Genomic DNA, 72,089 nt, shown 5'->3' with positions numbered 1-72,089 from the left:
GATAACTGCGATGGAACAGTGTGCTGTAGAAAATCGCACGGTGTATAACAGCGATGGAACATAGTGCTGTAGAAAATCGCAATATGGATAACAGCGATGGAACATCGTGCTGCAGAAAATCGCACCGTGTATAACAGCGATGGAACATCGTACTGTAGAAAATCGCACTGTGGATAACAGCGATGGAACGTCGTGCTGTAGAAAATCGCACTGTGGATAACAGCGATGGAACATCGTGCTGCAGAAAATCGCACTGTGGATAACAGCGATGGAACATCGTGCTGTAGAAAATCGCACTATGGATAACAGCGATGGAACATCGTGCTGCAGAAAATCGCACGGTGTATAACAGCGATGGAACATCGTGCTGTAGAAAATCGCACTATGGATAACAGCTATGGAACATCGTGTTGTAGAAAATCGCACTATGGATAACAGCTATGGAACATCGTGCTGTAGAAAATCGCACTATGGATAACAGCGATGGAACATCGTGCTGCAGAAAATCGCACGGTGGATAACAGCGATGGAACATCGTGCTGCAGAAAATCGCACGGTGTATAACAGCGATGGAACATCATGCTGTAGAAAATCGCACTGTGGATAACAGCGATGGAACATCGTGCTGCAGAAAATCGCACGGTATATAACAGCGATGGAACATCGTGCTGTAGAAAATCGCACTGTGCATAACAGCGATGGAACATCGTGCTGTAGAAAATCGCACTGTGGATAACAGCGATGGAACATCGTGCTGCAGAAAATCGCACGGTATATAACAGCGATGGAACATCGTGCTGTAGAAAATCGCACTGTGCATAACAGCGATGGAACATCGTGCTGTAGAAAATCGCACTGTGCATAACAGCGATGGAACATCGTGCTGTAGAAAATCTCACTGTGGATAACAGCTATGGAACATCGTGCTGTAGAAAATCGCACTGTGGATAACAGCGATGGAACATCGTGCTGCAGAAAATCGCACGGTGTATAACAGCGATGGAACATCGTGCTGTACAAAATCGCACTGTGGATAACAGCGATGGAACATCGTGCTGTAGAAAATCGCACTATGGATAACAGCGATGGAACATCGTGCTGTACAAAATCGCACTGTGGATAACAGCGATGGAACATCGTGCTGTAGAAAATCTTACTGTGGATAACAGCGATGGAACATCGTGCTGTAGAAAATCGCACGGTGTATAACAGCTATGGAACATCGTGCCGTAAAAAATCGCACTGTGGATAACAGCGATGGAACATCGTGCTGCAGAAAATCGCACGGTGTATAACAGCTATGGTACATCGTGTTGTAGAAAATCGCACTGTGGATAACAGCTATGAAACATCGTGCTGTAGAAAATCTCACTGTGGATAACAGCTATGGAACATCGTGTTGTAGAAAATCGTGCTGTGGATAACAGCTATTGAACATCGTGTTGTAGAAAATCGCACTGTGGATAACAGCGATGGAACATCGTGCTGTAGAAAATCGCACGGTGTATAACAGCTATGGAACATCGTGCCGTAAAAAATCGCACTGTGGATAACAGCGATGGAACATCGTGCTGTAGAAAATCGCACGGTGTATAACAGCTATGGAACATCGTGCCGTAAAAAATCGCACTGTGGATAACAGCGATGGAACATCGTGCTGTAGAAAATCGCACTGTGGATAACAGCGATGGAACATCGTGTTGTAGAAAATCGCACGGTATATAACAGCTATGAAACATCGTGCTGTAGAAAATCTCACTGTGGATAACAGCGATGGAACATCGTGCTGTAGAAAATCGCACTGTGGATAACAGCGATGGAACATCGTGTTGTAGATCGTGTTAGGGGCTGCACGGTGGCACAGTGGTTAGCATTGCTGCTTCACAGCGCCAGAGACCCGGGTTTAATTCCCGACTCCGGCGACTGACTGTGTGGAGTTTGCACATTCTCCCCGTGTCTGCGTGGGTTTTCTCCGGGTGCTCCGGTTTCCTCCCACAGTCCAAAAATGTGCGGGTCAGGTGAATTGGCCATGCTAAATTGCCCGTAGTGTTAGGTTAAAGGGGTAAATGTAGGGGTATGGGTGGGTTGCGCTTCGGCGGGTCGGTGTGGACTTGTTGGGCCGAAGGGCCTGTTTCCACACTGTAGGTAATCTAATCTAATCTAATCGAATCTAAAATCACACTGTGGATAACAGCTATTGAACATCGTGCTGTAGAAAATCGCACGATGGATAACAGCGATGGAACATCGTGCTGCAGAAAATCGCACTGTGGATAACAGCGATGGAACATCATGTTGTAGAAAATCGCACTATGGATAACAGCTATGGAACATCGTGCTGTAGAAAATCGCACTGTGGGTAACAGCTATGGAACATCGTGCTGTAGAAAATCGCACTATGGAACATCGTGCTGTAGAAAATCGCACTGTGGAACATCGTGCTGTAGAAAATCGCACTGTGGATAACAACGATGGAACATCGTGCTGTAGAAAATCGCACTGTGGATAACAGCGATGGTACATCGTGCTGTAGAAAATCGTACTATGGATAACAGCGATGGAACATCGTGCTGTAGTAAATCGCACGATGGATAACAGCGATGGAACATCGTGCTGTGGAAAATCGCACTGTGGATAACAGCGATGGAACATCGTGCTGCAGAAAATCGCACTATGGAACATCGTGTTGTAGAAAATCTCACTGTGGATAACATCGATGGAACATCGTGCTGTAGAAAATCGCACTATGGATAACAGCGATGGAACATCGTGCTGTAGAAAATCGCACTGTGGATAACAGCGATGGAACATCGTGCTGTAGAAAATCGCACTGTGGATAACAGCGATGGAACATCGTGCTGCAGAAAATCGCACTATGGAACATCGTGTTGTAGAAAATCTCACTATGGATAACAGCGATGGAACATCGTGCTGTATAAAATCTCACTGTGGATAACAGCTATGGAACATCGTGCTGTAGAAGATCGCACTGTGGATAACAGCGATGGAACATCGTGCTGTAGAAAATCTCACTGTGGATAACAGCTATGGAACATCGTGCTGTAGAAAATCGCACTGTGGATAACAGCTATGGAGCATCGTGTTGTAGAAAATCGCACTATGGATAACAGCTATGGAACATCGTGTTGTAGAAAATCACACTGTGGATAACAGCTATGGAACATCATGCTGTAGAAAATCGCACTGTGCATAACAGCTATGGAACATCGTGCTGTAGAAAATCGCACTGTGGATAACAGCGATGGAACATCGTGTTGTAGAAAATCGCACTGTGGATAACAGCTATGGAACATCGTGCTGTAGAAAATCGCACTGTGGATAACAGCGATGGAACATCGTGTTGTAGAAAATCGCACTATGGATAACAGCGATGGAACATCGTGCTGTAGAAAATCGCACTATGGATAACAGCGATGGAACATCGTGTTGTAGAAAATCGCACTGTGGATAACAGCGATGGAACATCGTGTTGTAGAAAATTGCACTGTGGATAACTGCGATGGAACATCGTGCTGTAGAAAATCGCACTGTGGATAACTGCGATGGAACATCGTGCTGTAGAAAATCGCACTGTGGAACATCGTGTTGTAGAAAATCGCACTGTGGATAACAGCGATGGTACATCGTGCTGTAGAAAATCGCACTGTGAATAACAGCGATGGAACATCGTGCTGTAGAAAATCGCACTGTGGATAACAGCGATGGAACATCGTGCTGTAGAAAATCGCACTGTGGATAACAGCGATGGAACATCGTGTTGTAGAAAATCGCACTGTGGATAACAGCGATGGAACTTCGTGCTGTAGAAAATCGCCCTGTGTATAACAGCGATGGAACATCGTGCTGTAGAAAATCACACTGTGGATAACAGCGATGGAACATCGTGCTGTAGAAAATCACACTGTGGATAACAGCGATGGAAAATCGCGCTATGGAAAATTGTGCTGTTGAAGATCACTAATAGAAAAGCGCTATATCCATTCGGTTTGCATTATTCAAACAACATCCAAAATTCATCAATTGCGTTATAGCCAATTCGCGCTGAGGAAATGAGTGCAAAAGCAGAATGACCTGTATCAGCCTCCTGACTTGTGCCATGTCGATGCTGGGCAGCCTTTGAAGAGTCATCTGGTGAGTTATTCTTTGCAGAATTCCCAACTTTGGACTTGCTTTGGATGTGGTTATAATGTTGTACAACCTGTTCAGTTTCTGCTTAAACAAGGAGTTACTGAGTGTTGATGGTGCTGAAATTCACCGATGGAAATATCGTTGATTATTAGATTTTCTCCAAGTGGAAATGATTATTTCTTGCCACTTACATTACATGATTGTTATCTGTCACTTATTAGCACATGCCAGAAGTTGTCCAGGTCTTACTGGATGTGGACATGGTCTTCTTCAGTTAGAGAGAGCGTCATTGATGAAGCAGCTGAACGTTGTTGAGCTGAGTACAGTACTCTGAGGAACTAAGTGCCCCTACTTCTGGCCCAGGAGGCCCAGGTTCATGTCTCACCTGCTCTGGATATGAGTGAATGAGATCTGTGCAGAGCCACAGAAAACGGAGGAGATCCTAAACAAGTATTTTGCATCAGTGTTTACTGTGGAAAAGGATATGGAAGATATAGACTGTAGGGAAATAGATGGTGACACCTTGAAAAATGTCCATATTACAGAGGAGGAAGTGCTGGACGCCTTGATTCGCATAAACGTGGATAAATCCCCAGGACCTGATCAGGTGCACCCTAGAACTGTGTGGGAAGCTAGGGCCTCTTGCTGAGATATTTGTGTCATTGGTAGTCACAGGTGAGGTGCCAGAAGACTGGAGGTTGGCTAATCTGGTGCCACTGTTTAAGAAGGGTGGTAAGGACAAGCCAGGGAACTATAGACCAGTGAGCCTGACATCGGTAGTGGGCAAGTTGTTGGAGGGAATCCTGAGGGACAGGATGTACATGTTATTTGGAAAGGCAAGGACTTATTAGGAATAGTCAACATGGCTTTGTGCATGGGAAATCATGTCTCACAAACTTGATTGAGTTGTTTGAAGAAGTAACAAAGAGGATTTATGAGGGCAGTGCGGTAGATGTGATCTATATGGACTTTGGTCAGGCATTTGACAAGGTTCCTCATGGAAGATTGATCAGCAAGGTTAGATCTCATGGAATACAGGGAGAACTAGCCAGTTGGATACAGAACTGGCACAAAGGTAGAAGACAGAGGGTGGTGGTGGAGGGTTGTTTTTCAGACTGGAGGCTTGTGACCAGTGGAGTGACACAAGGATAGGTGCTGTGAGCATAAGCGGTACAGTTAGTAAGTTTGCAGATGACACCAAAATTGGAGGTGTAGTGGACAGCGAAGAAGGTTACCTCAGATTACAATAGGATCTGGACCAGATGGGCCAATGAGCTGACAAGAGGCAGATGGAATTTAATTCAGATAAATGCGAGGTGCTGCATTTTGCAAAAGCAAATCTTAGCAGGACTTATACACTTAACGGTAAGGTCCTAGGGAGTGTTGCTGAACAAAGAGATCTTGGAGTGCAGGTTCATAGCTCCTTGAAAGTGGAGTCACAGGTCGATAGGACAGCGAAGAAGGCATTTGGTATGCTTTCCTTTATTGGTCAGAGTATTGAATACAGGAGTTGGGAGGTCATGTTGCAGCTGTACAGGACATTGGTTAGGCCACTGTTGGAATATTGCATGCAATTCTGGTCTCCTTCCTATCAGAAAGATGTTGTGAAACTTGAAAGGGTTCAGAAAAGATTTACAAGAATGTTGCCAGGGTTGGAGGTTCTGAGCTACAGCGAGAGGCTGAACAGGCTGGGGCTGTTTTCCCTGGAGCGTTGGAGGCTGAGGGGTGACCTCATAGAGGTTTACAAAATTATGAGGGGCATGGATAGGGTAAATAGGCAAAGTCTTTTCCCTGGGGTGGGGGAGTCCAGAACTAGAGGGCAAAGGTTTAAATGAGAGGGGAAAGATATAAAAGAGACCTCAGGGACAGCTTTTTCACGCAGAGGGTGTTATGTGCATGGAATGAGCTGCCAGAGGAAGTGGTGGAGGCTGGTACAATTGCAACATTTAAGAGGCATTTGGATGGGTATATGAATAGGAAGGGTTTGGAGGGATTTGGGCCGGGTGCTGGCAGGTGGGACTAAATTGGGTTGGGATATCTGGTCAGCATGGACAGGTTGGACAGAAGGGTCTATTTCTATGCTGTACATCTCAATGACTCTATGACATTGTTTAGAAAATATCTAATCGGTGCATCTGAGAACTCTGTGGCACAGTCATAGTTTCCCTACCATTGCGCCAGGACATATTGGTTCAAGTCCCTCCTGCTCCAAAGGTGTGCAATAACATCACTGAAAAGACTTTTTTTTTTAAAAAGAACATGTTATGAAGACCTCCTCCAAAAATGTTACAGGATTGAGATGATTGGGTTTCAACAAACATAGTCATTTTCCTCTTGATAGGTTTGACTCTAATCAGTGGAGATTTGCCATCTATTCCACATTTATTAAGTCTCCCTGATGCCACATATGGTGAAATGCTGCCTTAAAGTCAAAGACTATTTCTCTGCCTCACCTCTGGAAGTTAACTTCATCATCCATAGTTGTGGAGAGGTCTGACCCTGAGTAACCCTGGTGGAACCCAAACTGAGCATGAGCAAGCAGGTGGCTGCTGAGTCAGTGCCATCATATTGTCGTCAATGTGACTATCATTTTGACGATAAAGAAAAGTAGACTGATAGGATGGTAAATGGCTGGATTGGACTTCCTTTGCTTTTTATGGACACCGGGGCAACTCTCCATTGTTGGATATGTTCCAGTTTGGAACAGCTTGGCTCATGCCCAGCTAGTTGTGGAGCATCCATTTTAAATATTGCAGCTGGGATGCTGTCAGGGACAATGTAACTAATACTCCCTTCAGCCATTTCTTGGTCTGACGGAAAGTGAATCAAATTGGCTAAAAACTGACACCAAGGTTAAGGGGACTTCAAGAGCAGGCTGCCACAAATAATCTACTGAGTACTTTAAGGTGAACTTGGTGTAGCAGTCTTATGGCTGCTAAAACACAAATACTCCAGATAGATGGCCTGTTGCTAAATACAATTATGAGACAACACCTTAAAGTCCTGCATAATTATTGACCTTATTCATCAAACTGGGATTGAAGGTCAACTCTAAGAAAGCCCAGGTTATGAAGACACAAGTCTCATACCTAGGATTGACCACTAGCCAAGGGAAACATGAGATTGAATAGAAAAGCATTGGTAATATAACCACACTACTGCTACCGAAAGATGTCAGTTCACTATGTTCCTTTTTATGACTCATAGAGTACTGCCAAAACACATCGTTGGCTTCGCTATAAAGGCTGCGCCCCTATCCCAATTCTAACAGAAAGTGGAACTGGACAGAACAACATACAAATGGCGTTTTAGAACTGAAGCAAAGTTTAACACATGCACCAGCCTGGCAAATCCCAGACCTTGAACTATCCTTTGCACTAGAGGTAGCAACCACTGACACTACTCTGTCAGCCATCCTGCTACAAAAACAATATAATGGACTGGGGTCAGTATGTTTCTAGAGTATTAACCCTGGTCAAGCAAGGCTTCTTCCTCTGTGAGCAACACTTACTGGCAGTTTTCTGGGCAGCCCTGGTTTTCATATATTGTTGGTTTAAACCCCCTCACCGTACTCGCAAATCATTGACGTTTCCAAATATATTAAGTGGGTAGAATCTAAGATGACATGGTGACCCAGAATCACATAGCAGAGCCTTGTGCTCCAAAGAAGGGACACCAATGATAACTGCATTCAAGTACCTACCTTTTTAGCAGGCAAACTCAACTATAGCCACGATGCACACCAGTGCCAATTATCATAGAATCCCAACAGGATGGGAGAGGCCATTCAGCCCATCAAGTTGCACCAACTGTCTGTAAAGCATCCCACCCAGACCCAGACCCCAACCCTATCACTGCAACCCCACATTTACAATGGCTAGTCCACCTAGCCTGCACATTCCTGGATGCTATAGAGTAATTTCAGTACAGCCAATCCACCAGACCTGCATATCTTTGGATTGTGGGAAGAAACTGGAGCACCCGGAGGAAACTTACGTGGACACTGGGAGAATGTGCAAATTCCACACAGTCACCCAAGGCTGGGGTCAAACCTGGGTCCCCTGCACCATGAGGCAGCCATGCTAGCCACTGTGCCACCCTCCACTATTGCTACCAGTAACCCCAAAAGGGCTATTTCTACTCAGATTAAAGGGAGGACAACCAGACAGGAGATCGAAACCATCGCTGAGGGTTTTCATTGATGGGTCCCCCACGGTCGAGAATAGGATCAAGAAGACCTGGGCGGCACGGTGGCACAGTGGTTAGCACTGCTGCCTCACAGCGCCAGAGACCCGGGTTCAATTCCCGACTCAGGCGACTGACTGTGTGGAGTTTGCACATTCTCCCCGTGTCTGCGTGGGTTTCCTCCGGGTGCTCCGGTTTCCTCCCACAGTCCAAAAGATGTGCAGGTCAGGTGAATTGGCCATGCTAAATTGCCCGTAGTGTTAGGTAAGAAGGGGTAAATGTAGGGGTATGGGTGGGTTGCACTTCGGCGGGTCGGTGTGGACTTGTTGGGCCGAAGGGCCTGTTTCCACACTGTAAGTAATCTAATCTAATCAAAAGACAGGCCGTGGCTTACATATTGAGGGGTCACAGATACAACTCCATAATGGGAATGGTTTTAAAGCTCCCCAGCTATGAACACAGAAGCAGTATGGGTGGTAGCTAATGAGGAACAACTCTCGCCACCTCTAAATATCCATTTTGACAGCATGTATGTCTGCAACAGCTTCACAAACCTCCCCCCCCCCCCCCCCCCCTCCACTGCTCTGGGAAAAGCGGGACTTTGTCTCTGTAACTGGAAAGCTCCTCTCATCTGCACTCCTGTGAAAATACATTTTCCAGCGAGTCCAAGGGCACAGTCATCAAAGTAAAAGCCCATCTTAGCCAGAAACATTAGATCAGACAAACTAGCCAAGCAAGGGGTGTGACAAGGACTATCCTGGATCAGCAACGAACAGTGTGAACATCTGATCCAGAAAAGAAGACATGCCAACATTTCCAGCTGGCATTTGAGGCAGTTTGTAGTTCAATGACAGCTGTAGGGGCACACTTTGGTGAGACTGTAAGCTTGGTGCTAGGAATCCAAATCATTCCTAGTCACAGTGTGTGGTTGAGAACCTTTGAAGTCGGAAACATCACATTATAAAGAAAGGGATGTGGATGGAGTACCCTGATACTTTCCCATATGCTGTCGGTAGGAAACGGACACCGTTAGAAGACCACTGTAAGTAAATGCGAACAAACAGACCATACAATTGTATGTCATACCCTGTATATCCTAATGAACATGCTCTTTTTGATTTTAAAACAAGTATTGATTGAAACTGCACTTTGGAGGTTCGGAATCTGAGGGCTGACATCATAACTCCGGCCTATCATCCTCACCTTAACCTCCTTCCACCTCTCGCATTTCCAAAGCCCCTCCCCTAAGTCCCTCCTCCCTACCTTTTATCTTAGCCTCCTCATTCTTGAAGAAGGGCTCATGCCCGAAATGTCGATTCTCCTGCTCTTGGATGCTGCCTGACCTGCTGCGCTTCTCCAGCAACACATTTTCAGATCATAAGAGTTCTATACAGTGGTGGAAGGAGAATACTGTGTCCACCACTTCAATCAAGATATACCAGCATGAGGGTTCAACCTGTAATGCCACTGATACCACCGTTTGTATTGACAATGTTTCAAACCATTAAGTGAGTCTCCCTGATTGGCCAGGACTAAATAAAGTCCCAGATGAAAAAGAAGCGACTAGCATTGAAAGGGCAAAAATATGTTACAGGTTAGTGAATAGGTATTTGAAGGATAGTTAGGTGGGTGTGCTTTTATTGTTTCTGGTGCTCAGGTCAATGCCAGGTCACCTGTCCAATTTTATTCTAAGCTTCTTGGCTTTCCATTGTAGATTTATATTATAGAGTAGGTTGTTAGGCCAATTCAGATAGCCGTCCAAAGTTGACCACAGTGCTCTGGACCTAGGTCACCTGCAGGCCAGGCAGGAAAGAGCAGCTGATTTTCTCGCCTGAAAGACGTCAATGAATCAGATGGATTTTTACAATAATTTTGCAGTTTCATGATTATATAAATGAGATTAGAGTCTTGAAGTCATAGAGATATACAGCACAGAAACAGACCCTTCGGTCTAACCGTCCATGCCGACCAGATATCCCAACCCAATCTAGTCCTTCCTGCCAGCACCCGGCCCGTATCCCTCCAAACCCTTCCTATCCATATACCCATCTAGATACCTTTTAAATGTTGCAATTGCATCACGTCTGTCTCATTAGACCTGGTCAGAAGGTGAAAGTGAGGACTGCAAATGGTGGAGATTAGAATCAAGATTAGAGTGGTTGCTGGAAACGCAAAGCAGGTCAGGGAGCATCCGAGGAGCAGGGAAATTGATGTTTCGGGCAGGAGACCTTCATATATATGTTATAAACTAAGCTACCACTAATGAAACTGAAAACTGTTATTCAACCCTGAGCAACTGATAATAGTCAGTTGGGCAGGCAATGACCCAGTGATTTCATTGCTAGACTTTTAATCTGGGTTCAATTCCTGTCATGTTGAAAAGGGAGTGGTTGGGGGAATTGAAATGGGTGGTGACTGGGAGGTCCGATCAGCCCCTACAGGCCCGGCTGCAATGCTCCGTGAGCCGTTCCCTAAGTTTACGTTCGGTCTCCCCAGTGTAGAGAAGACCACATCAGGAGCAGCTGATGCAGTAAACTAGTTTGGAAGAGAGGGCAGGTGGACCTCTGTCTCACCTGGAAGGACTGTTTGGGGCCCTGGATGGAGGTGAGGGAGGTGGGGTATCGACAGGTTTTACATCTTTTCTGGTTACAGGGGGAGGTACCTGGGGGTTCAGTGATGGGGATGGCGTGAACCAAGGACTGTCGGAGGGAATGATTCTTACGGAAGGCTGAGAGGGGTGGGGAGGGTAAGATGTTCTTAGTGGTGAGGTGGAGTTGGCAGAAGTGTGTGAGGATAATGAGTTGGATGCAGTGACTGGTAGGGTGATTGGTGATGACAAGGGGTCTCTACCTTTATTGCATTGGGGGGGTGGGTTTAGAGCAGAGGAATAGGGGATGGAGGTGGTGAGGCAGAGGGCTTTCTGGATGACAGAGGGAGGAAAAGCACATGGTTCAAAATAGGTGGACATCTGGGATGCTCGCGAGTGGAAGGTCTCCTTTTCTGAGCAGATGCAGCGGAGGGAGAGGAATAGGGAGAACTGGATGGAGTTCTTGCAGGACACTGGGTGGGAAGAGGTATAGTCCAGGTAGTTATGGGAGTCTGTGGGTTTATGGTAAACATCCATCTGGAGATGGAAATGGTGAGGTCACGAATGGGAGGGTGGGGGTGGGGGGAGGTATCTGAAATGGACCAAGTGATTTTGAGGGGAGGATGGAAGCTGTGGGTGAAGCCGATGATCTCGCCCAGGCTGAACTGGAGCGGTTTGTCTCCGCATCTGACACATCATCCTCAAACACTTCTGCCAACACCAACTAGGGCCCACCAGTAAGAAGATCCTCTCCCCCTCCCCACCACTCTCTGTCTTCTGCAAAGACCGTTTCTCTGACAGTCCTTCATTCTTGCCACCTCCGCCACCGAACCCCCAGGTACCTTCCCCCACAACTGGAAAAGATGCAAAACCTGCCGATACCCCACCCCTCTCACCTCCTTCCAGGGCCCTAAACAGTCTTTCCAGGTGAGATAGAGGCTCACCTGCCTCTCCTTCAACCTCGTTTACTGCATCCGGTGCTCCTGATCTAATCTGCTGTCCACTGGGGAGACCGAACGTAAACTTAGGGAACAGCTCACCAAGCATCTCAGCCAGGCTAGCAGAGGCTGACCAGACATCTCAGTCACTGCCCATTTCTATTCCCCTTCCCATTCCCTTTCCAACATGACCATCCTTGGCCCCCTCTCTTGCCAAAACAAACCACAGCACCTATTGGAGGAACAACACCTTATCTTCTGCCAGGGCACCCTACAGCCCGGAAGACTCAACATTGAGTTCTCCAGTTTCAAATAACCTCCCTCCCCGTCCCCTGACTTTCTACCCAGCCCCTCCCCCTCCCTTTCATTGCTCTCTGCCGCCAACCAAATTTATTCCTCCCATTGACCAATCAGGTCATATACCCTCTGCATGTCTTCGCCTATCCCCACTTCACCACCCTGTGCCCACCACCCCCTTTATCTGCAGCTCCCCTTACACCCACCTCCAGAAGGTTTACATCCAAAGCATTGACATCGCCACCTCCTGACACTTCTTCGCTCACTGTGTTCTTCCAGCGTCCTGCCTGTCTACTCTGGATTCCAGCATTTGCAGTTTTTTTTGTCTCTTCAAATCCTGTCATGGCAGGTGGGTGGAATTTAAATTCAATTTAAAAAGCTGCCTGGGATTAGGAGTGTAATGAAACCATGAAACAATTGGGGGAAACTCCAAGGGAAGGAAGCTGATGTCTTAACCTGGTCTGGCCCATACCTACAGCAATGTGGTTGACATTGAACTGCTTTCTGGGGCTATTAGGGATGGACAATGAGTGCTGACCGAGCAGTCCCCAAATCCTGAGAATGAATAAAATGATCCAAATTATCTACAGCCTTATAACACATCATTAATCTGTATTTTACATGGCTGGATATAGATCAGATTTATTTCAGATAAAGTTGTCTGACGATAAACTAAAACATATTTACCACTCATTTATGACTATCTCATATAATCAGACCAATAGAACTCACTTAAGCCAAAAGCAGTGGAGCATTTTTCAATAAATTATCGTTTTGGGCCACATAGCACACCATATGCATACCATACGTTAGATATCGCACAGTTTACCTATTTTTAACGCATATGTAAATGATCAAACGCCAAAATCGTATTTTCAAATTTCAAACTTCAAGACAAAATTAAATGAAATTATGAAACTTTAAATATTTTTGTGCAATGACAATCAAAGTTACACAGCGTTGTTTGCTTGATATGGCATCAGTTCATTTTGTTAATCATGAATGTACTATGTAAATTGAAAATACCACAATGAACAGGTAGTTTGCATAGGGACAGTTCAGAAAGTAATGGGGTGAACCAAAGCCAACCTAGCATCAATTTACCTACTGCACAGTATACTGAAATAACCTTTCTTATTGATTTCTCCTGCAAAATAAAACAGCAAAATAGCTGTATTCATGTGTTCATAAAGATTTAAAATGTTACCATATTAATACACCAACTCAGAAATACAGGGTCTCAAAGATGTTTTAATGATAGCATTGAATAGTTTTTGAGCAATGCCTTTCATTATATGATGTGCAATCTGAAACATCTTTGGGTCTGCTCCTACAGCCCGAGCTATAGTAAATAATCCCGAGGTTTCTATTTAGCCCCCATACAAGTAATGTTTTCAGCCACGGCTTGGCCATAGCAGACATTTTTGTGGTGAAAGCATTAAACCCACGTGCAGTTTTCTTTCTGTGGTCATAGGGGGCTGTGCTCTTCTTCCACTAGTTGAATAAATCATAAAGTTTCCAGACCACACAAGTAGCTTGCAAAGCGAGCCACATGAACAGCCATGTCTTGTCATTTCTATCAGAATACAGGAAAAAAGAAAAACGAGAGGAAAAAAACCCTGACGAACTGGTTAAGTGAAACCTCTGGAATTTTGTCTTTTAATTTCTATAAAGAACAAATACAGTTTGATTTTGTGACATTGCAATTGCAAAATAGGTTTTGCTCTTCATAAAATTCTATATATTAACCACCCTGTATAGTGCATATTAGGCCAGCTGCAGTCTGGTGTTTGGTGCAGTGTTAACAAACATCAGATAAAAGGAATCTAATGCAGAATGGAACAATTTAATTAAAGATCGCCACAACTGTGATGTAATACAGCTAACTGGAAATTAATTAAGTCGGACCAAAGGACCTGTCTTGTTTGTTAGGGCAGTGACAGCAATGAATTTGTGAGGTCTGGAAGTCTGACAAGTACTGTACAGTTAGTTCCCATCAATCAGGAAATGAGATAAGAGCGAAACATTCAAAATTTGCCACCAACATGCAAACCTTATCAGTCTCCACAGATGACCAGTGCCTGTGTCATTAGCAATGTAACAAACTATTTCACTACAAAATAAAATCTTCACGGAATCTTCACGAAGTCTCATGTATAACGCACGGTCTAGCATTTTGCAAAACAACTGCAAGAAACTTATTTTGATGATTTCACACAAACTGATTGTGAAAGTAAGATAGAGTGTAAAGTCATCCCAGACGTTTGGTAAATTCACCTTTTTTAATCAGTTCATAATAGAACTATAGAACAGCCTAGAGAAACAGCACTCTAACGTGCTCACTGTATACCATACTTGTAGCTGACTGCAGCACTCAACACGAAAGTCTTGAAAAAATAAGGAGGAAAACATTTTTTGGTCAGGTGTTGTTACACTGTAACAACTGCTCTGGAAACCATTAACAGCCTTAAATTTCATATGTTTGGAGGATTCCACTTATTGACACCAAGTTTTGTAAAGGTCCAGAGGGAAAGACCTCACACACTTTTGCATGACAAACATAATTATTGTAACAGATCACGAAGAATCTTGAAAAAAATAATTATTGGGAAATAAAAGGGCTAATTTTGAGGTTTCTCAGCCTGAGCCATTCACGATACACATCTTTTCAACTGAAAAGGGAAGTAAATCAACCACAGACAACTATTCTATGATTTTGGAGGGAAATTACCCCAGTTTACTACTTTTAATAAAGTCGTAAATGCCATGTTTTGGTGATTTTGCTGCTTTTCCCCACTCCCCCACCATGAATTCCCCAAGAGCTTTATTTGAATACCCCTTAGTTCTGCCTTTGTAGGTGATACGCTATTGTCTGCAAAGTATGGGAACAGATGAAACCCATCAATTAACACAATTAACAACCCATCAATTAACTCCAAGTCCAAAAAAATCATATCAGTTAATATTTCACTCGATATATTCACAAACTGACAGGATTATTGCAGCATAGGAGGAGGCTATTTGGCCCATTGTGGATACAACAGCTTCCCCAAGTAACCAATTCACTTAGTTCCATTCTCCCATTTTCTCCCCCATTATTTCACATGCTTTCTTTTCAGATAACAGACTAGTTTTCTTGTGGATATTTCAACGGAATGCCTTCACTTCAGTCTCAGGCAGTGCATTCCAGAGCGCGTAACCCCCTTTGTGTGAAAAAGTTTTATTTTTCCCTTGTCACTTGTGCTTCTTTTGCCAATTAGTTTAAATCTCTGCCTTCTCATTCTCAATCCTTTCATGTGTGGGAACTGTTTTAGTCCATCCACTCTGTCCAGAGCCTTCTGGATTTTGAATGCCTGTTCGCAGATTTCCCCTCACACTTGTCTTATAAAGACGCTCCTAATTTTTCCAGTTTAGCTTCCTAACTGAAGCTCCTCACCCCTGGAACCATTCCTGTGCATCTGTATTTATTCAGCACTTTCACAAAAGAATTCTCAACAGCCTTCATGGATAGGCTTGGGGAAAAGAACAACCAGCTGAAAAATAATAAACAAAGCAGTGAACACTGAACCAGGAATTGGTTAACCAAGAGACCTCAGAATGCTCAGCCAGGAAAGAAGAGCAAAATTTGGATCAGTAGTGCCATAGCTGATTCCTCCATTCTCCATGACAATGATAGATGACTGTCTGGCAAAACAGCCATTGCACCAAGCAACCTGTTGTGTGTCCACAATAGTGCTCTCCTGTACATTGCTACATCGATATCCTCATTTGAGTTCCTGCAGCTGAACTCATCCAGACCCTTGCCCTTCAGTGAGCTGACAAATGAAATAGTCCTTTCCCCTGGCAGCCCACACATGCAGTTATATAGCATGGAAACAGACCCGTTGGTCCAACTTTTCCAAGCTGACTAGTTATCCTAAACTGATCTCGCTCCATTTGCCAGAATTTGCCCCCTATCCCACTAAGCCGTTCCTATTTATATACCCAAGCAGATGCCTTGTAATTGTACCTGCCTCCACAACCTCCTCTGGTAGTTCATTCCATACACACACCACGTGCTGCATGACAAAGTTGGCCCTGGGTCCCTTTTAAGTCTCCTTCACCTTAAACCAATGTCTTCTAGTTTTGGACTGACTTACCCTGTGAAAAAGACCTTGGCTATTCACCCAATCTATGTTCCCATGATGTTACAAATCTCCAAAATGTCACCCCTCAACATCTAACGCGCAAGAGAAAACAGCGTAGATCATAGACAACATCTACTACCCTGTTTTCATCAATCTTCTTTGTCACCTCTTCAAAAAAGCTCAATGATGTTGTCTATATGGGCTTCAGCAAAGCATTCAACAAGGTTCCGCATGGGAGACTGGTTAGCAAAGTTAGATCACATGGAATCTGGGGGGAACTAGCCAATTGGATACAAAATTGGCTTGAAGGTAGGAGACAAAGGCTGGTGGTAGAGGGTTGTTTTACCAAGTGGAAGCCTATGACTAATGGTGTGTCACAAGGATTGGTGCTGAGTCACTGCCTTTCGTCATTTATTTAAATGATTTGGATGTCAGGTATGGTTAGTAAGTTTGCAGGTGACACCAAAATGTGTGGTGTAATGGACAGTGAGGAAGATTATCTCAGAGTACAGTGGGACCTTGATCAGATGGACAAACAGGCCGAGGAGTGGCAGATGGAGTTTAATTTAGACAAATGTGAGATGTTGCATTTTGGTAAGGTAAACCAGGGCAGTACATATAGTTAATGGTAGGCCGCTGGGAGTGTTGCCTAACAAAGAGACCTAAGGGTGCAGGTGCATAATTTCTTGAAAGTGAAGTCACAGATAGTGTGGTGAATTGCCTTCATTGGTCAGAGCATTGAGTATAAGGATTGGGACATCGTACTGTATTGGTGAGGCCACGTTTAGAATACTGTGTACAACTGTGATCGCCCTTCTATTGGAAGGATGTTGTTAAACTTGAGAGGGTGCAGGAAGGATGTTACTGGGACTGGAGGTTTGAGTTAGAGTGAGAGGCTGATTAAGCTGGAGATTTTTTTCCTGGAGCATTGGAGACTGAGGGGTGGCCTTTTAGCGGTTTATAAAATCATAGGGGCATGGAGAGAATAGCCAGAGTCTCTCTTATTGGACGGAGGGAATCCAAAACTAGAGGGTATAGGTTATGGGTGAGAGTGGAAAGATTTAAGAAGTATCTGAGGGGCAATTTCTTCATGCAGAGGGTGGTGAGTGCATGGAACAAGTTGCCAGAGGTGGAGCTGAGTACAATTACAACATTTAAAAGGGTTTAGAAGGATATAGGCCAAATGCTGGCAAATGGGATTAGGTCAGAATGGGATGTCTGGTCAGTGCAGACAAGTTGGATGAAGGGTCTGTTTTGTACTATATGACTCTACAAGTTAGTGAGACATGATTTCCCATGCACAAAGCCGGGTTGACCACCCCTAATCAGTCCTTGCCTTTGCAAATGTATGTAAATCCTGACTCTCGGAATTCCCTCCAACAACTTGCCCACCACTGATGTCAGGTTCACCAGTCTATAGTTCCCTGGCTTCTCTTTAACACCTTTCTTAAAGAATGGCACCTCACTGGCCACCCTCTAATCTTCCAGTACCTCACCCATGGTTATCCATGATATAAATATTTCATTGGGGGTCCAGCAATCGCATCCCTCGCTTCCCACAAAGTTCTGGGATAACCTGATCAGGTCCCAGGGATTTATCTACCTTTGTGCATTTAAAGAAAAACAATGGTGGGTGGGAGATGATGGTGGCTCTGAGTGTTACTCGTTTTCTGGCCTTTCTTTTTCAGCACTGGATCTGATCCTTGGAGCAGTAGTTACTGTTTTTATAAGTTTTGCATTGTTTTTGGAATTTTTTTACGAAAAGGTCAAAAACGACAATGCTTTAAACGTGAGGAAAAAGAGAGAGAGAGGGAGACCATGTTTTGGGAGGACAACCGTTTGGTAAGATCAGAGACTGAAGAATTCCAACAAGCAAACATCACACACGCCCAACACCTAACTATCTATGGATCCCAACTATGTATCCAAGGAGCAGGAGAATCGACGTTTCGGGTATGAGCCCTTCTTCAGGAGTGAGGAAAGTGTGTCCAGCAGGCTAAGATAAAAGGTAGGGAGGAGGGACTTGGGGGAGGGGAGTTGGACTCCTCCATCGCCAGACCATAGCAACACGACGGTTGGAGGAAGAGCGCCTCATCTTCCGCCTAGGAACTCTCCAACAACAAGGGATGAACTCGGATTTCTCCAGTTTCCTCATTTCCCCTCCCCCCACCTTGTCTCAGTCCCAACCCTCAAACTCAGCAACACCTTCCTAACCTGCAATCTTCTTCCTGACCTCTCCGCCCCCACCCCCACTCCGGCTTATCACCCTCACCTTAACCTCCTTCCACCTTCCAACGCCCCTCCCCCAAGTCCCTCCTCCCTACCTTTTATCTTAGCCTGCTGGACACACTTTCCTTATTCCTGAAGAAGGGCTCATGCCCGAAACGTCGATTCTCCTGCTCCTTGGATGCTGCCTGACCTGCTGCGCTTTTCCAGCAACACATTTTCAGCTCTGATCTCCAGCATCTGCAGTCCTCACTTTCTTCCCAACTATGTAGCCTACAAGCAGCATTAGTCTATGAGTTTGTGGCTGTGAGTATCTGATCAAGTGGCAGTGTCTCTTTATCAGTCCTGGATGGTTGGTCTTTCTCTTACACCTGACACTGCTGGGCTGCCACTCAGATTACAGTCCTTGGGTATCTGGTAATAGAAAGTCCGAAGGAGAGCATTGCAGTGTATAGCAAATATTTAGAAAGTGAACATCCGGAGTCACAGTACCTGAGGTATCCGTTTCTTGCGAAACAGTAGGACAAGAGTGAGTTGGGATTTGAAAAAGGACGTAAGGTAATTCACGATGTTCTGAGTGGCACTGAATGCCGTAGGTGCAGAAAGCCATCAACTCCAGATGTGTGTGCCCTTGTTCCCTTCCAGTCCTGCTCTGTGCCTTTCTACTATGTATGAACAAGTGTGTCGAGAGGCAAAGCAGAGTGGTTTGTGTTGCACAGTTTTTGGATGATGAGCCAGTTACTGTTGTGAAGCTGGAGATGTGAACGCAGTGGGTGTTGAGTGTGAGGCTGACATCTTCAGACTGTGTGCCAGAATGAGACGAAATATCTGAACGTCAGGCAGAAGCCTTGAGAGCCAGAGAGTGCTGCTTGATTCGTTTTTGAGCTGTAGTACATTGTACAGCCTGAACTGTGCGACTTGATGGCAGGTGATGTCATGAAGAGATGCTTACACTGACTTTAAACACCTACATGAAGGCAATAAACTTCTGTGGCATTGCCACCAAGATCCGGGGACCAGATCATTAGCTTCTCTGGATTCCATCATTTACATACCAGCAAAAAGCACCAACCCTCCATAACCGACTTTACAAAACAGTGCTTTTCCATTGACTCCACATGTTGTGATAATTGTGCTGATTCTTTCAAGGGGAAGGGGTGTGTGATATTATCAATGTGATCCCCAAATACCTGATAAGCACTATCAGCAGACAGATTCGCTGTTTAGCCTGTTTAATTTTTAAATTAGTATTCCTCGACCTGTCCAGACTGAGATCCTGAGATAGAGCCTACAGGTGCCATGAGGTCAATGCTACAGTGTGTCTTAGTTAAAAATCACACAACAACAGGTTTATTTGGAAGCACTAGCTTTCAGAGCGCTGCTCCTTTATCAGCTGGTTGTGGAGTATAAGATCGTAAGACACAGAACTTATAGCAAAAGATTAGAGTGTCATGCAACTGAAATGATATATTGAACAAAACCTAGATTCCTGTTAAGTCTTTCATCTTTTAGAATGGGTTGCAGGTTTCGGTTCATTAATATGTAAATCCTAGAACTTCTTTTAAGTCACATTCTCGAGATAACTTAAGGGTTTTATATATAAAAAAAATCTCAGACAATGTATTAAAGACGTGAGGTTAAAGTCTGTCTGTATCCCAATCTTCAGTCAGATTGATTCGATTTCCAAAGTGGGAATTTATAAACTATTACATGGATTGACTGCCTGCAGGGTGTGAGGCACACTGTGTCTTGTGAGGGTTTTAGGTGTGGAAAACACTTGTATTCAAAGTCCACATCTCTGTCTCCTCTGCTGGCACTATCTGTGTAAGGAGTGGCAAATGACTTCATGTTCAAGGTCAGAATGACTCCATTCTTTATAAGAGTGACAGCAAATTTACTTAGTGCCAATCAAACATCTGGCTCTTCAGGTGTCTTTTTACTGCAGTTGTGTTTTGAAGTGGAGTGGACTACAATATCTTAAGGCATTTCAGTCAAGTTGACCATTTAGTCATCATCTTTAAGGCCCAATCTCGTCTCCCCGGTGTTCCTTTTCCAAGATTCCCAAAATTAACATTTGCATGAAGCAATTTCTCTCCTGTCATCTCTCCATCACTGCATCCTAATCCTTCCGTTACTTCAGGGTGATCGCAGAGGACCAAAACAATCCTGGACCTTTCTGATTCCTTTCCTCAATGTGTTCTACCCCCACGTTCAATGTCAACTTTGTGGAGGTCACAGATTTTGTCACCATAAAGACTGAAGCCACCCTGCTTAGATGTATAGTCTTCTTACACATTTTTTCTTCACATGCCACTGAGTACAGCTGACGTAGAGCGGAAATCTTCGGAGTTTTAAAGGTTAATCTCTTTTTTTTAAAGAGTTAATATCTCTTTGAAATCTAATGTTAGTTGCTTTGAACATTTAAGCAAGATTTGCAATTTAAGTTAAATTTAAAATCCAACGTTTCTCTCTTAAACAAGGAAGATCTCTACTGGGAGCAGCTGTAGTATAGTTAGTTCAGTGGAGAGCTAGTTTAAGTAGAGACTGAACAACAGCAGAGCAGAATGGACTCATCTGAATCATAAACAGTACAAATACAGGATATGTGAAATGCAACTCGACACACGTGCATGTGGCATTGAGTGAAAAGTTTGGGAATTTGGTTAGTTCGGTGTCACAAAGACGTTGTGACACATCAGGAAGGGACACAGATAGGATATAGAACGTAGAACAATACAGCACTGAACAGGCTCTTTGGCCCTCAATGTTGCACCGACCTGTGAACAAATCAAAGCCCATCCCCCTACACTATCCCATCATCATCCATATGCGTATCCAAGGACTGTTTAAATCTCCCTAATGTGGCTGAGTTAACTACATTGGCAGGTAGGACATTCCACCCCCTTACCACTCTCTGAGTAAAGAACCTGCCTCTGACATCTGTCTTAAATCTATCACCTCTCAATTTGTAGTTATGCCCCCTTGTCCAAGCCGACGTCATCATCCTAGGTAAAAGACTTTCACTGTCTACCCTATCTAATCCTCTGATCATCTTGTATGTTTCTATTAAATCCCCTCTTAGCCTTCTTCTCTCCAATGAGAACAAACCCAAGTCCCTCAGCCTTTCCTCATAAGACCTTCCCTCCAGACCAGGCAACATCCTGGTAAATCTCCTCTGCACCTTTTCCAATGCTTCCAATCCTTCCTGTAATGGGGCGACCAGAACCGCACACAATATTCTAAGTGTGGCCGCACTAGCGTTTTGTATAGTTGAGGCATGACATTAACTATATGTTGCGTGGACACTTGTTCTAGAAGGCAGTCACACTTGTTTGGATAAGGCTGTCCGACTGAGGAACAAAACACACCTTTAGCTCTTCCTAACCCTTTTGCGGTGTATGACTTCAGTTGCTGAGGTTCATAGTTTACGCTCAGTTTCAAAAAAAAGAGGAAAATCAAAAGTGACTTCACAGGAGTGTGGTAAGTCAATTGTCCGCTATGTGCTTGGTATAAGGGATTGTGTAAATAGATGGTTTAAGGACACTGACTTGCAGAAGATCTTTAAATAGAAAGCAGTAAAGCCTTAATATAAGTACCTAAGACAGTTATCTGGTTCGCTAACAAGTGTATCATTTTTAGTTTAGATGAGATTACTTACAGTGTGGAAACAGGCCCTTCGGCCCAACAAGTCCACACCGACCCGCCGAAGAGCAACCCACCCAGACCCATTCCCCTACATTTACCCCTGCACCTAATACTATGGGAACTTTAGCAAGGCCAAGTCACTTAACCTGCACATCTTTGGACTGTGGGAGGAAACCAGAGCACCTGGAGGAAACCCACACAGACACGGGGAGAATGTACAAACTCCACACAGACAGTTGCCTGAGGCGGGAATTTAAGCCGGGTCTCTGGCGCTATGAGGCAGCAATGCTAACCACTGTGCCACCGTGCCGCCCAGAAAATTTACCTTTTCAGTTGTAAATGGTATCAGCATTTACTAGACTCCTTAAAATTGTGGTTAAGAGTAGCAATTCATTTCACAGAACTGATTAAATTAATGAATTACTTTAAACCACATAGCACGCAGGCTTGGTGGGGACAGGTGTAGCGTAGCAATTGTGTAGCATGGCGTCAAACATAGGGCAAACATATCTCAACCAAATGGGATGGCACGATAGTTCAGTGGTTAGCACTGCTGCTTCACAGTGTCAGGGACCCAGATTCGATTCCAGCCTCAGGCAGCTGCCTGTGTGGGGGTTTTCACATTCTCCCTGTGTCTGCGTGGATTTCCTCTGGGTGCTCTGATTTCCTCCCACAATTCAAAGATGTTCAGATTGGGTGAATTGGCCGTGCTAAATTACCCATTGTGTTCAGGGATGTGTAGGTTTGAGGTAAAATGTAGAGCAATGGGGAATGGGTTTGGGTGGGATAATCTTCGGAGGGTCGGTGTGGACTTGTAAGGCCGAAGGGCCTGTTTCCACACTTAACGGTTCTTCAAACATAGGTATTACCACTTAGAGCGATTGCATTGGAGGCTGAGTTGAAGACATTGAGATGCACCAGGACGGGACACAGATGTCTGGACACTTGATCTTGAAGGCAGGCACACTCATTTGGATAAGGCTGTCCGATTCCATCGCTGGCAAGGATCACAAGGCTGTGATCACAAATGAGGCAGGCAAAAGGCTGGAGAATACTTTACTGCCAAAGCATTAGCCCTTGCAATAATCAAACAAGTTCATGGTGCTTGCTTGTGTCAACAGCAAAGTGTTTTGGAAGGAGGAATAGCAGACTGACAGGCAAGTGGAGGGAGTGAAAAGAAATACAGTGGTAGTAAGGGACAGTATAGTGCAGTGGATAGACATTGTTCTGTGTAGCCAATAGCATGAATCCTGAAGGCCATGTAACAGACTGCTGCCAAGGTTTGAGACCGGTACAGCGCAGGATCCTGGAGTGGGAGGGGATGAATCCAGCTGACAATGTCCATATAGGGGCCAACAATGTATGTAGGACTGTGAAAGAGGTTCCGCTTTGAAAATATGCAGAGCTAGGCACCAAGTGAAGAGCAAATCCTCACAGTGACCGACTTCTGGATTATTATCTGGGCTACATGCTATCAACAGAGGGCAGATAAGATTAGTGAGATGAATCTGCGGCTCCGTAAGTCATGGAGGAAGTGGGTTCTGAATTGTGGGACATCCACATCAGTACTGGGAAAGTAGGGACTGCACCGTCGGAATGGTCCACATCTGAACTATACCAGGACCACCGTTTATGCTAAATCAATACGAGGATGTCGGAGGAGATTTAAATGAAACAATGTAGTTGAGGGATAAAGCTTGTAAAGGCATCAAGGGTGGAATCAAAGCAGGATAACAAATGTGTAATATGGAAAATGAAGGACAGGGAATGGGACAGGCAGAGAATTAACCTAAGAACACAACAACAATTAAGATGAGAGGTTAAAAAGATGATAAAAAAGATGTTCTGTATCTGAATTTAGAATAAAGTAAACAAATTGATAATGCACTTTGAAGGAAATAATAATGATCCAGTAGCCAATACAGTGATTGCATGATGGCAAAAAATGGATCCCAAATATTAAAGAGTACAGGATTTTCAAGAAGAATTGAACATTAGGTAAAGGTGGAGAAGTCGCATAATTAGTCAAGGATGGCATTTGGTGCAATAGTTAGAGGTGGCCTTGTTTCAGAAGATCTAATATGGAATCCGTTCGGATAGAGATGAGGAATAGTACTGGAAAGAGGTCATCAGCTGGAGCAGGCCTCTTAACAGTAACCACCCAACTTTGGATGAAGTATACAAGAAGAAATATTGGGTGTTTATGATAAAGGGATTGCAATAATACAGGATTATTGCATATAAACTGTAAACATTAAAACAGCAGTCATAACATGGAAGAGGAATCACAGAATGCTTGTGAAATTTTGTGGATCAGCATGATGTGGAACCAACCAGACAGCAAGTAGTACGAGACTTTATATTGAGTAATGTGACCAGATGAATTAATAACCTCAGAGAAAAGGCACTGCAGGATAGCAGCAACAATACGATTAAAATTTCCATCCAATTTGAAAGTGAACAGAGTAGGTTTAACAATATTATTTGAAATCTAAAAAGGGGCAACTATGTGGGCATAAAGTCTGAGCTAAGTAAAGTGAACGAGATTACTAGATTGGGGATAGGTCAGTAGAGGCACGATGGTAGAATTTTAAGGAAGAGTTTCAGAATACTTAGAGTAAGTATATTCTTATGATAAAAGAAGTTCTAAGGGGGGGAGCCATCATCTGTGGTTAACCAAAAAACAAGGAACGCCTCAAACTAAAGAATGTGAAAAGATGAGTGATAGATCTGTTAACTCGATAGAATATAAAGCACAACATAGAATGTCTAAAAGGTTAATCAGAAGGAAGAAATCAAAGTATGCTAGGAAGCTAATTAGAAAAGTAAAAATGGACAGCAAGAATTTCTACTAGTACTTAAAAAGGAAAATAGTAAGTATTGAGAGCGTTGGTCCTCTGGAGACCGAAAATGGAAAGGTAATAGTAGATAATAAAGAAATGGTCGATGAAACAAAAACAATTTGGGCACCTGTCTTCACTAGAGTAGATGCAAAACGTTCCAATAATAGTTTTAATCAGCAAGTGAAAGAGAAACATAGTGAAATTACAGTCACTACAGAATTAGTGATTTAACTGTAGGCTAACAAGCCCTTGGATCCTAATAGATTTCATGTTATGGTCTTAAAAAAAAGGTAGGTAGAGGGCATTAATTTTCTAAAAATTGCAATGTTTTTAGAAAGGTTCCATCAGAATGCAAAGTTAAAAATATAACTCTATTCATGAAGATAGGAAGGCAGTAAACAGGAAACTATAAGTCGGTTGGCTTGACATCTGTCATGGGTAAAGTTTTAGAATCAGTCGTTAAAGAAATTATAGCCAGACACTTAGAAATACTTATGGGAATTGGGAATAGTCGGCAAGATTTTGCAAATGGGGCATTGTGTCTAATCAGTTCATTGGAGTTCTTTGAAGGTGTAATTTGTGTAAAGGATAAAGGTGTGCCTGTACTTGGATTTACAGAAGGTGTTTGAGAAGATGCTACACAAAAGAATTTTATGCAAAGCCTGAGTTTATGGCATAGAGTGAAACTTATGAATATGGTTGGAAGGTTGGCTGTCTGGCAGACAATAGAAAGTATTCGTAATTTTTTTTTTGATTGGCAGGATGTAATGTGTGAGACTTCATAGGGATCTGTTCTGGGGACTCCACGTTTTACAATTTTACATCTATGATTTAGACAAGGGGGCAAAGGCATTGTAGCTAAATGTGCAGAAGACAAATAAGTACCAAAGTCTGGTGTAAAGAGGATAAGGAAGGTTGCTTATGGATATAGATGGGTTGATTGAGTATGCAAATATCTGCCAGATGAAGTATAATTTAGAAAAACGTGAAATTGTTAACTTTGGCAGGAGGAATTAAAAAATAATTATTTAAGTGGAGGATGACTGTAGAATTCCAAGTTGCAGACATCGAGGTGCTCTCATGCATGACTCACAAAGATAAATTACAAGTATAAAGAGTAATTAGGAAGGCCAATAGAATACTATCCTTTATTATGAGAGAAATATAAAGGTAGGGATTTTCCTCTTCACTTGTGTAGGGCATTGGTGAGATCACATCTGGAGTACTGTGTACAGTTTTGTCTTATATAAGGAAACTAAATGCACAGGAAGTTTTTCAAGGAGGGTTACTAAATTGATATCTGAGTTGTCTTATGAGGAAGATTGGGTAGACTAGGCTTGTTTTCACTAATACTTAGAAGAATGAAGGATGACTTAACGAATATATGTAATGTCCAAATGCTCTTGATAAAGTGGACCTGGAAAGAATGTTTCCTCTTGTGGCTGCAGCTTGTGGTGTTTTAAGATTATCTTTTGGGATAGAGATTAGGAGTTTTTTTTTTATTTGTGGGTGGTGTGACTTTAGTGCCCTTTGCCTCAGAAGGCACTGGAGGCTAGATCATTGAAGATTGTTAAGGTAGAAGTGGATAGATCCTTGTTCGACAAGGAAATCAAATGCATACGGAGAGTAGGCGGTAATATAAAGTTTGAAACACAAACAGATCTTAGAGAATGGTGGAGAGGTTTAAGGGGCCAAGTGGCTGACTTCTGCTTCTGGATGGTATATTCATGTCTATTCCTGGCACACTTCACCCCACCTCAACCAAAGCCCAACATGTCATAATTCTCACAATACTAATTACCTGCATGAAACTGACCGCCCATTCCATCAACCTCCACCCTGCTGCAAACTGAGTCCAAATCCTGATCTTTCAGCTATTTTCCCCTAGACCAAACCTTGTTGACATTGTTGATGACTCCCTTCATGCAAGAACTATTCCTTTCCCAGTCGGGACATCTAAAATCTCCATTGTCTTCAAAAGGTCCAGGCTGCTTTAATCTGCCTTTCTTTGCTAAGGAGCTTAGAACATAAATGTACTGTTAGGTAGCAAACTATCTTGATTACCAATCCCTTTTCAAATTCCTTCAGTCTGATTTCCCACTAAAGCTATGATTAAATATTATTCCTGAGATTGGAATCATTCATCACCAATCCTCGTTGACTTCTTTATTGCATTCAATATGGGGCAATGTTTGAAACCCCTTTATCAGTTTGTCCTGTGCTCCATCTTTGTTAAGTTTTGACCCAACATAGTAAGCATATCTCTAGCCATGTAATTATCCTGGAAGAAAGGTTTGTGTGTGATGTTGTAAAATGTTAAGGTGTCAAAGTGAAAATAAGGCTAAGGTTGCAGCAGAGAAATTGAGCTGGTCTCAATTAGAACCTGTGAAATTCTGAGTTAGGGAGAGGATGGCATGGTGACTCGATGGTTAGTACTGCTACCTTACAGCACCAGTGACCTGGGTTTGATTCCTGCCTCGGGTGACTGTCTGTGTGGAGTTTGCACATTCTCCCCGTGTCTGTTTGGGTTTCCTCTCATAATCCAAAGATGTGCAGGTCAGATGAAGTGGAGTGGCCATACTAAATTGCCTATGGTGTTAGTTGCACTCGTCAGGGGTAAATATAGGGGAATGGATCTGGGTGGTTACTCTTCAGAGGGTCAGTGTGGATTTGTTGGGCCAAATGGCCTGTTTCCATACTGCAGGGAATCTAATCTAAGAAGCTGATTGGGATCCAAAAGCATTTTACAAGTATGCATCTGTGCACAATATTCAGCTTCAGTTTAATGGAATTTAACATGCACTGTCAGGCTTTATATTTAAATGAAAAGATATTTACTTCAATATCAACATTCACAGCTTACTAAAAAGGGCAATATGTTTCCAGGGGTGCTTTGAAACATTTCCATGCAATGAGGAGGTGACGCCATAATAGTTTTCGACCATTAATCCAGAGATCCTGGCAATGATCTGTAGAGCTGAGTTCAAGTCCCACCAAGGCAGATGGTGAAACATGAATTCAATTTTAAAAAATCTTGAATTAAGAATCTACTATGGACCATGAAGCCAGTGTCGATACTCAGGAAAATATCCATCTGGTTCACTAATGTTCTTCAGGGAAGGAAATCTGCCATCCTCACTTGGACTGACCTACATGTGACTCCAGACCCACAGCAATGTGGTTGACTCTTAATAGCCCATAGGCAATCAGGTATGGGCAAAAATACTGGCCTGGCCAGAATGAATTAATGAGCCACAAAGTGATACAACTCACGAGGAGTCAATGGTGAAGAGGTGAAAGTAATGCATGATAAAGAAATAATTTACAGTATTTATTAAAAGTGATTCTGAGAGTCAATGTCCAATTTATTAAATATAAATACGAAATGCTGCAATTATATAGTCTGTCAGTTCATATGTCTGTAAGGGGAGAAGATGAGTAATGGGAATTGCTGAGGATATCCATACAGGAGAGGGGTTTAGGCCTAGACCTTTATCAACAAGTAAGGACACCATGTTTACGTATAGAGGTTTTAGTTAAGGATGACTTTACCTTACCAGAGAAAGGAACTCACAATTATAAAGTGCTTTGTTATATCACAAGACATGAGAAAATGCTTTGCAGATATATTTCAAGAGTTGTTGCTGTTGTTAAGCAGGCAGGAACAACAAGCCCTTTGTCTGCAGCAAAGTTAGAGAAACAATGAATCGACAGATAATCTATTTTTGATGTAGGTTGAGAGAAGAACATCGACTCGAAATATAGGAGAACTCCCTGCTCTTCCTTAAATAGCCTGCCTAGGCTGGCAGGCACGGTCTAGCTTTGCTATTCTGCTCCCCAAATTTTCTTCTGACAATGCAGCCTTACCATCCAGTATATCCAGGACCCAGCCTAAATTCTAAACCTCCCAGATACATCTGTGGCAGCTACAGTGGACGTCTATCAGATAGGTCATCGGGTTTCATGGTCATATCCTTTCAACCAATATCTAAAATGAAACTTTCCTGCAGCAAACAGCGTTAGTTCATTCATTACACACACTCTTAAATGTTCAGCAGCATTTATGTGAAGACCAATTATGTACTTCTATGTAAATTTAAAAGATTTTTAAAAGGCCGTGGAAAATTACTACAACATTTGGCCTTGTAAGTATATTCAATTACTTAAAGATGTAAAATGGTAAAATTTGACAGATGAAAAAATCATACTTAGGTTAAAAATTTAATTCTATCTAATTACAACAAAGATGATCAACTAACTTGCGGAACATTTGATGAATTAATCTATTTGGATCTGACACAGCACATTTCATATGGGATATAGTGGTGGAGTCACATGTGAACATATTTCACTGGTGGTTCCAAATGCTCTAAACAAGAACAAGGGTGCACTGACCCTCCCATGTAAACTTTGTATAACAGTTTTAGCAGAACAGTAATTATTTATAAAGTGATAGCATAAGCAGACTTTTGATTTACATCATGCTCTGTATTTTGGAAAAACAAATAATGCTTTTATCTAGGCAAAGACTCTGTTATTGAACTACAAAGATATTTTAAAAAAATTAATTCTGTAGCATTTCTTCAACTTATTAAAGTTTCATTAGCAATGGAATGGTCACATACATTTCGGATATAATAGTACTAGTTATTGCTAATATAGAGAGAGGAACAATCGCAGTCACGGTTCACGGTCTAGTATTCAACTGTTTAATTCTTCAGCTGATCCACCAGATGGAGTGTTCCATCAGGGGAAACAAAGCCACTTGATCCAACTTATTGCAGGTAAACTCACCACCACTGACATTGTAGTACAGGTGTATGGAACAAGTGCTGTCAACAGTTAGTCTGGGTTTCACCGTTTAGGAATAAAACTGCTCTATCCTTAGGTCTTAGAGTCACATTGCATTCTTGCAGCTAAGAGCAAATGCTGCAACATCTTGCAAACTGGATCAATCATTGTTTCATAAGATCTCAAACTTCTGCCAAAATGCTGACCAAACTCTAATCCATCTTATTTATCCATGTTTCTGAATATTATTATGCGTTTTATTATTTAGAGCCGTCTGCCATTATGTTGTGGACCTCTGCCTCTGCATGTTATTTGTACCTGATGAGACAGTACTTTCAATTGTTCTTGCACTTAAGACCTAGATGTGGGCAACTTTGTACTGAAGGATTTAATGGACGTTTATGACAGCTCCAGGTGTTTACATATAATACAGTCACAGGCACTTTAGTGTTTGGGCTAATATTAAGATATTTGGTTACAAAGAATAGCACTCTTCTATCAACATGTCATGCTTCAAGCGGCCTGAGTTAAGACAGAACAAAGAAAATTACAGCATAGGAACAGGCCCTTCGGCCCTCCAGACCTGCGCTGATCCAGATCCTCTATCTCAACCTGTCACCTATTTTCTAAGTGTCTGTATCCCTCTGGTCCTTGCCCATTCATGTATCTATCTAGGTACATCTTAAATGACACTATTGTGCCCGCCTCTACCACCTCCACTGGAAACACGTTCCAAACACCCACCACTCTCTGCGTAAAGAATTTTCCATGCATATTTCCCTTGAACTTTTCCCCTCTCATCTTGAACTCGTGACCCCTCGTAATTGAGTCCCCCCCCTCTGGGAAAAAGCTGCTTGCTATCCGCCCTGTCTATACCTCTCATGATTTTGTAGACCTCAATCAGGTCCCCCCATAGCCTCCATCTTTCTAATGAAAACAATCCTAATCTACTCAATCTCTCTTCAGAGCTAGTGTCCTTCATACCACAACATCCTGGTGAAAATCCTCTCCACCCTCTCCAAAGCATCCACATCCTTTTGGTAATGTGGTGACCAGAACATTATTCCAAATGTGGCCGAACCAAAGCTGTATACAACTGTAACATGTCCTGCCAAATCTTGTGCTCAATACCCCGTTCGATGAAGGAAAGCATGCCATATGCCTTCTTGACCATTCTATCGACCTGCATTGCCACCTTCAGGATACAATGGACCTGAACACCCAGATCTCTCTGTACATCAATTTTCCCCAGGACTTTTCCATTTACTGTATAGTTCACTCTTGAATTGAAACTTCCAAAATGTACCACATCGCTTTGTCTGGATTGAACTCCATCTGTCACCTCTCCGCCCAACTCTCCAATCAATCTATGTTCTGCTGCATTCTCTGACAGTCCCCTTCACTATTTGCTACTCCACAATCTTAGTCTCATCTGAAAACTTGCTAATCAGACCACCTATACCATCCTCCAGATCATTTATGTATATCACAAACAACATTGGTCCCAGCACAGATCCCTGTGGAACACCACTGGTCACAGGTCTCCATTTTGAGAAACTCCCTTCCTCTACTACTCTCTGTCTCCTGCCCAGCCAGTACAGCCTGGACCCCATGCGACTTCACTTTCTCCATCAGCCTACAATGGGGGACCTTTATCAAAAGCCTTATTGAAGTCCATGTATAAGACATCTACAACCCTTCCCTCATCAATCAAATTTGTCACTTCCTCAAAGAACTCTATTAAGTTGCTGAGACATGACAAAACCATGCACAAAACCATGCTACCCATCACTGATAAACCCATTTTCTTCCAAATGTAAATAGATCCTATACTTCAGTATCTTCTCCAGCAGCTTCTCTACCACTGATGTCAGGCTCATCGGCTTATAATTTCCTGTATTATCTCTGCTACTCTTCTTAAACAAGGGGACAACATTAGCAATTCACCAGTCCTCCAGGACCTCACTCTTGTTCAGGGATGCTGCAAAGATATCTATTAAGGCCCCAGCTATTTCCTCTCTCGCTTCGTTGAGTAACTAGGGATGGAACCCATCCGGACCTGGGGACTTGTCCATCTTAATGTCTTTTAGAATACCCAACACTTCCTCCCTCCTTATGCTGCCTTGACCGAGAGTAATCAAACATCTGTCCCTAACCTCAACATCTGTCATGTTCCTCTCCTCAGTGAATACCGATGCAATGTACTCATTAGGAATCTCACCCATTTTCTCTGACTCCACGCATAACTTTCCTCCTTTGTCCTTGAGTGGGCCGACTCTTTCTCAAGTTATCCTTTTGCTCCTGATTTATGAATAAAAGGCTTTGGGATTTTCCTTAACCGTGTTTGCGAAAGATATTTCATGATCCCTTTTAGCTCTCTTAATTCTTCGTTTCAGATTGGTACTACTTTCCCGATATTCTTCCAAAGTTTTGTCTGTTTTCAAAATGGAATTAACATAAGCTTTTATGTGTGTACGAGCTAAGTGTGTACTAGCTGTGAGACATAACACAACACAAACATTTGGCATTCTCAATCCCAGAGTGGTGTTAAAACTCAGTAACTATATATTCAGAGTAGAGATTGGTGTTCAAAAATATGTCATTGACATAAAGGTGTTCTGCACGTAAAATGCATTAAAATGACAGAGCAGGTCTAGCAGACTGAATGGCTCCTGCTCCTATGTTCCAAGAGGCAATTTGACATTATTACAAAAATAGTATCATATCCGTCCTAAATATGTCTAGTGTGATCAGCTTCTGTGTTTACAATTTGTCTGATTAAAGCATTCTTGAGTAAAAATTGATCAGTTTAGGTAATAGATTTCAAATAATATTTTTCATTTCTGTTTCAGCTGGTAGCATAACAGGCAACCAAAAATAAAAGCAAATTACTGCAGATGCTGGAATCTGAAAACAAAAAGAGAAAATGCTGGAAAATCTCAGCAGGTCTAGCAGCATCTGTAAGGAGAGAAAAGAGCTGACGTTTCGAGTCTACCTGACCCTTTGTCAAAGCTTTAACAAAGGGGTATATAAAGCCATAGCCCTGACCATATTGTTCTATGCATGCAAGACTTAAACTGTGCGCAAACGCCATGCCAAGAAACTAAGTTGCGCTCCGAAGCTTCTGTAGGTCATTTGTCAGGCTAAAATATCAGATGCTGAGGTGCGCACTTGAGCTGGCATGCCAAGCATCCACACTACGTTAATGCAGTCACAATTGATTCTGTTCCCAGAATGCCTGACCCTTGCTTTCCAAAGGGAATCTTCTTTAGAGAGCTTGAGTCAGCTGTGTTCTCAAAGTGGTCAAAACAAACATCACAAGACCCTCTGAAAGCCTCAGTTTAGAGTTTTGATATCAGCTCCAAGTCCTGGGAGAAGCTCATACAGGATCATTATACCTGATGCAACCAAATAATAAATGGCAGTGTCTTTAAAAGCAAATACTTTCAGAGGCAGAGAGAACACACACACTGAGGATATTGCAAGCCGGCAGTTCTTCCAAAACTCAATTGTCTGCAGTGTCCAGTTCCAAATGCAGCAAAATCTAATGGCTGTAAATTAGCCTGAGCAGTCACTTACACAGCCACTGGAAATTGTCCAGACACCCCAAATGATGAACATGGTCATTTTCACAATGTTCTGACAATAGTAAAAACCAAAAGTACTATGGACGCTAGAAATCAGAAACAAAAAAAACAGAAATTGCTGGAAAAGCTCAGCAGGTTTGACAGCATCAGTGGAGAGAAATCAGAGTTAACGTTTTGGTGTCCAGTGACCCTTCCTTATCCCTACAATGGTGTTGGGTAGGTATTGTAAAAGGAAACCAATCATGAAAAAGAATAATAATTATTAAACAAATAAAATTCCCCTAAATCAGAGTGTTCTTTGGAAATTCATTGTATACAATTCTGGTAAAATCTAATTCTCTATGTATTCGAATTGCAAATTATTTGATGGCAGACTTTAATATCATTCCTATGACACAGAATAGCGAAGCACATGGTTGAAAATATAGAAATTATAAAATATTGGAAACGCAAATGAGACTGGAAATCTGAAATAAAAACTAAATGTGCTGGAAATGCTTAACAGGTCTGGCAGCATCTGTTGAGAGAGAAGCTGCTAATGTTTTGTTTTGAATGTGATTCATGTGAGTGAAGACACAGGTAGAGCTCAAAATATTAACTCTATATTTCTATCCAGAAGTTCTGTAAAACCTACTAAAGTATTTTCACCTCCTTCTGTTACTACTGTGATGTATTGCATTGCCTTTTTTAGTCTACTGTCACTAGAGTCATCTTGCACAGTTATGTTGCTTGGAATAATGTCAAAATAATGTTGTACAGAATACACAGAGGTTCCTGGAGGGAAACCATGGAAAAGCAAAGAGCCATTGGGATGTATCAGCTCCAACAACAGCTGAGAACACGCTCCACACCCTTCAAGTAAAAAAAACAAACAAACCCAAAAAACCCTGGCAACCACACATTGCCAGTCACAATTCGTCACAGCCACAAGCTTTTAACAACTATCATGTAGGGGGAAAAAAAATCAGGAATACAAATATCCTTGGGAATTCTCTCACATACGTTTTGAGAAAAGGTGCTCAAATGTAGTAAGCAGCAACAGATAATGAGATACAATAAATGACAGTCACAATCCCTCACTGCTGAGCCCTTTTAGTTATTTAACCTCCACAGCCACAAAATACCATTTCCAGCCAATGTAATATTGGCCAACAGGTTACACAATTTACAAGGGGCTGAAAAAGATTCATTTTAGAGAATGCCGGACATCTGTTATTAGCAAAAGGTACATGAGCCCATATGGAGTAAGGCATCGCTTAACTCTGTAGTCACCATTTTAGTGTTTCATGTTCGACGCCCAAACGTCAGTCAGAAATGCAAATACATGGAAAACAGCAGCACAAACCATCAAAATATTTTCCAAAGAGCTATTCCTGCCCCTTCAGAAACATAACAGGGAATTATACAGAGCCTATAATGTAGCAGGTGGGGGTGACTTAATTGGGCGGGATATGGAACTTCAAGTTCCCAGTTGTAGTCTCAGATTTAGAGATAAAGTCCCTGCTGTGTTTGCACCATATTAAACGTTACACCACCATATGCTGGTTTGTATTTGCATTCCATCAATCCTCATAACATGAGACAGTTTTTAATAAGTCATACCTTCGAGGTAAAGTAAATGTACCTGGTTCACAATTGTTTCAATGTGATGTGTAGGTGTCTGTCAGGTCAGTGGTTTTCCCTGCATGATACTATTGCACAAGGGAAGGAAGCAAGAGGATGGATTCCTGTAATGAAGACTCAGCCTCGACAAGGGTTCTTCACTGGTGAGGAGGATAGTGAGTCTTGAGGGTGTAGTGGATTGGAAGAGGACATAGGGTGGAGTTGGCAGCATGAAGAAGTGAGTGGCTAGACCTGGTGGCCTGTGTGTTCTGGAAGGACGTGCTAGTGGGGCAAGCAACCAAAGTAAGGAAATACAGATCGTAAAAGGTAATCTCAAACACATTCAAATACATCTTCATCTCAATGCACTTTGAGTTCCTCCGCAAAGTTTCAGTTACCCCACTGAGACTCCCCACTGAGACTGATCTTGAGCAATGTCCTTTACATTGAATATGAGATGGGCAGCTAAGGTTGCAGACTGTTGAGTACAACACTGATTACTAACATTAACATTCAGTAAAACGTGATTGCAAAAATGCAATATTATTTCTTCCACAATATAAGATATGTCCCTAAGTCTCTATCAACCATTAAATGGATGTTAACCATCATGCACGCCAATGCATTAGCTCGCTGACTAAACTATTGTCAACAAGTAACAATCGTGCACTATTTTTTTAAAAAGGGATGTGGGTGTTGTTAGTTTGGTCACTGTTTATTGCCCATCCCAAGTTATACCGGAACATAAAAAATAGGAGCAGGAGTAAGCCATTCGGCCCTTTGATCTTCCTTCCCCATTCTATATGATCGTGGCTGATCATCCAACACTGTACATGAAAAAAGCCCAAAAAACTGCAGATGCTTGAAATCAGAAACAAAAACTGAAATCATTTCTGTCTTTACATCCAATACAGTACTTTGTTCTTGCTTTCACCCTATACCCTGTGATGCCTTTGGCCATAAGGAATATATGTTATTCCTTTCTGATAACATTCAATGTTTTGGCGTCAACCACTTTCTGTGACAGACAATCCCACAGGCTCACCACTGTCTGGGTGAGGATGTTTCTCCTCATCTCAGCCCTAAATGATCTTACCCTATATCTATAGGCTGTGTCGCCTGGTTCTGCACTGCCTGGTTTTCGGAAACATTCTTTCTGCTTTTAACCTGTCAAGCCCTATTAGCATTGTATAGGTTTCTATGAGTTCCCCTTCATTCCTCTAAACTCCAGTATCTCTCGATATATCAGTCCTGCCATCCCAGGAATCAGTTTGGTAAACCTTGTTGCACTTCCTTCATAGCCACAGTATATCCTTCCTTAGATAAGGAGACCAAAGCTGCATACAATATTCCAGATGTGGTCTCACCAAGGAGAAAGTGAGGACTGCAGTTGCTGGAGATCAGAGCTGAAAATGTGTTGCTGGAAAAGCGCAGCAGGTCAGGCAGCATCCAAGGAGCAGGAGAATCGATGTTTCGGGCATGAGCAGAAGAAGGGCTCATGCCCGAAACGTCAATTCTCCTCCTCCTTGGATACTGCGTGGTCTCACCAAGGCCCTGTACAATTACAACCATAATGTCAGAGAGATGCACAGCATGGAACTAGACCCTTTTAGTCCAACTCATCCATGCTGACCAGATATCCTAAGTTAATCTAGTCCCATTGCACCAAGGTATTCCTTGGGGCGGCACGGTGGCTCAGTGGTTAGTGCTGCTGCCTCGCAACACCAGGGTTCCAGGTTTGATTCCAGCCTCAGGCAACTGTCTGCGTGGAGTTTGCACATTCTCCCCGTGTCTGTGTGGGTTTCCTCCAGGTGCTCCAGTTTCCTCCCACAATCCAAAGATGTACAGGTTGGGTGAATTGGCCATGCTAAATTGCCCATAGTGTTAGGTGCATGTGTAGGGGAATGGGTCTGGGTGGGTTACTCCTCGAAGGGTCGGTGTGGACTTGTTGGGCCGAAGGGCCTATTTCCGCACTGTAGGGAATCTAATCCTGTACTCAAATCCTCAAGCCATGAAGGCCAAAATGCTATTTGCCTTCTTCACTGGCTGCTGCAGTTGCATGCTTACTTTCAATGACTGGTGTACAAGGATACTCAGGTCTAAGTCTATCTCCCCCGTTCTATCTGAATCTATCGCCATTCAGATACTAATCTGCCTTCTTCTTTTTGCAACCAATGTGGATAACCTCACATTTATCTGCATTATGTTTCATCTGCCATGAATTTGCCCACTCTTAACTTGTTTAAATCACACTGAAGGATCTCTGCATTGTCCTGACAGTTCACCTTCCCACTCGACTTTGTGTCATCATCTACAATCATTAACATATATTGTGAATGACTGTGGTCCAAGCACTGATCCCTGTGGTAGCTCACTTGTCACTGCCTATCACTGTGAAAATGATCCATCGTTTCTTTCCCTTTATTTTTTGTTTGCCAACCAGTTCTCTCTCCATGTCAGTATATAACGCCAATCCCATGTATTTTAATTTTACCTGCTGATTTTTCTTTTCGTGTGGGTCTTCATTGAACGCCTTCTGAAAGTCCAAGTAAACCACAACCATTGGCTTCCCTGATCACCTCTACAAGTTACCTCCTCGAAATTCCAGTAGTTTTGTCAAGTATGATTTATCTTTCAGAAATCCATCTGTCCTATCCTAACTGTCACTGGTTTCTGCTATTAAATCTTTCAATAATGGACTCCAGCAATTTCCCTGCTCACAATGTCCGGATAACCATTCCATGATTCCGTTTTCTCTCTACCTTCTTTTTAAAATATTGATGTTACATTCAATTAGAACTATTTCAGAAGCTTTAGAGTCTTGAAACTTGACCACCAATGCATCCATTACTTCTAGAGCCTAGTGCTAAATGCTCCAGGTGGAGTTAATGGGGCCTGGGGTTTCATCAGCATTGATCCCTGACATCATTTCCCTACCAAAATTGATTTCCTCCCTCTCACTACACCCTGTGCTCCCCAACATTTTGGGAAGTTTTTTTTAAGTGAAGACAGAACCTAAATATGTATTTAATTGGTCTTTAATAACTTGCCCTTTTTCTGACTTAAAGGATCTACATTCGTCTTAACTCATCTTTTTTCTCTTCACATACCTAGTTGCCATTAGGAAAAATGAGGTTGTTACATTATTGAGTCAAAGTAGCACCAAGAAGTTTTGAGTTCGGGAAAGCCCACCTAACAATAGCTCATGAACTTTTGGGAGCAGAAAAGGCAGAATCACCCAGAACCAACAAGCAGAAAGGATCTTTCTCCCTTCTCTGTGAGAGTGAAAAGACAAGAAGCAATAAAATAGCAAGAGAGAATTCAAATACAAGAAAATATCTAGTTTCACCTGATCAATTATCGAATCAAAGAAATTACCATCACATTATAGATAGCTGCATGTCATGAGTGCTACAATCGAAATATTTGTAAGAAATAAGTCTCCACCTTGTGATCTTGACGTTTAATCTGCAGAGTGTGTTTTCTGTCATTATTTTACCCATAATATTTGTGTTAACTGACTGTCTTTTTGTATGTCTAATACGTGAATGAGTATGTGAGAGTGCTTTGGGTTTGAAAAGGTTTATAGTTTAAGTCACATTACAGTAGATTAACTGTCCTTTCCTTTCTCTAGCATTTATTAAAGAATGTGTTTATACTAAATAGCTACTTTACTGTTAATGACAAGACCCAACGTGAATTGTTTTGGTCTTGTGTAGCAGCCAGTCTGGCAAATGGACTGTCTTTGTGGTTTAATTTGGGTTTTCTGGGGATGAGTGGGGCTCAGTTCTCAACACATTCATCCCAATGAATCTCTAACATTTAATGGTCACAGCAGGTTCTCTCAGGAGACCTGCCGTTACACCACACATTCATTATTTAACAGTGATTTTCTGTGCATTGCCCCATCTAAGTCCTTATCTGAACCCTTTGCAACACAGCTCAAATGCAACCTTCGCCATTATCCACCCCTTTCCCAGTCAGCCCTCATCTAGGATTTTGTGAATAGGAACAGAAGGCGGCCATTTGGCCCATCATGTCTGCTCTGTCAGTTTATGGTTGACCTGATAGACCTCAATTCCACTTTTCCATCTTATCCACACAATCTTTGATTCCTTTACTGATTTAAAAAAATGCCAATCTCAACCCTGAGAATACTTAATACCCCATTCCATAAAACCATAAAAAAAACTATTCCCCCAATCAGGAAGTTGAATCCCAGTATCCCACGTGGAAGGTAGGGATATTTACCACAATACTAACTACCTGCGTTACCCCTTCCCTCTCATTGCAAGCCAGTTATGCCAAATAGCTCACCACATCAGCACTACTTGTCTCCCTTAAAAGCCCAAACTCCAGTCTCCTTCACTGCCTAAACTTCCAATGCTGAGATTCTCTCCCAGCCTAGACACCCAATTCTGAGCCCCTCTCACTCCCCAAGCTCCCAATCTGGAGCCTTTCTTACTGTCCAGGCTCCTAATCCCAAATCTCTCCCTCTGCCCAGACTCCCAATCCCGAGCCACTCTTCCTGCCCAGACTCCCAATCCTAAGCTTCCCTCACTATCCAAGCTCCCAATCTCAAGCCTCCCCTTCTGCCCAGACTTCCAATCCTGAGCCTCCCTCACTACCCACGCTCCCAATCCTGAACCTCATTGTTGACCAAAGCCCTCAATCCTGAACCTAGCTATTGACCAAGCCTCTTGTTATTATTTCCCTCGTTACCTGAACACTCACCTGCAGCCCCAACCAGGAATGTCCAACATTTACCTCCTTGGGCTGCATTCATTAGTGTCCTCCTTTTCCAATCAGGTCCCCTTTTAAGGAGACCCTGTCTGATACTAGTCAGTCCCAAGCAGAGAAGGGAAAATGCATGGAGATACATGATTCTCAAAGAGGTCCCACCAAAATGTTATGGTTTTAATCTTTTAAATACTGCACCTAAGCCTGCAGTATCCTGAAAGTTGATGATGGATCAGGTTGCCAGTTCTGTTTTCTCATGTTCCTTTCTTCATATAATTTTAGTTGATCTGATAAGGTTTGCTCACTATGGAGCCATTGACACTCTCACTCCCCTGATGGACATTTCAGCAATCCTCATGTTCTGTTGAAGAATAGATTGCTGTGCTGTGTTATGAGACATGCTCCTTTGAACTGTGAAACCTGCAGCTGAATCTGCATGGCCACAAGTATGAACCTCATAACTGAAGGCATCATATTTGACTCGAAATATTGACATTGTTTCTCTCACTAAAGGTGTTGCCAGGCTGACTAAGCATTTCCAGCACTTCTGAACGAATTTGAAAGAATCTGAAAGAATGTTCTTTTATTTTCAGTTTAATTCACCACCACTTCTCTTGCAGGAATGCCACCATGAAGATACTCTGTTCTCTTATCCGGAGGGATTTGTACTTGTCTCTTTTACCTCGTTCACCTTCATTGTCTTCCATTTCCTTCCTTTGCTTGATAAAGATCCTGCTAAGTCCTTCCTCAGTAATCATCTCAGCTCCAAGTAATTCCATGTGGATTGCAACTGAAGTCCCATCCTTCATGTTTCACATCCACCCAGGATTATATCAGTGCTACCTGGACTGATAGGCTCACAACAGCTTGGCATCCACTCTGTGTCATGAGGTATCACATGTACACACTCAATCTCCTCTCCAGCAACATTAGCTCACCCAAGTCCTGAAGACACAGTTGATCTGAAATGTTAATTCTGTTATCCTTTCCACAGACACTGTTTCTGACTTGTAGAGTATTTCCAACATTTGCTGTCATAATTGGATCTCATAATCATTGTTTGGGCTGTCACTGTATGTTACAGTGAAAACTGAGACAGTGAACATAACATTAAGCATCATGTTTGGATCCCTTAACATTGGCGGAGATGGCTACCATTTCTATAGTCAGAAGGATGGATTCCAAGCTCTGCTATATTGGAGTTCAATTGCTCCTTGTTTCTTGTCAGTAATAGAATGGCTATCTGCCAGGCCTGACAATGCTGCTGGCAGCATGGTGCATATCGTGATCAGCTCTCTCTCCAAAGTTCTGCCCCTTGAAATTCTCTGACATCAGTACCAGAACGCATCTGCAACTTTGCCCTATAGATACACAGCCTCATAGGCTACTGGTGGAGGACCCTTTATCCGAAATGCTCGGGACCAGCTGTTTTTTGGAATTTGGAATTTTTCGGTTTTCAGAATAAGTGACAGCTTAGTGGTGACATTTCTAAAAATCTTACTGGTGGAGCAGACGTCTAAGTAAGAACGTGCTTGGCCATGCCCCCTCCCCCACGTCGCATCTGAGTGATATGCATCGAGTGAGTGTCAACTTGGGGGTGTTCACAGAGAAACTCCAGACCAGTTTGTGTTTGGCCATGCTCCCCCACGTCGCATTTGAGTGACACGCATCCAGTGGGTGTTGACTTGGGTTAACTGTTTGCTCGCCAAACAACCTTGTTAATGAGAAAGAATCTTCACAAAAAACCTTTGGATTTCAGAGCTTTTCAGTTTTTAGATGTTCGGATAAAGGATTTTCTATCTGCATTAACTTTCCTGCCATACATGCAATCATCCAGCAGGTGACACTGAGCTGCACCCAGGAATCATAGAGATACAGAGGCAGTGCAAAGTTACCCACTATCTCAGTGGGACCAGTGGTGTGCAGATCACAATTTGGGGCCTCTGTATCAAAAAAAATTGAATAAAAACCAACTGTTAGTCCTTTGTCTTTAAATTTCGGAAGAACCTTTCGTGATGAGAGAACAATGTGGAGGTGCCAGTGTTGGACTGGGGTGGACAAAGTTAAAAATCACACAACACCAGGTTATAGTCCACTGGCTCATTTGGAAGCACTAGCTTCCAGAGCACTGCTCCTTCATCAGGTGGTTCCCCAACGAAGGAGCAGCGCTCCGAAAGCTAGTGCTTCCAAATAAACCTATTGAACTATAACCTGGTGTTGTGGGATTTTTAACGTTATAAAAGAAAACAGCCCCAGCTGCAAGTTGAAATGAGAATTCAGTAGTTATGTTTGGTTACTGATGCCTGTATGTCTGGTTTAGAGACTTAGAATCATAAAGATGTACAGCACGGAAACAGACCCTTCAGTCCAAATCGTCCGTGCCGAAAGATATCTGAAATTAATGTCGTCCCATTTGCCAGCACTTGGCCTGTATCCCTCTAAACCCTTCCTATTCATTACCCATCCAGATGCCTTTTAAATGTTGCAATTGTACCAGCCTCCACCACTTCTCCTGACAGCTCATTACATGCACGTACCACCCTCTGTGTGAAAAAGTTGTTCCTTACGTCCTTTCCCCTCTCACCTTAAACCTATGCTCTCTAGTTCTGGACTCCCCCAACCTTGGGGAAAAAGACCTTGTCTATTTACCCTATCCATGCCCCTTATAATTTTATAAAACTCTATAAGGTCACCCCTCAGGTGAGAGAGGAAGAGTCTAAAGGAGATGCGCAAGTAACATTTTTATACAGAGGGTAACGGATTGCTAAGGGAGGTGGTAGATGCTTTAGCAAAGTTTAAGTGACACTTAGACACATGAACAGGCAGGGAATCCTGAGATATGAACCATGAGCAGACAGATGGGATAAGTTTTAAATGCCATCATGGTCAGCACAAACACAGTGGGCTGAAGGGCCTGTTCCTGCGCTGTACTATTTATGTTCTTACATGCACTTGAATTCTAACTGTACTCTCCCAAACATTGAAGTTCACCTGGAGCACAATTCTTGAAAATCAGTTTATTCCCTGATGGTCCGTGGTCTTGGGCAAATACCCAAAATGATCATGTGTGGAAAGTTTCCTCTGGTTTGTATACTATTGACATTGTAAGTACTCTTATTATTTCTCCCCAAAAACACACTTAAATGTTTTACTAAAATAATGAAATTTATGGCCTTAATAACATTTCGAAGTCCAAAGAATATTTTTCTTTAGGTCATAAATGCTTATATTGTCTCTGTGCCATGACAAACTAATGTTTGTTGACTAGTCACTTTACTCATGAAATTATTTTGATTATTTACATGTGCCACACATCTTGCCCAAATAATTATTGCTTAACTATTAAGTGTATAGAGGGAAGAATCTAGTCTCTTGGATATATTAAAGAATTATGATGATTGCAGCTTGAAAAGATCAGCCTTCCCATATTTGCGTATTAATAAACCTACAAAGCAGCCCCCCCCATCTATGGTACATGATGGGATATTAAATGAGACAAGCAGGAGGCTGGAGGAACACAGCAAGCCTGCTAGCATCAGGAAGTGGAGAAGGCAGTGTTTAGGATATAACCCTTCTTCAAGAATGGAAGTTGGGGTAGGGGGAGCTGCAGATAAAGAGAGGGAGGGGAAGGATTATGCGTGGAGATAGGAGAGAGACTGGTGAAGTAGTGATAGGCGAGTACAGGTAGAAGGAATGACCTGATTGGTTGGTGGGTGGAATGTATCTGGTTGGTAGCTGGAAAGAAGGGTCGGTCAGGGGGATGGAAGGGAGGAGGCGGGGCTGGGAAGGGAGTCAGGGGGGAATGGGTGGGAAGGTTAAATGAAGTTTGAGAACTCAGTGTTGAGCCCTTCATTCTGTAGGCTGCCCAGGAGGAGGAAGATGAGGCATTGTTCCTCCAATGTGCGGTCTGATTCACTGTGGCAAAGGAAGAGACTGAGGATGGACATGTTGGAAAGGGAGTGGGAAGGGGAATTGAAATTGGTGGTGAACTCGGGAGTTCAGGCTGGCCCTTGTGGACCTGGCTGAGGTGCTCAGCAAAATGTTCCTTAAGGTTACGTTTGCTCTCACCAATGCAGAGAAAATCACATCGGGAGCACCAGATACAGTAACCTAGGTTGGAGGAGAGGCAGGTGAACCTTTGTTTCATTTGGAAGGACTGTTTGGAGGTGAGGGAGGTGGTGTATCGGCAGATTTTGCATCTTTTCCAGTTGCAGGGGAAGGTACCTGGGGGGTTCCGGGGGTGTTGATGGGGAGGATAGCACAAACCACGGACTGGTGGAGGGAATGGTTCTTGCGGAAGGCAGAGAGGGATGGGGAGGGGAAGATGTCCTTGATGGTGGATCTAGTTGAAGTTGGCAGAAGTGTTTGAGGATGATGCATTGGATGTGGAGACCTGTGACTGGAAAATGAGGACAAGGAGTCTCTGTCTTTATTACGTTTGGAGGGGGTGGGTTTAGAGCAGTGGAATGGGGAATGGAGGTGGTGCAGTGGTGGGCTGTCTGGATGACAGAGGGGGAAAAACGCATTGTTTAAAGTAGGTGGACATCTGGGATGCTTGGGAGTAAGATGTCTCCTCATCAGAGCAGATGTGATGGAGATGGAGGAATTGGGAAAATGGGATGGAGTTTTTTCAGGATACGGAGTGGGAAGAGGTGTAGTCTAGGTAGTTATGGGAGTCTGTGGGTTATAGTAAATGTCAGTCCATAAACCATTGCTGGAGATGGAAGCGGAGAGGTTAAGAAAGAAGAGAGAGGTGTCCAAGATAGACCAAGTGAATTTAAGGGCAGGGAGGAAGTTGATGGCAAAGTTGATGAACTGCTCCAGTTCAGCCTAGGTGCAGGATGAGTTAGGGAAGAGTACCTGTGTACATGCTGAAGAGGGACTGTTCGACATAGCCAACAAAGAGTCAGGTAGTAGCTAGGATCCATGCGAGTGTCCATGGCCAGCCCCTGGATTTGGAGGAAATGGGAAGAGTTGAAGGAAAAGACGTTGAGGGTGAGGACTAATTTGGCAAAGTGGAGGAGTGTATTGTGGAGGGGGACTGGCTGGGTCTGTTGGAGATGAAACAACTGAGGGCCTGAAGGCCGTCATTATGAGGACTGCACATTTATAGTGAAGGTGAACCACTGGGGGCCGGGGAACTGGAAGTTTCCAAAGAGATGGAGGGTGCAGTTGGTGTCCTGGATGTAGGTGGGAGGTACCTGGATCAAGGGGGAGAGAATGGAATCGAGGTAGGATACAGAGTGAAACAGAGCAAACTAGCGGTCCCTGATGCATTCAATACTTCCTATGCTCAGTTTGAGCACAATGTTAGTGCTGTAGTGACGCCTGTCCCCTCAGACCCAGACACACCTGTTCCCTCGATCAGCGCTGTCCCCTCAGACCAGGGACACACCTGTTCCCTCGGTCAGCGCTGTCCCCTTAGACCCGGACACACCTGTTCCCTCGGTCAGCGCTGTCCCCTCAGACCCGGACACACCTGTTCCCTCGGTCAGCGCTGTCCCCTCAGTCCAGGGACACAACTGTTCCCTCGGTCAGCGCTGTCCCCTCAGACCAGGGACACACCTGTTCCCTCGGTCAGCGCTGTCCCCTCAGACCCGGACACACCTGTTCCCTCGGTCAGCGCTGTCAGACCCGGACACACCTGTTCCCTCGCTCAGCGCTGTCCCCTCAGACCAGGACACACCTGTTCCCTCGGTCAGCGCTGTCCCCTCAGACCCGGACACACCTGTTCCCTCGGTCAGCGCTGTCCCCTCAGACCCAGACACACCTGTTCCCTCGGTCAGCGCTGTTCCCTCAGACCCAGACACACCTGTTCCCTCGGTCAGCGCTGTCCCCTCAGACCAGGGACACACCTGTTCCCTCGATCAGCGCTGTCCCCTCAGACCCAGACACACCTGTTCCCTCGATCAGCGCTGTCCCCTCAGACCAGGACACACCTGTTCCCTTGGTCAGCGCTGTCCCCTCAGACCAGGACACACCTGTTCCCTCGGTCAGCGCTGTCCCCTCAGACCAGGGACACACCTGTTCCCTCGGTCAGCGCTGTCCCCTCAGACCAGGACACACCTTTTCCCTCGGTCAGCGCTGTCCCCTCAGACCAGGGACACACCTGTTCCCTCGGTCAGCGCTGTCCCCTCAGACCAGGGACACACCTGTTCCCTCGGTCAGCGCTGTCCCCTCAGACCCAGACACACCTGTTCCCTCGGTCAGCGCTGTCCCCTCAGACCAGGACACACCTGTTCCCTCGGTCAGCGCTGTCCCTCAGACGAGGACACACCTGTTCCCTCGGTCAGCGCTGTCCCCTCAGACCCGGACACACCTGTTCCCTCGGTCAGCGCTGTCCCCTCAGACCCAGACACACCTGTTCCCTCAGTCAGCGCTGTCCCCTCAGACCCGGACACACCTGTTCCCTCGGTCAGCGCTGTCCCCTCAGACCAGGACACACCTTTTCCCTCGGTCAGCGCTGTCCCCTCAGACCAGGGACACACCTGTTCCCTCGGTCAGCGCTGTCCCCTCAGACCAGGGACACACCTGTTCCCTCGGTCAGCGCTGTCCCCTCAGACCCAGACACACCTGTTCCCTCGGTCAGCGCTGTCCCCTCAGACCAGGACACACCTGTTCCCTCGGTCAGCGCTGTCCCCTCAGACCCGGACACACCTGTTCCCTCGGTCAGCGCTGTCCCCTCAGACCCAGACACACCTGTTCCCTCGGTCAGCGCTGTCCCCTCAGACCCGGACACACCTGTTCCCTCGGTCAGCCTGTCCCCTCAGACCAGGGACACACCTGTTCCCTCGGTCAGCGCTGTCCCCTCAGACCCGGACACACCTGTTCCCTCGGTCAGCCTGTCCCCTCAGACCAGGGACACACCTGTTCCCTCGGTCAGCGCTGTCCCCTCAGACCAGGGACATACCTGTTCCCTCGGTCAGCCTGTCCCCTCAGACCAGGGACATACCTGTTCCCTCGGTCAGCGGTGTCCCCTCAGACCCGGACACACCTGTTCCCTCGGTCAGCCTGTCTCCTCAGACCAGGGACACACCTGTTCTCTTGGTCAGCTCTGTCCCCTCAGACCTGGACACACCTGTTCCCTCGGTCAGCGCTGTCCCCTCAGACCCGGACACACCTGTTCCCTCGGTCAGCGCTGTCCCCTCAGACCCGGACACACCTGTTCCCTCGGTCAGCGCTGTCCCCTCAGACCCGGACACACCTGTTCCCTCTGTTAGCGCTGTCCCCTCAGACCCGGACACACCTGTTCCCTCGGTCAGCGCTGTCCCCTCAGACCCGGACACACCTGTTCCCTCGGTCAGCGCTGTCCCTCAGACCCGGACACACCTGTTCCCTCGGTCAGCGCTGTCCCCTCAGACCCGGACACACCTGTTCCCCCGGTCAGCCTGTCCCCTCAGACCAGGGACACACCTGTTCCCTCGGTCATCGCTGTCCCCTCAGACCCGGACACACTTGTTCCCTCAGTCAGCGCTGTCCCTCAGACCAGGGACACACCTGTTTCCTCGGTCTGCACTGTCCCTTAAAACCCGGACACACCTGTTCCCTCGGTCAGTGCTGCAAACATTAGATCGGTTTTCCTGGGAGAGTCAACCCAATGAAATTGATGATCCCGGATAGGTTAGAACCCATTCTAAAAGATGAAAGACTTAACAACAATCTAGATTTGTTCAATATATCGTTTCAATTGCATGACACAGTAATCTTTTGCTATAAAGTTCGTGTCTTATGGTCCCCTGATGAAGGAGCACCGCTCCGAAAGCTAGTGCCTCCAAATGAACCTGTTGGACTGTAACCTGGTGTTGAGTGATTTTTAATTTTGTCCACTCCAATCCAACCCCGGCTCCTCCACATCATGGCTACTTCAAGAAGGCCACCATCATCCCAGTATCTAAGAAAGCACACGCAATGTGCCTTAATGACTATCGCCCAGTGGCTCTGACCTCAATAATCATGAAATGCTTTGAGAGGTTAGTCATGGCCCACATCAACTCCAGTCTCCCAGCCTTCCTCAATCCCCTACAATTTGCCAACCGATACAACAGGTCTACAGCGGATGGATAACAAAGATGCCTACATCAGACTCCTGCTTATTGACTACAGCTCCGCCTTCAACACCATTATCCTCTCCAAACTGATCTCAAAGCTCCATGACCTTGGTATCGGCTCCGCCCTCTGAAAGTGGATCCTCAGCTTTCTGATCCATGGATCGCAATCAGTGAAGATAGACAACTGCACCTCCTCCACAATAACACTCAAGGATGTCTCCTCTGCCCCTTACTATACTCCCTGTACACTCACGACAGCGTTGCCAAATTCCAAATGAATGCCGTCTACAAGTTCACTGACGACACCACTGTAGGGGGGCAGGTATCGAACAATCGAGAGTGTGTTGCTGGAAAAGCACAGCAGGGCAGGCAGCACCTGAGGAGCAGGAGATTCAACGTCTCTGGTATAAGCCCTTCATCTTAGTAATGAAGGGCTTATGCCTGAAACATTGATTCTCCTGCTCTTTGGAAGCTGCCTGACCCGCTGTGCTTTTCCAGTACCACACTCTCGACTCTAACCTCCAGCATCTGCAGTGCTCACTTTCATCTAGATATCTAACAATGACAAGTCAAACTATAGAAGAGAGATAGAGGGCTTGGTGCCAAGGTGCAATGAGAACAACTTCTCTCTCAATGTCAACAAAACTAAAAAACAGATGGTTGACTTCAAACAGAAAGAAGGAGAACAATGGAACTACGGTTGAGTGGGCAGAGAGCATCAGATTCCTCAGAGTAATGATAACCAATAATCCGTTCCGGACTTCCCATGTCGATGCGATGGTGAAGAAGGCACAACAATGCCTCTTCTTCCTCAGGTGGTTCAGGAAATTTGGCATGTCCGTAAGGATCCTCAACAACGTCTACAGATGCACCATTGAGAGCATACTGTCCGGGTGCAAAACGGCCTCGTATGGCAACTGCTCTGCCCAGCACCGTAAGAAACTACAGCAGGTGGTCTTCACAGCACAGACCATCACCGAAGCCAGCCTTCCATCCTTGGACTCCATTTGCATGGCTTGCTTGCGTGGAAAGGCTGCCAACATTATCAAAAACCGATCGCACCCCGGTAATGATCTTCTACATTCTCTTCCGACAGGCAGAAAATACCGAAGCCTGAACCCATGCACCAGCAGGTTGAGGGACAGCTTCTTCCCAGCCATTATTAGACGGGTGAATGACTCTCTAGCCTCCAATAACACTGACCTTGCTAATGCTGGCCTCACCTAGCGTACACCCTGTGAAAGGTCACCTGTATGCCTCTGTATAAGTCTTTTTGATCTGTACATCCTTGCTTACTATGATCTGCTTGTATTGCTCGTAAACAATGCTTTTCACTGTACCTTGGTACACATGACAATAAATCAATCAATTATCTAATTAAGTCACATTTAAGGAATAAAAGTAATTTCACTCTGCTGTGTATATGCATTATTAACTTCTGTATATTTTGTATTTGTCAAAAAGTGTGGTGCTGAAAGAGCACAATACATCAGGCAGCATTTGAGGAGCAGGAGAATTGACATTTCAGGCATAAACCCGTCATCAGGAATGTATATTTTGTATTTCTCAACAAATGTATTGGAATTATTTGCCTTTGGGTACCAGCAATCTGAGAATTAGCTAGACCAGCTGTGTTTAGCTCTCTAATGTTTCCATATAAGTAGTATACTTCTGATATTTGTATTCTGTATTTTCATTAAACTACTAGGGGGGCAGGAGATTTTTTTTTATGTCTGAGTTATTGGGTAATTGAAATTAAGTGTCATTCAGTTGATGGGAATAGATTTATACTTAAGGCTATGCTTTTTATCAACATTACAGAAATATGCACTCAGTTTTCTCCATCCAGTCAAGTACCACTTTTGTTTTTAAGAACATGCTTCACTGAACAAGCAGCATTCCAAAAGAAACATATACAGATACATTTTTATCAGCAGTAAATGGCCATATTTAACAAACGGGTGTCACAACGTTTTACCAGCTATGTTTCACTGCAAAACATTACCAAAATGGTACATATCACTTGAAAGAAAAGATGAATAGAATGTAATAAAAACTAAAGATTCTAGAAACACTTAACAGTTCTGATAGCAGCTGTGAAATTTGAAACAGAGTTAAATGATCAGGCTGAGGACATTTCTTTGTAGCAAAGTACAATGTAGCAATGCACTATACAACACAAAGCTGAAATTATTGTTCAATTGAGGGATAATTTGTCAAGCATTCATCTGCCAAATATGAAAGAAAAGAAAGACATGTATATTTATGGTGCTGATAATAACCGTGAGATATCCTAAAGCACTTTATAGCCAAAATGCCGTTTGTCCGATAAAAGACATTGTACCTCCCTAAGCTGACTCCTCCCTTATCCAGGAACCTCTGTGATCCAGCACCGCTAGCTCAGCTGGTTTTCTGAAGAACTTGAAGGACTGAAGGAAGGCATTTTACAATGCAGCAACAAAGATGGGCTTCAGATTGGTTCCACAGGTCGGTGCAACATCGAGGGCCGAAGGGCCTGTAAATGTTCTATGTTCTAAATCCAGTCAGTGCCTCCAGGATAGTAGAAGATGGGTAGCAGTGGTGAAAGGAATTGGCTAAAACTTCCCTTGCTGAGGCTACAGGATAAGGGACAACACAAGGCCTTAGATTAGATTATGATTTGGAGATGCCGGTGTTGGACTGGGGTGTACAAAGTTAAAAGATCACACCAGGTTATAGTCCAACAGGTTTAATTGGAAGCACACTAGCTTTCAGAGTGTCAGCCTTTCATCAGGTGGTAGTGTGTCGCCCCAGCTGGGATGAGAGAACTGAATGTAACATTCCAAGTTTGCAGATGACACAAAGCTGGTTGGGAGGATGAGCTATGAGGAGGATGCAGAGATGCTTCAGTGCCCTTGATTCTCCAGCCTTTAATTCCTTGCAGAAGTTCCCAAACCCCCTGCCAATTTAGCTTGAACACTCCCCATCCTCTCAGGCAGCAATACCAAGTGTGATCTATCCAATTTGTACTGGTCCCACCTCCCGCAGAACTGGTCCCAGTTTCCCAGGAAACTCATCAGCCGTGCTTTCATTTGCTATTTCTCCTCTGACTAGCAAGTGGCACTGCTTGTAATCCTAAAATCCCTACTTTTCAACTTACTTCCGAAGTCCCATACTCAGCTTTTCCTTTTTAAATCCATGTTATTTGTACCAATGTATACCTTGATTACTGGCTACTCATTTTGCACCCCCTCCAGAATGTCCTCTGAGATATTCTGACCCTAGTGTCAGTGAGGCAGTATACCATCCTGAAGTCTCATTTGTGGCCACAGAAACACCTATCTACAACGCCTTACAAATTAAATCCTCTGTAGCTATCATATTCCCACTCTTCCCTTCTCTGTGCAGCAGAGCCAAACATGATCTAACTGATTTGACTGTTGATGCTTTCCCCTGAGAGGCCATTCCCCTCAACAGTTTCCAAAGTAGTCTACCCCATTTTGTAGGGAAAAGCCTGCCTTCTTAGTCATCCTGCCCTGCCTGCTGGTCACCTGTTCCCTTCCCGCTTGTGGAGTGTTAGCCTGCAAAGTGGCTACCTATCTATAGGTGTTATCCACGATATCCTCCATCTTGGAGATGATCCATTATGTCCCCAGTCACTGCTCCAGCTCCAAACGCTTTGAATTACTCTCAGGCCATTATTCCTGATCCTCATGAATATATAGGCCTTTAAAAACAGCAAATCACAAAGGAAAAGCAAGAAGCACTTCTTTCCCTCTAAGTTGAATTCACACTGTGCTCCAAAACCTCAGAAGCACACACTCGCTGTGGCTGCATATCACTCAGGACATGCTCATGCAAAGCTTACTACTCTCACTTTAAGGCCTGCTGAACTAACAGGGCCCTGTGGAAACCACAGGCCCTGACTTGTGTCATTGCTGTGTCAACCTTGCATTTCTCAACCAGGAAGCACTCAAGTAGAAATTCTGCTCAGGTACAGGGCAAGTTGAAGAAGCATTTGGATTGCTTTGGCAATCAGGACAAAGGGTTGAAATTATGGGTCCTGTTTTGGGGCCCCTATCCAACTCTCTTTCAACTTTTGCCACGCGTATTCTTGAACTGCCCAAAAGTTGAGAACCACAGTCACAGTTAGGTTGAAGAGTTTGTATAAAGCTGGCAAAATCTCTTGACTTTCTACTCAGTGCCTCTATCTACAAAGCCCATCGAGGACTCAGATTTCCACGTTCACTTGCTCTCATACACATACTCCCTTTCTGCAACCCCTCTCCACCCGAAATTTCTCTCCTCCATCCCAACTCCCTCTGCCATAGCCTGACTTTCTCTTCTTCGTTCATGTTCTGTCTGGGGCATGCAGGCATTTGATTGGGAATCACCCAGCCCGGGGACACAAGCTATTGAGCGGAAGGAGGTGGAGCTGCAGAACTGGTCTTTTCTTTAACATATGTTGTGTTCCAAAAGTGAAGGAGCTCCAACAGAACTGGAACAATCATCATGTGAGTCCTGACATGAGGTCAGTAAAATACGAGGGACTGGGAAATCTGGTGCTTTCTACTGGGCCAATATCCACAGCTGTTCAGAAAGACAAAAATCATTGGTTGAGTTGCTGTCAATCAGGATGGCCTGTGCCCCAATTGGTTACTTTGGATACTGATCATCCAGAATGACAGGTTACTTGGCCACCAAGCCTGGGCCCTCATGGAATCATGCAGTTGATGATTAAGACCATTTCTATTCACTTCTCCTGGGCCTTGTCGACAACTATGTTCAAATGACAGAGTAAGATCAGTTGACGTCACCTAATCCAAAATTCCAGCACGACCTTCTCAACTGCCTAATTGGAGAATATACAACACAGTTTAAAAAGCACCATTGAACAAGAGCCATTTCATGAAGTGGGAGTACTTAGCAAGATATGAAGTGTGTCACAACTCCACCAAGCATGTCCTGAGAGTGGAGTGTGAATTACTTATTTTACAAACCCTGCTGTAGTTCTCCTTCAGTTTTCAAGTGTTCAACTTAAAAATAACCATAAGTACAATCATTCCACAGAGGCTGGTGTCCTGTCACCAAGTTAACCTTTATTTACACATGGAAACTCCCGGACTCTGGCACAGCCACATCAGAGTTAGCATCTTTGACACTCCTCTTTGTACCTGTCAGTCAGATTCGCGGAAAGATTCACTATGAGGGTGTTGAAACTTTGAAGTTAGATTAAGCAACTATCCTGTGATCTGTAATTCAACAGTTGGAGTTTTGTGCCACCTGTGGACTGAGCAGAACAATTTGTGGGAGTAAGTGAAGGCTCTTTTGTTTTGCAATGATGTGCAGCAGCCCTAAACACTGGCCTCTTGTCTCTCTGTTGAGAATCAGTGACCTATTCAAGTTGTTTCTCTCACAGTTTCTGCACAACATGGTAGCTCACAGCCAGTTCTATCTTTATACAGGCCATGGCAACATTAGGTCTTGGATTAGCCTAGGTCTCGGGCACAGACACATCCATTGAGTTTTAGTTAAGGTAATTAACTTTGATTTTAGTTTGGATGGATGGTCATTCTGGGAGAAAGTGAGGACTGCAGATGCTGGAGATCAGAGCTGAAAAATGCGTTGCTGGAAAAGCGTAGCAGGTCAGGCAGCATCAAAGGAGCAGGAGAATCGACGTTTCGGGCATAGATGGTCATTCTGTCAATTTTTTGGTGAGAAATTCATACACCCAACAAAAACTTTATCAACGGCTTGTTGTTTACCCTTGGAAATAGTCATTGCATTTTGAAAGGTCTCTAATGATTTTATCTTGAGGTAAGTACCATTTTGGTCCCACCACCGGCTGACGATAGAAGATAGTTATGTGACTGCTGGGAGCCATTTTTATAAGATTTCCGTGAAGGTTTAAAGTAAGAAAGGATAAAAGCTACATATGAAGATGAAAATAAGATCAGTTTCTACTATTGCTATCTACCTGCTACGCTTGAAGATTTACTTTCTGAAGAGAGGGTGTTGAAATTTTGAAGTTAGATAAAGCAATTATCCTGGGATCTATAATTCAACAGTTGGAGTTTTCTGCCACAGAGTGGACTGAGCAGAACAGGTGGTGGGAAATTCTCTTACAAAATGTCCATTTTTATGACAGATTGACTTTATTTACAAAATTTGGAAGTGACAAGTATATGCCGAAGGAGGAGACGAAGATCAACAGGAGGATGGAAAGGGAGCTGGACTAATCAGGCAATGCAGAGGAAAGCCAAACCATCTGAATATTACTTGAGCAGAATTTATCAATCAAGACGCACTTACTGGGAACCAACCAAAATTCCAGACAGTAGAAAAGAAAATCGCTGCAGCTTTCAACGTCTATGCCATATGCCGTAAGGAACTTTTATCACTCCTCCATCAAGCAGGTCACCAAGATCTATAAGAAAATAAGAATAGCAGTAGACCGTTCAGCCCTTCAAGCCTGCTTCTCCATTCAATGGTGAATAAAAGCACAATACTGCGGATACTGGAAATCAGAAATAAAAACGGAAAGTACTCAGGGAGCTCAGTAGATCTGGCACAATCCGTAGAAACAGAAACGGAGTTAGCGTTTTTGAGTCCTATGAGACTTCTTCAGAAACCATTCTTTAGGGGAACTTACCTGATATAATTTGACACTTTCCCAAACAGATGACTAAGAGACCAATTAAGTATGTCAAAATTACTGAACTAATTGCACGTACATTGTGAATCATCTGTCAATTTCACTTCTGCTTGTATCCAGGGTCCAATGAAGGTTATGCACAAAGTGTGATTCATTAACTCCTGTGCTTTCAGGGGGGCCTGGAATTGGACAACACCAATATAAACAAGTTCATTGTGACTGGTATTGATGGGTTCCAACAATGGCAGGTCTGACTGGATTTCACTTCAAGTGAAACGACACAGACTCAATGACCTCCTTCTGTGTTGCACGATTCTGTTCTGACGGACCCAAAGTGCATCACAAAGGCACTTGACAGTAGTTGTCAAAGATTAAAAGTGGGTAGGTGTGAGGGTCAGAGAGAGGAAATAAGGGCCTTTGAAACAGGGGGTGCACCAGGATCCATGATTTCATCTTCAGCCCTAGCTGTATTGATAATGCTTTGCCCCTCTGGTTAGTTCCTGCTGCCCCTGATTGTGCACAAAAGAGGGAAGTGTGTCAGTGGGTCTCAGGAAAGGGAGGTGACCTAGTGGTATTATGGCAAGACTATTAATCCAGGGATGTTCTGGGAACCTGAGCTCAAATCCTGCCATGGCAGGTGGGATAGTTGAATTCAATAAATATCTGGAATTAGGAACCTAATGATGACTGTAAAATCATTGTTGGGAAAATCCTTTTGGGGGAATATCTGCTGTCCTTTCCTGGTCTGGTCTCCACATGACTCTAGACCTCTGGGCAATTAGTGATGGGCAATAAATGCTAGGTGACCTGTGACGTCCACATCCTGTAAATGAGTTTTTAAAAAAGCAAATTTGTTTAGGTGATATGATTGTCATGGTTGAGTAGCACTTTCTACATGGGGTGAGATGTGAATGCAAAGTTTACAACAGTTTTAAATGTGTAAGACTGAGGTCAAACTCCGGAAATTTCATTTAAGTCACAATTGACAGAAATCGTTTGAAAGGTGAAGGAAGTAAGTGTGATACATTAAGCAATGTCTGAAACCACTGGGTCAGCTGGAAGGGTTCTTGTAGGGGCTTTAGGGAATGGCCAGTATCTCATGTTGCAGGTCTCTGCTAATGTGTGCAGCTAATCAACAATGTGATTAGTGATGTTGGGACACCAAAACCACTGAAATGAACAGAAAGCATCAAGTTAAAAATCACACAGCACCAGGTTATAGTCCAACAGGTTTATTTGGAAGCACTAGCTTTCAGAGTGTTGCTCCTTCAGAGAGCATGAAGTTGATATGCTGGTGCATCACAAGCACTATGCTAAACCCCACACTGGATCCCAATACCACTTTGTAATGACTAGGAGTGCAGAGAAAATCTTTAAGTTCTATCATCCCAATTGCTTGCATGAGACTTTCTGTACTCTATTCTAATAGTTTCTTCTATTTCTACCCTCAAGGTCCAGGTTTTTCTAAGCTGCAGTTTGGTGGATAGAGGGATGAAGCTATTTCCAGGCCTGTACTTTAGAAGTTCAATTGGAATGTATTTATTAGCAAATGTTTTAAACAATTCTTTCAATCTGTATTGCAATGTCGCAGAATAAAAGAAATACAACTTGTGCACTCAGTTGCAATGTATCAAAATCCTGTCTTTTTTTTTTATAATTTAATACGATTTATCAAAGATTATGTCATGCCTCAATAGGTATCATTTTTCATACTTCTTTCTCCAAATTTCTTATTTTGACAATTGCTTGCTGGAAAATCAATATGACCAGTTTTATGGTGGTATTAGCTTTATGTACTAAAACAAATGTACTGAAATTTCTTTTAAATCAACATAATTCAAAACCCAATTTCACATATTCTGGTTAATGCTTATATTTCAAAGTACTGTATATAAAATCATTTGAGACTAAAAAAACTGTTTATATCTTTCCTTTCATATGGTTACTGCACCAAATGAAACCAAGCGAATACATCAACCCTTTTCTGCAAAGTATGTTTAAAGTACCATTAAACAAAACTGATATTTGATATTTTTTAAATCAAACATTGATCAGTCTAGCGACAGGAATCCTGTCTCCTAAGGGGAAATGAACAAAAATGGTAGGATAGAAAAACATATTTTTAAATACTCAACTAATGATTTAGTTTGTTTGGTTTGTCTGCGGTATTAAATCAGTTTAAATGACAAATTTGTCCTTACCTGACAAACAGCCATCTAACCTTCACAGCATTCAATAAGAATCAAAAATAAATTTTGCTTTTTTTTGTGCTATGATCCTCAAACCTTGCTAGCCACAGCTGATTTATTGCTTGTCTAATATACCACTGACTCGAGTATGTACCTTACTACTAATAGATTTTAGCTTTATTCACTCTGACAGATGTTAGGTTAACTGGCCTGTAATTTCTTTCAATTTGACATGAGGCTTAACATCTTCAAATCTTAAAATGAAGAGGTTAAGACATTTAATCTATCATTCATTTCCCGAAAGTTTCTTTTCTGGAGATATGTAGAAACTTCCAGAGCTCGGTCAATCTCATTGCATTTGTTCACAATAGCACTCAAATTAAACGTGAGCCACGTTTGCTACATAATTTCGATGAAAATGTTCGGCACCATTTCTTCTGGAAACCCCTCAAGCCAGCAACCACCATTTAATAAATTCATGACTGATAACTTGGCATCCCCTTGAGGAACTGAAGATTTGCTAGTTAGAAAGATGGATTTTAAGTTGTGATGCCCAGCTTTAGTGTGAGATGCTATCTTGGTAAAGAAGTTTAAGTAAGCACTAGGATATCCAACCAAAAAATAGTTAACATTTGAATGATTAATATAAATTAGCTTGGTACATTCATTAAAGAGGGAGTATGTTGCTAGTATTGCTGCCAGCATTCCAATTACTGACCTTCCCTAATCGCAGCTGGCTGAATAGGAAAAATCTTTGGTGAGAATTTGGAGAGCGACTTAAAGCCCTGCAGAGCTTTCACTGTTCACTTGAGGTTGAGTGACGGCACTGCGTTTTTAGAGAACCTTTGAGAGAAATTGGGAGATCATCTCTGGCACGTTACCATGACTTCACCATTATTCGTAACAACAATTTTGGGCCTTAAATTGCCTTCATCGTAAAAAAAAGTGAGTGCTGATCTCCAGCGCATTATTGTCAACTTGATGGGAATCACCAGCAGAAAGGAAATCTGTGGTCTTAACTATTTTGCAAGATGGCCTCCTTAATCTGTTGAGGATTGGCAGGAGACAGAGCAACACTAGTTGCTGAAGGAGGGAGGGAGAGGTTGATCAGGAGGGCACAATTCATGCTGATTTGTTCCATGCCCCACAAGTCGTCACCATCTACAATTGTACCAAGGGCCGAAAAGTGTGGCGCTGGAAAAGCACAGCCGGCCAGGCAGCATCTGAGGAGCAGGACAGTCGACGTTTTCAGCATGAGCTCTTCATCATCTTCCTGCTGACGAGCTCATGCTCAAAACGTCGACTCTCCTGCCCCTCGGATGTTGCCTGACGGGCTGTGCTATTCTATCACCACACGTTTCGACTCTGATCGCCAGCATCTGCAGTACTCAGTTTCTCCTGATTGTACAAAAGGGTCAAGTTCAGGAGCTCCAAGAGGTTGAGAAGGTGGATGAGATTGAGAAAGGGAAGGAAGAAGGGGCAGAGGTGGTCAAGGTGGAGACGGAGAATTCTGAGGGAGAATAGGTGGATCCACAGAACATTACAAATAAATGTTCCATATGTGAGCACATCGCTCACTGCTATCTTATGAGATGCTGCTTTTGAAATATGTGCTCCATTTTCAGATTACAGGGCACTATTTCCATTCACTTTACCTTCCAGAACTGAGAATAAATCAAAAATTCAGAATCTGCACACGATCCTTTTAACCATATTTCTGCTAAACAACGCAAAAATAAAATCACCACTACTACCCAGAAATTAATTTAAAACAAATACAGAGAGTGAAAACGTTAAATAAAAACAAACAACATATAAATATTAACACATTTTCTACGGGGCTTACTTATAGGGACTCTCATAAAAGTACACTTGCCTACTCTGATGCTTCTCTAGAATACAATCCAGTGACTGAGAAAAAGAGGTGAAAGGTAAAACCTGAAGTATTGAGATGTCCTCCTGAAATGGCCTCAAAATTCTGTGGATCATGTTGGTCTTTCCTCAGACTGCACCATTTTAGTATGGGCCGCAGCACAATTAGCCATGAGCTGATTAGCAACTGCAATGGGCAATGGTGGAGTGACACAAGAGGGTGAAGCAATGTTACCACAGAGAAATTCCTGCTCTCTGGTTCCTGGGCCATTGCTCTCAATCTGTTCAGCCAGACCAGCAATCTGTTGATGGATTTATCTGTGGGTATTGGAAAGACTTCGCATAAATCTTTCAATCAAGGAGCCCAGGACTTATTTGCCAACTGCCCGAGCTGCCAATTTTAACGTATAGCTGTTCCAGAAGATGAAAATATTACATTAGGAGCTGCTTGGATTTTGTTTGAAGTACTTTGTTATTCTGTGGGAGCTATTTTTTTGCTTTTCAGAGAATCTACAGTGACTGCAGTGAAAACCTGCAACCTCAATCAGCAGACGTTGCTCCTGACGTCAAGGCTTCAGTGGTGGCTGGAAAGCCTTTCCACACAGGAAAGAGTAGGTTCCAGGCTCCAGATAGGCGAAAGTGAGGACCGCAGATGCTGGAGATTACAGCCAAGAGTGTGGTGCTGGAAAAGCACAGCCGGTCAGGCGGCATCTGAGGAGCAGGCTTTCGACATTTCGGGCAAAAGCCTTTCATCAGGAATCAACCTTGAATCAGGCTCTAGATCAAGCCGTACACCAAACTAGAGGCAAACCGCCCCCCCCCCCACCTTCCTAACCACACACTGTAAACTTGCAGGCAGGCTGTGCTGCCTACTGGATCTGAGAGGACAAGGTGGCAGCGAAGGATAGATTGAAGAGGTGTGGGACTATCTCCTTGGGGAGAAGAAGGCTGAGAGGAGATTCGACAGAGGTTTTCCGAATCATGAGCAGGCCAGATAGAATAGATAGAGAGAAGATATTACTGCCTGTAGAAGAACAAACAAATAAGAGGGCATAGATTTAAATTGATGTGCAAATGAAGGAAGGCTGATGTGAGGAAAAAAATATTTTTACACAGTGAGCAGTTAGGGTATGGAATGCTCTGTCTGGAAGTGTGTTGGAGGCAGGTTCAATTGGGGCATCCAAGAGTACATTGGATCATTATTTTATAGAAGTGGTATGAGGAAAAGACAGGAATTTGGCACTATGGAATAGAACAGATCAGGCTGAATGAGCCAAATAGTTGCCTTCTGCACCTTAACATTTCTCTGTGATTCTCTCTCAGTCCCACTGTGAGGATCATGCTCTACATTAGCCTCTAAGCTATCTGCACTGCCTGTATCTGAACTAGTGCCCATGACCATGGTAACAATTGACACAGTAGATAGTTCTTCACTGTCTATCTCTCTCCTCAGGGAAGTTAAATGACCTTCCTTCTCCTCAAATTGTCTCTGGGGGGTGAGGGGATGAAGTGGACCTTTCTCCTGGAATCTACAATGATAAAGATTGGGCAGTTAAAGTTCAGTTCATTCAGGAGAATGATCGGAGGATTTGGATGATGAGATAGGAAGGAGATCCAGAGAAATGATTGGCTTTGGTGAAAAGTGTTTGGACTGTTAATGTGAATAGAAGGTAGTCTACATCCTTATTGGGAAGTAATGTAAGATAACATAACTCCTAAGAGATGATTGTCCTGAACAGTATTCTGGCAGGAGCTGGTGCATGGATAAATAAAACTTTACCCAGTCCTAATTTTTTTTCACTCCATCTGACAAGTTGTAAGCTCTGGAATCTCCACAGTGATTCATTGACACAGGGATACTGGCTTTAGGGGCAAACTTTGTATGATCATGCCCCAGGATCTTGGGAGCTTCCACATTAAAAGCATGAAATAAATGCAATTTTTTTATTGGAGCTGAAATCTAGACACAATGTTAAACAGGAATGCTGAAGTGCAAGAGAAAGAAAGAGTTAAACAACTGGGAAAGAGTAATAATTCCTTTTGCATTGTTGTGAAGTCAGAAATCATAGAAGCATAGAATATAACATGTGAAAAAGGACTATTTGACAAATCTGTGAGAGCAATTCCACTCCCATATTCCGGCAACATATTTCTTTTTCAAAGCCATGATTAAATCTGTCTTTCACACTTTCTCAAGCAAAAACATTCTACATCACAACTACTCACTAGGTGAGAACTTTCCCCATGTTGCTTTTGCTTTTATTGCAGATGACCTTAAATTGGTGTCCTCTGGCACTTGACCTTTGCACTGCTCTGACCCTTGATCCTTGCACCAACGTACAGTTTCTCTCCGTCAGTGCCTCAAGATATTGGACACCTCTGTCAAATTATCTCTTCTTCAAATCTTTTCTTTACGAACTAGCACAATGACAGCTTCTCCAATCTATCCTTCTTACCACTGTCCATCATCCCTGGGACTGTTCTCTTAAATCTTTTCTGCCCTCCTTGTAAATCCTTCACATTCTTCCTGAAGAGCAGTGCCAGAATTGGATAACCCTCCAGCTGAGGCTGAACCAGTGATTAATGAAAAGTAAATTGTGTTTGACAACTCTCTATTAAGGATGTAACAGGTAGGGTAGAAAAGGGCAGAACCATTGATGTTGTGTTTGTGGATTTTCAAACAGTTGGGACTTATGTGACAAAAAAAAACAGAATACGATTAAATAGTGTGGAGGTGCCCCTGTTGGAATGGGGTGGACAAAGTCAGAAGTCACATGACACCAGATTATCTTTTCCTGATGAAGGGCTTTTGCCCGAATCCTTGATTTTCCTGCTCCTCGGATGCTCCCTGACCTGCTGTGCTTTCCCAGCACCACTCTAGTCTTGACTCTAATCCCCAGCATCTGCAATACCCACTTTCACCAGGTTATAGTCCAACAGGTTTATTTCAAATCACAAGCGGATCATTCCATACAAAGTGCATAAGGGTAACAGAACAAAGAGTACAATGTTACGGCTGCAGAGAAGGTACAGACAGAGTGAGATCAACATTAAATCTAAAATTAAGAGGTCCATTCAGAATTCTAATAACAGTGAGGAAGAAGATGTTCTTGAATCTGTTGATTTATGTGTTTAAGCTTTTGTGTCTTCTGCCAGTAGAACAAATTGGAAGAGATCATAGCCAGAATGGAAGGGGTCTTTCATTATGTTGGCCATCTTTCTGAGACAGCAAGAAGTATGCATTGAGACAACGGAAGCTTGGTTTATGTGATGGACCGGGCTGTGTTCACAACCCTCTGTAGTTTTTTACGGTTCTGGGCAGAGCAGTTGCCATACCAAGCTGTGATGCACTTGGATCGAATGCTGTTTATGGTGCATCAATAAAAATTGGCAACAGTCTTTTCAGACATGCCGAATTTCCTTAGCCTCCTGAGGAACTAGAGACATCGTTGTGCTTTCTCGACTGTCGCATCAACGTGGGTGGATCGGGACGGATTGTTGGTGATCATCATTATTAGGAATTTGATGCTCTTGACCATCTCTACTTCAGCTCCATTGATGTAGACAGGGGCATTCCCTCCACCTTGCATCCCACCACCTTGGGCAGCATGGTGCTCAGCACTTAGCACTTGTGCCTCACAGCTCCAGGGACCCAGGTTCAATTCCACCTTCAGGCCACTGTCTGTGATGAGTTTGCACATTCTCCCAATGTCTGCATGGATTTCCTCTGGGTACTCTGGTTTCCTCCTTCGGTCCAAAGCTGCACAGGTTAGGTGGATTGGCCATGTTAAATTGCCCAATATTGTCCAGGGATAATTTGGAGATGCCAATGTTGGACTGGGGTGTACAAAGTTAAACATTACACAGCACCATGTTCTAGTCCAACAGGTTTATTTGCAAGCATGAGCTTTCGGAGCACTGCTCCTTCATCTTAGACTCCACAACCACCTGATGAAGGAGCAGCGCTCCGAAAGCTAGTGCTTCCAATTAAACCTGTTGGATTATAACCTGGTGTTGTATGATTTTTAACTTTGTCCAGGGATGTACAGTCTAGGTGGATAAAAGCAAATTACTGCGGACGTTGGAATCTGAAACCAAAAGAGAAAACGCTGGAAAATCTCAGCAGGTCTGGCAGCATCTGTAAGGAGGGAAAAGAGCTGACGTTTCGAGTCTAACTGACCCTTTGTCAGTGAGACTCGAAACGTCAGCTCTTTTCTCTCCTTACAGATGCTGCCAGACCTGCTGAGATTTTCCAGCATTTTCTCTTTTGGTTACAGTCTAGGTGGATTAGCCATGGGAAATCCAGGGTTACAGGGCTGAAGTGGTTCTGGGTCGGATATTCTTTGGAGGGTCAGTGTGAAGCTGATGGGCTGAATAGCCTGCTTCCACACTGTAGGGATTCTATGATAAGTCAATGAGCAGCTCTTTCATTTCACTGACATTGACAGAGAGAGAGAGAGAGAGAGAGATTGTTGTCTTTACACCAGGCCAGCAAGCGCTCTCTCTCTTTCCTGTATTCTGTCTCGTCATTGTCTGAGATCCAGCTGAAAAAGGCGGTGCCGTGCGCGAACTTGTAGAAGGAGTTAGGTCGAAATTTGGCCACACAGTCATGAGTACAGGAGCTACAATATAGTACAATACAGTAAGGGGCTGAGTACACAGCCTTTTAAGGCACTGGTTTTGAGAATTGTGGTGGAGAGGGGCTGCCGTTGCCTATTCTCGCTGATTGCAATCTCTGGGTCAGGAAGTCAAGGATCCATCAGGGGATCAGCATGAAAAAGATCAACTGGAAAATACAATCAACAATCCCTTCAAAAAGCCAAAATTACTGAATTGCTTTAAATTAAAAGTACAAATGTAGTATCCACACCTCCACGCATAAGTTTCTTTTTCTGTGTGTCACTAATTAATTACATCCTTCTCTTTAGGATCTTTTACTATTTAAACACACAAAAGAAGATTTATGGATTCCATTTTATGTTAGCTTCCAGTTTTGTTAGAATTCTCTTCTATTTTTCTTCATTGCCTTCTTGGAACCTTTCTACATTCCATCTGTTTATGAATTGTATTATCCATGTGGCATTTGTAAAACTTTTTCTACTTTATTTAATTCTTTATCTCACTTTTCACACAGAGAACTCTGGTTGCACTATCTATTCCACATTGAAAATGTATTGAGATTGAAGCTAACACACCTCATCCTTACAAGCAGTTCACTGTTACTTCACTGTTTTGTTTGCTGATCTTTGGTTCCAATTTATTCAAATCAAAGTTGCAGTCAGTGTGATGGGTTGAAGTGTGTCTATTTGAACGCAAGAAGTGCCAGGAATAAGGGTGAGGAACTCAGAGCCTGGATCACTACTTGGAGCTATGATGTTGTGGCCATTATGGAGACTTGGATATCACAGGGGCAGGAATGGTTATTGGATATTCCGGGGTTTCAATGTTTCAAAAGGAATAGTGAGGGAAGTAAAAGAGGTGGGGGAGTGGCATTGCTAAGCAGGGATAGTATCACAGCTGTGGACAGGGAAGTCATCGAGGAGGGTTTATCAACGGAGTCAGCATGGTGGAAGTCAGAAACAGTCACTTTATTTTAGATGAGATTACCGACAGTGTGGAAACAGGCCCTTCAGCCTAACAAGTCCACACTGACCCTCCAAAGAGAAACCCTATATTTACCTCTGACTAATCCACCTAACACTACAGGCAATTTAGCATGGCTAATTCACCTAACCTGCACATCTTTGGACTGTGGGAGGAAACCGGAGCAAACCCACGCAGACACAGGGAGAATGTGCAAACTCCACACAGACAGTTGCCTGAGGTGGGAATTGAAGCCGGGTCTCTGGCGCTGTGAGGCAGCAGTGCTAACCACTGTGCCACCGTGCTGCTTCTTTATTGGGAGCTTTCTATAGACCCCCCCCCCCAACAGCAACAGAAACACGGAGGATCAGATTGGGAGGCAGAGTTTGGAAAGGTGCAGAAGTAACAGGGTTGTTGTGATGGGTGACTTCAACTTCCCTAATATTGATTGGAACCTCCTTAGTGCAATTAGATTAGATGGAGCAGATTTTGTCAGGTGTGTCCAGGAAGGATTCCTGACTCAATATGTAAGTAGGCCGACTAGAGGGGAGGCCATATTGGATTTGGTGCTTGGCAACGACCCAGGTCAGGTGTCAAATCTCTCAGTGGGAGAGCATTTTGGTGATAGTGATCACAACACCCTGACCTTTACTATAGTCATGAAGATGGATAGGAGCAGACAGTATAGGAAAGTATTTAATTGGGGAATTGGGAATTACATTGCTGTTAGGTAGGAATTGTGGAGCATAAATTGGGAACAGATATTGTCAGGGAAATGGGTGACAGAAATGTGGAAATAGTTTAGAGAGCACATGCTGCGAGTGCTGGATAGGTTTGTCCCACTGAGGCAAGGAAGGATGGTAGTGTGAAAGAACCTTGGATGACAAGAGATGAGGAATATCTAGTCAAGAGGAGGAAGGAGGCTTACTTAAGTTTGAGAAAGCAAGGATCAGACAGGGCTCTAGAGACTTACAAGGTAGCCAGGAAGGAACTGAAGAATGGACTTAAGAGAGCTAGAAGGGGGCATGAAAAAGCCTTGGTGGGTCAGATTAAGGAAAACCCCAAGGCGTTCTACAATTATGTGAGGAACAAGAGAATGGCCAGAGTGAGTTTAGGGCCAATCCGGGATAGTGGAGGGAACTTGTGCCTGGAGTCTGAAGAGGTAGGGGAGGTCCTTAATGAATACTTTGCTTCAGTATTCACTCGTGAAAGGGACCTTGTCGTTTGTGAGGACAGCGTGAAACTGGCTGATATGTTCAACCAGATTAATGTTAAGAAGAAGGATGTGCTGGAAATTTTGAAGAAAAAAAAGATGGATACTAGCGAGTTCTGGTAGATGACTCACTTGTATCATTATGCTATTTCCATGTGGGCGGCATAGTGGAACAGTGGTTAGCACTGCTGCCTCCCAGCACCAGAGATCTGCGTTCAATTCCCACCTCAGGCAACTGTCTGTGTGGAGTTTGCACATTCTCCCCATGTCTGCGTGGGTTTCCTCCCACAGCCCAAAAACGTGCAGCTTAGGTGAATTGGCCAAGCTAAATTGCCCTGTAGTGCTAGGTAAAGGGGTAAATGTACGGGAATGGGTCTGGGTGGGTTGCTCTTCAGAGGGTCGGTATGGACTTGTTGGGCTGAAGGGCCTGTTTCCACACTGTAAGTAATCTAATGAGTATAGGTAAGTCCCCTGGGCCAGATGGGATATACCCGAGGATCCTACAGGAAGCGAGGGAAGAGATTGCTGCACCTTTGGCAATGATCTTTGGGTCCTCACTGTCCACTAGAATAGTGCCAGATAATTGGAGGGTGGCAAATGTTATTGCCTTGTTCAAGAAAGGAAATAGAGATAACCCTGGGAATTACAGACCAGTCAGTCCTACATCAGTGGTGGGCAAATTATTGGAAAGGATTCTGAGAGACAGGATTCATGATTATTTGGAAGAGCATAGTTTGATTAGAGGTGGTCAGCATGGTTTTGTGAGGGGCAGGTCATGTCTCACAAGCCTTACTGAATTCTTTGAGGAGGTGACAAAACACATTGATGAAGGGAGAGCAGTAATGTGGTGTATCTGGATTTTAGCAAGGTGTTTGATAAAGGTTCCCCATGGCAGGCTCATTCAGAAAGAGCAGAGGGTGGTAGTAGATGGAAAGTATTCAGCCTGGAGCTCGGTGACCAGTGGTGCTCTGCAGGGATCTCTTCTGGGACCTCTGCTGTTCGTGATTTTTATAAATGACTGGGATGAGGAAGTGGAAGGGTTTGTCAATGACACGATGGTTGGTGGAGTTGTGGATATTGTGGAGAGCTGTTGTAGGTTGCAATGGGACATTGACAGGATGTAGAGCTGGGCTGAGAAGTAGCAGATGGAGTTCAACCTGGAAACGTGTGAAGTGATCAATTTTGAATGGTCGAATTCGAATGCAGTTTACAGAGTTAAAGGCAGGATTCTTAGCAGCCCTACCTTTAGGTGGAAAGAACATTGGGATATTAGGGTCCACATCCACAAATCTCTCAAAGTTGCCACCCACGTTGATAGGGTTGTTAAGAAGGAGTATGGTGTTTTGGCTTTCATTAACAGGGAGATTGAGTTTTAGAGCCGCGAGGTTATGCTGCAGCTCTATAAAGCCCTGGTTTGACCACACTTGGAATATTGTATTCTGTTTTGGTTGCCTAATTATAGGAAGGATGTGGAAGCTTTCGGAAGGGTACAAAGAAGATTTACCAGGATGCTGCCTGGACTAGAGGTCATGTCTTACGAAGAAAGCTTCAGGGAGCTAGGATTTTCTCATTGGAGTGAAGAAGAATGAGAAGTGACTTGACAGAGGGGTACAAGGTGATGTGAGGCATAGATAGAATGGATAGCCATAGATTTTCTCCCAGGGTGGAAATGACTTTCATGAGGGGGCATAATTTTAAGGTGATTGAAGGAAGGAATAGGGGAGATGTCAGAGGTAGGTTCTTTACACAGAGAGTGGTGGGTGTGTGCAATGCACTGCTAGTGGTGGTAGTAGAGTCAGAGACAGGGACTTTAAGCGATTCTTGGATGGGCACATGGATGATAGTAAGATGAAGGGTATGTAGGTCAGTTTGATCTTAGAGTAGGATAAAAGGTCAGCACAACATTGCAGGGCTAAAGAGCCTGGACTGTGCTGTGCTGTTCTATCTTCTACGTTCTAAATCATTACTGACCAAATTGTACCTTACAGACATTGGGTCAGACACCACCATCACCAACTGGGGGGACGTCCAGACCCACCAGCACAAAAAAAAGCTGCCTATTTTAATTTTAATTGCTGTTAATTGAGGAAGATGCTCAGACCATCTAGACGTTATCTCCAACAAGTGTTGACAATTTCAATTGAAACTCCTCACCTCTTTATTCAATCTGATAATGATTTTGATGGAAAGAATTTTAAAAATGTGGAAACAAAGAGCTTCTCAAAATGGAAGAAACACACAGGTGAAGAAGAAAAGTAGAAACGAAAGAGAGTTTGGGTTTTGTTTGTGTGCAGTTGAAAAGATGGATTGAACAGTAGCTGTGGCAGTGATACAAAACCTGGCTTGTCTCGAATCTGATCTAAATGAAGGATGTTCTGTCAGAGGATTCACCCGGAAAATCTATCTGACTGAAAGGTACTACTACCTTTGGAGCAGTTCCCTTGTAGTTATGCTTGTGTATTTATCAACCATCGTTTAAAGGCAGAGCTACAGGAAAAAAGACAAATGAGGCTGAGTTAAACCAAAAAGTAATAAGCATTCACCAATTGAATGATCTTTGTTGTCTCAGAATTATGCAAAAAATGCATAACTAACAGTTTGAGCTCTTAGATAAATAGTGTGGAGCAATATAGATCATGTAAATGATCATCCCAATTTTTTTGTGGAACCATAATATTTTCCCAAAACTCTTTTGGATCTGATTTGTCTTTGGATTCTGGTTTCCTTGATTGAATTGCTCTAGAGTTACTTGTCTTCAAAAAAAAAATCACGGCACTCTGATTCTGTCAAAAATATATGGGTATCATGGTTTTCTCATTCATGGGTTTGCACATGCCAATATCGTGGGTTCATTCACAGTTCTGCACTCCGTTATAGTATTTGATCATTGGCATTCTGTGCATTGCCATTTCCTGGGTTAATTCAAATGCTTATATCATTTGCTCATTCACAGATCTCCTTTCGTTAAAACTAGCAAGTGCGCGTGTTAATAAGATGCAGTCCTACCCAGCTGAGAGGACGTTGTCCTTCCTGACCCATTCCAGACAGAGTTCTAATCTTATTCCTCGGCTCACATACTAAATCCATTGCCAATAATAAAGGGCAAGACAGACCTCAAAACAGATTCAGCAGAAGGCATGGCATAGGAATTGAAATTCCAAAAGTTTGAACATTGCTACACATCGAAAGATGTAACAGAGCTGGTCAACTAGATGGCATTAAACAGACAAACAAAAAGAGAAATTGCATAAGAAACTCAACAGGTCTGGCAGCATCTGTAGAGAGAAAACAGAGTTAATGTTTTGAGTCCAGTGACCCTTCTTTAGAACGTTAAAACCTCCAACATTTGCAGTTCTTCATTTTATTTTAGCATTGAACAAATTCTGTCCCAGATCCCAGACATTCATCTCCAACTGAAGTCCAAAAGAAGTTGGAACTGCACTGTGCAAAATGGACCTTTGCATAAAAGTTAAGCGTAGGCCCCTCCCATTTTTCAAAAGAGATCACTATGGAAATTCTTCCTGGGTCAATTATCATGGCCCACTGAGGAATTTTAATCACCTAAAACACTCATGCTATACATGTCAGTTCTAGTTGGCTTACCTCGGAATCTTTACAGACACAGAAATCTTTCCCTCTCTCTTCCCACCAACCTAGAGTTTCTCCCAGGGGTCATGGCGTCTCAGTGGAAGTATAATTTACTTCAGATTTTGGTCCATGGTAGCCTCTGGTCTGCCAGATTCACAATATAGGTTTTCATTAAGCAGGTTCAGAAACATTTGTTTGAGTCTTGTGTTAATTTACTGAATCATCTGTATAATTGGTGAACAGGGGTGCAGTTGGTTTTAATAGGATATTACATAGTTTTGATTCTAGCTGGAAGAACTGCTTTATTTCCATAAAATTGTTGGAACTCAGGTCAAAAGAATGATTCATTGAGTGCCAAGCCACCTGCCTGAGGGCCTTTTTAGCAAACGAACCTTGGCATCTCTTCCTTCTGAAGGGGCATGAAGAAATTGCCACCCTGGTCACAGTTAAAACTGCAACAGCGCTCCTCTGAAAGTTTTCCCTTGTCCATGCCAATTAAAATTACCTGATGCTACCATTTCATGTTCTCCCTTCAATAAAATTATTTCGTTCTCGAACTTTTTTTTCACTTCGAAAGAACTTGGAAATTATTTACGTGTGCTTGAAACTGAAATGAGGTTGCACCTCTTTAAAAACGCTATTTATAATCATGTGCTACAGTTGCTGAGACCAGAGCAAGGTGATTCGTTAATGAGTCAGCCAACAGTTTCACATAATGACCAGGAACAGCAGTTAACATCTTATTTCACTTCACGCTTCCGACAAACTATAATACATCCTGTCATCGGAGTGGCTCATCTGTTTGAGGTGTCTGACAAGAAATGCATTTTTCGAAGTCAGGTAACCCGATATTACTGACAGGTCTCGTGGTGAATTACCAAAGCTGGAGGATAGCCCCTCCTTTTCCCTGTGGCCAGAAGTTTGAAAACAGTTTAAAACCCATGTTCAGAGTCAGTCTGGGTGGTCTACTGAGAGAAAGTCAAGACATATGCAATTTATTGTAAGTTGGATGATTACCAATGGTCTGCAATTGGCAAAAAGAACCAGAGGGGAGGTGAGGGGAATGTTTTTTTACACAGCAAGTTGTTATGATCTGGAATGCATTTCCTGACAAGATGGTGGAAGCAGATTCAATCGCATTTTTCAAAAGGGAATTAGAAATAAACTTCAAAAGTAAATATTTACGAGGCCATGGAGACTAATCAGATAGCTTGTGCCTGATAGGCCGAACGGCCATCTTCTGTTTTATAAGATGCTACGACATTATAACACCATGAGAGATAAGAGCTGAATTAGGCCATTCAGCCCATCAAGTCTGCTTCACCATTTGATTATGGCTGATTTGTTTCTCAACTCCTTTCTCCTGCCTTCCCCCCCATAACCCTTGTTCCCCTAACCAATCAAGAATCTATCTATCTCGATCTCAAAAACATTCAATGACTTGGCCACCACAGAATCACCATCCTCTGACTGAATAAATTTCTCCTCATCTCAGTTGTAAATGATTGTCCCTTCACTCTGAGACTGCGCTCTTGTGACCTCATCTCTCCTACCACTGGGAAGATCTCCTCCACATCTACTCTATCCAGATCTCTCATTATTATGTAAGCTTCAATGAGATCCTTCCAAGGTTCATCGCATAAAGACCCAGAGTCCTCAACTGTTCCTCATATGACAAGCCCCTCATCCCCAGAACCATTCTTGTAAACCTCCTCTGGACCCACTCCAACGCCGACACATCCTTCCTTAGAATTGGGACCCAAAACTGCTCGCAATACTCCAATTGCTGAATTGTACACCCACCCATCTCCCTTCAGTGGAATGGGAGATGGTAGATGTAGGGGAAATGAGCTGGTGTGGGAGTAGTGCTGTATGATACCCACAGTAATATTCCTGACTCCTATGATCCGCTAGCACAGCTCTTGTGATATTTCCAGGGATGAGGAATATATGGGACAGCCTACTTGCCTGTGGACCAATGAAGGACCAGATGAATGAGAAGAGCTCGAGAGACTCTGAATGCAGCAACATTGGTGAGATGTATTCTGCAAGAGTATATTGTTCCTCTGCCAACCCCCATTGCAGTTGACGAGTTGTATGAAGAGAACAGAGGCTTTAAACTAAGTAATATATGCTATCATTAGCAATGTCAGCATAGTATGCAGTCATGGGTCCATGGGTCACTGCCTGAATGCTTCCATGTTGTCTGTGTGGGCATGGGTTGGGGGGTGGAGTGCATTTCCCTCTCACAAGGTTGTAAGAGGAAGCCACTCCATTTAACAAGAAAACGGTGGATGGAGGCAGTAGACATGGTCAGCAATCATGGGGATCGTGCATAGGACCTTGCCACTGGATGAGGGTGAATTACCTTCCCTGAGTCAACAGCACGAATGAGGAGACCAACGGGAGTGTATATGAATTCAATAATATGTATGTGGCGAGCAGAGATAATGTCTGTCAGAGAGATGTAGCATGACATACGTCTGTATAGCCAACTGAAGTCTTGGCACAATGAAAGGATGTCAGGAGCTGTGACATGCTTGAGAGAGTCACACACAAGGGAGACTGTGCATCGTGACAATGGATGTGGCAGGGTATACATTCTCAGGTGCCTCAGAGTAATAGAATGGAAAAGTCTTGTGTGATTTACACTCAGTCTCCAGAGAGACCCTGCCTCACCCGGAAGAGTGCCAAGAATTTCAGAGAAGCACTTCAAAGGAAGAGATGTAGTGCAGAACACTGAACCATCACCTGTCACTTACATCCCAGATTGTGCATATTTCACCCAAACTGAATGAAATACAGGCACATGTTTTCCATTGCCAGGAATAAACAAGAGAAAGGATTAAAAATCACTGCACCTTGGGTTTGTGTGTCACATCTGCTGTTTGCTTGCTGGTGTTTTATTGCTGGTGTGGTAGTCTGGCTTATTAGTGTGGTATTCAACTGCTCATGTGCTAATATAATGTGCTCGCCTGATGTGCTAGTGCCAGTGTGTTAGCCTGTTGTTCTCGTGCTGGTGTACTAGTCTGATGTGCTAGTCTGGCGTTCTAGTACTCATGTACTTGTCTAATGAATGAGTCTGGTGTGCTAGTCTGGTGTTCTAATGCTGATGTGTTGGTCTGATGTGCTGATGTACAATTGTGATGTGCTAGTGCTGGTGTGCTTATACAGTGTAATAGACTGGTATTTTAGTCCTCTTGTACCAGTCTGCTTTACTATTGTGCTATACTACTGCTGCTTTA

Source organism: Chiloscyllium plagiosum, unplaced genomic scaffold (genome assembly GCF_037043375.1).
Source record: "Chiloscyllium plagiosum isolate Xiang-an unplaced genomic scaffold, Cpla_swu_hap1 HiC_scaffold_1, whole genome shotgun sequence".
Taxonomy (NCBI): domain Eukaryota; kingdom Metazoa; phylum Chordata; class Chondrichthyes; order Orectolobiformes; family Hemiscylliidae; genus Chiloscyllium; species Chiloscyllium plagiosum.
This window is presented reverse-complemented; position numbering follows the sequence as displayed.